Raw genomic sequence first — 72,089 nt, forward strand, 5'->3', positions numbered from 1 at the left:
GGAGGTGACCAGGTGTGTAGATGAGGGGAGTGCAGTTGATGTAGTTTATATGTATTTCAGCAAAGCCTTTGACAAGGTCCCACATGGGAAACTTATAAAGAAGGCAAATGCACATGGGATACAGTGTAATTCGATAAGGTGGATTCAAAATTGGCTTAGTTGTAGGAGACAGAGGGTGATGACAGAAGGCTGCTTTAGTGACTGGAAGCCAATGTCTAGCGATGTACCACAGGGATCTGTGCTGGGTCCCCTTTTATTTGTCATTTATATAAATTACATAGATGACTATGTGGGGGGTAGGATTAGTAAGTTTGCAGATGACACAAAGATTGGCCGGGTGGTTAACAGTGAGGTTGAGTGTCTTGGGCTACAGGAAGATATAGACGGAATGGTTAAATGGGCAGATAAGTGGCAGATGGAATTTAACCCTGAAAAGTGTGAGGTGATACACTTTGGAAGGAGTAATTTGACAAGAAAGTATTCAATGAATGGCATGACACTAGGAATTTCTGAGGAACGGAGGGACCTTAGCGTGTGTGTCCATAGATCTCTGAAGGCGGAGGGGCATGTTAGTGGGGTTGTGAAAAAGGTATATGGGGCACTTGCTTTTATCAATCGAGGAATAGATTACAGAAGTAGGGAGGTCATGTTGGAGTTGTAGAGAACCTTGGTGAGGCAACAGCTGGAGTACTGTGTGCAGTTCTGGTCGCCATATTATGGGAAGGATGTGATTGCACTAGAGGGGGTGCAGAGGAGATTCACCAGGCTGTTGCCTGGGATGAAACATTTAAGTTCTGACGAGAGGTTGGAGCAGAGAAGACTGAGGGGCAACCTGATTGAGGTGTACAAGATTATGAGGGGCATGGACAGGGTGGATAGGGATCAGCTGTTCCCCTTTGCTTAAGGGTCAGTCACAAGGGGACATGAATTCAAGGCGAGGGGCAGGAGGCTTAGGGGGGAAAAGATTTTTTACCCAGAGGGTGGTGACGGTTTGGAATGCGCTGTCTGGGAGAGTGCTGGAGACAGGTTGCCTCACATCATTCAAAAAGTATCTGGATGAGCACTTGGCACATCATAACATTCAAGGCTATGGGCCAAATGCTGGTAAATGGGATTAGGTAGGTAGCTCAGGTGTTTCTCACGTGTCAGTGCAGACTCGATGGGCCAAAGGGACTCTTCTGCACTGTGAGATTGTGAGATGCTGACAAGACTATTTATTGCACATCCCTAGTTCAGCTCAGGTTAGGCTGAGGAGAAAAACTGCCCTTGAACTGCTGCAATCCATGCTGGGGTGATGCTAATTTTGTTCTCGCCACTGAACTACAGAGCACCTATTTCCAATTGTGTGATTGACAAGGCCACTTCAGAATGCATTAAGAGTCAACCACAGAGTGAGAGTGGAGTCAGGTGTAGGTTGCACTGGGTAGGGTTGAAAGGCACCCTTCCTTCCAGGAACAGTAGCTCACCAGTTGGGCTTCTAGGCCAATGCAGAACTTGCATGGTTTTGTTTTGGTGCTAACCCATAATTTATCTCTACCTTTTCAATAAAAACAACAAAGCAAAATATAGCCCATGGATAAAAAAAGCCTTTAAATACAATACGGTGCAGAAAGAAAACAGTGATAGAATATTGAAGGGGAGGAAAAAAAAACAATGATCAAGAGGATAAGAGGAAAGGAAAAGGTGGCAAAGAGCAGTGAAATATTTGTAATCTAAAGAACAAAGCTTTATGTACACTGACTTCCTGAATTTTTGAAAAAACAATTTATACTAGGACAAAGCAACAGGAAACAGGACAAAGATGACTATGAACTTGAGTGAGTTCAGATTTGCTGTTCTTTTTATGCTCTTTGAATACATCATTCATAACCACCAACCATCAGCATATATTATGCCACGGGGCAATTTTATAGGTCTGAAATACCAGAAGACAGTGTTCTCAATTGAACATTTGGAAAATCGTTGGATAGTTGTGTTAGAATTTCTGATATGCATTGCTAGCAGCTGAGGATTCTTGACAACAGCATTGACTTTTTAGTTACTTACCCCACCCAACCTCAAGGAGCATGATTTTTGATTCTCCAACACTATCTAGTCACTGGGGGGTGGATTCTTACAGTCAAGGTGAACCATAATCAATGCAAAAGATTTGTTAGCATGGACTTTATAGAAACATTGGATAAAGGGATTGTGTAAAAATTTGCAGAAAGACCCATTTTATTAAATGAAATCTGAGAAACAACAGCTTTCATAAATATTGTACGCTATTTTATTGCATATGGCTATTGGGACAGCATTCAAGATCAATACAGGTATAGTACAATATGCTATTCTAAATTAATTTTTCATCTTCCGGCAGCATTACATTCAACCTTATAATACAGTATATACAACGGAAGACACAGCAAGATATGTTAAAGTTACAATTATCTCTTGTCTGGTCACAAGAAGAAATATTACATAATGTTATATTTCCGTCCATCTGAAAAGTAAGAGGTAACATGAAAACACTGCTGTTACATCATTTAGGGTTTACACAGCATCAATTAAAGAAAACACACACATTGAACTGAAAGTGGCAAAATATACAAATAGCAAACTTTGCTGTACACTCTAGTGAACTTTGTAACTAGTGTATACAGATACATATTAAATTGTTCCAAACTGTAAACTAAAGATGTAAAATATTGCATACAGTTTTTGATTTGTACATTTAAATATTTTGATACAGTGAAGCTATTAAAACAGTATTTAGTGGCAAGTGTCACTTATCTCAGTACATCCCAGACTCTGCTGTTGTCTCAGGTAATGAAATTTGTGGTCAGCATTTTTTTTTTCAGTGCCAAGGTTATAAGTGGCTATTAATGCAGATTCGGCCACTTTATCAGGATTATTTCTGATCCATTTTTACATAATGTAAAAACTAGCAATGGTCACAGTACAGATCTTCTTTGTAGAGTATATTTACATACGCCATTAGGCATAACGACAATGGAATTGACCTCTGGTAATACAGAGACTTTCACACCAGTCTGTAGTGAAACTTCAATTACTGGCATTGCAGAAAACTACATTTACATTCAGAATTTTCTGGCACTTTCATCAGCTGTTCCAAAATTAATAAATAAGTCAGCAGAAAGGACTTGAGGAGCCACATTCACTAAAGCAGTACTGAACAGTCCAAGTTCTGCATTCAACATAAGAAGCACTCGTGGTTAAGAAAACAGCAAGAACTATATATTTTAAAGAAAAACTGCTGACTCCCCTCTGAAGGAATCAAACTTACATTTTAAATAAGCTGTACATTAACAATGTCTTGCATTCAATTGTGTTTTAATATTTACATTCTGATGCAGCTCAGAATATCACCCACATTTGTAATGTCATATCTTCTCTCCCTATAATGACTTATGGAAGGTTATCATCTTGGTTTTAGTGAAATCACTTCTCTGCATCTTGATGGGTCTTTCCTGGATCTTTTAATCCAAATCCAATGTCCTGAAATTGCACTTTTCTTTCCTCCTGTCAGACCATTTTGTTTTTTTTTTAAGTTAGGCTCAAACTATTCAACATGGGATCCTTCTTGAACAAGCCCAAAATTCTGGCTCGTCATACAGTTAAACTATTGTCAAGACATTAAACAAGATGTTAAGGCCTAGGGTTTGTGTCTCAGGAGTTCAGCAGCAATGAAGCTAAGTTTGTGCTCCTTCTCCCATAAAAGGCTGACTTTAGTATTTAAATGAGGTAGGATTTATACCAGGACAGTAACATTCCAGTTCAGTCTGTACCTGGCATGAGAAGCATTTCAGAAAGGTAATGTGGTCAAGGTGTTACCAGACAGGGAAAGTTAAGTAATAGAAATTGTGGCCATATCTCAGCTTAAAGAAAGGCCTAGCTGGAAACAGCCAATATACTGTTAAATAAGTACTGCTTCAGTGCACTCCACCTAGCAAAGGAAGAGAATGATCGATATCCATAAAGAAGCTAATGAGGCAGAAAGCTTCCTTGTCCTTGAAGGTATGCTGTGCGTTGCAGTGTTATAACGGTCTCGAGGCATTATTGGTTACCCATTCACAATGAGGAAAAAAGGTAAACTTGAGCAGCATTCCACAAAGGTGTTTGCTGAGCAGCATCACTTGTTTGAGGTTCCAGAGATGTTGAAGGGTCCATCAGTCTGAGCAAGAGAAAAGAAAAATTTTGCCTGAAACAACATTTCATAATATAAACTTAAAGTCACTTGGTAGTACAGAACTTGAATACTGCTGAAAAAACAGATGCGTTGCTGAAGCTTTTTGTCTTGCCCTCATCAGGACAATTGTAAGAATGCCAAATTTCAAATGATCACAACAATTTATACGATAGGAAAGAGGTTTCCAAGAATTGGCTGGCAAGTTGACTCTGATTGGCCTTCAGCTGTTTGTAATAGGCAGAGCACAGACTATACTCAACCAGCCTGCGTTTGGCAAAACCCAAAACAAAACACCTGTTAGATGTGATTCCACAATTGGGCAGCACTAACTGCTAAACCAACAACCAATTTAAGATAATCAGTCAAGCTCGTAATGTGACTCATTTAGGCTTGCTAGAAGTGACATACGTTCATACATTCACCTGTTCTTGGCAAACAGCAGGAGTATGTTCAAGCTTTGTACCTTTTTTGGATTGCTGGAAGTACAGGGAGCCTATAGTTGCCCATTGCTTTCTCCTGATAATACCTCGGCCAACCAGATTTGTCAACTAATCAGCACCCTTTTCTCCAATAGTATAAATTGTGATTTTTTGAAATTTGGCATTTTTGCATTCATCCTGATGAGCGCATGATAAAAATCATCAGCAACATCTCTCTCTATTCAACAATATAAACTTAGCTAGTTCTTTGCAGCTATTTTATTTACTTAGTAAACAACTTAGATATACAGAAGGGTCAGATAACAAGCTGCATCTATTTCCAGTGTTTGAGCCTGTATCCTTTATCACTCTCCCAAAAGTTGTTGGCTTAGCTATCTAAGCACAGCAACAAGTCACATGGGAAATGCTGCTTTTGAGGCAGTGTTTATTTCTGCTGCAAAACAGGAGTTTAAGGATTAAGACCAGGAATTTAGAGATCAGTGCAAGTGGGTAGGATGCAGAATGCAAAATACATTTTGTATAACATGCACCGCAGCTACAATTTCATGATTCTGGGGAGAGCTGAAATTAATAGAGCTCTTTTGAGTAGTCTGCAGGTCTGACACAGAATACACCTAGAAATCAGGCCAATGCATTGATTAAAATGTGATTTCAAAGCGCAACCTACAAAATCTCCGCTCTATTTTCGAGAACACATATTTCACTTCATTTCATTTAAATGGCGAGGTTGGATGTAGTTGTGACGTGGAGTAACTGTGTCTAATCCTTGAACCTGATGCTCTAAATTTCCCATATTAAGATATGCAGTTTCACCATTTCAAGATTTTATTTTAAAAACTTTGCATTAAACCTACTTGAATGACACTTAATAGGTGCAATTAAGTCTAAAAACAAAAAACCAAGTCTCAAAAAGATTTGAGTCGAACCTTTAAACCAAATTAATAAAAACAGTGCCTAAGCAGAGCGAGAAGTTTCTGGAGAGTATGGGGCTGGTGTTTACAATGGGAATACTGTGCTCTAAATATTACTGTTGGCACAAGTTCTTTTCAATTTCCCAAAGTGCAGTTATCAGGAGCTTGAACACAGGCTTCTTTTGTTTTTCAACATCCTTTTGAAATTTTAACAAAAGAAATCCAGAACATAATGAGTATCAGATGCAGAACAATCTGCTGTCAGAAAGTCAAACCCTTGAAAGGAGGTTTTTGAAGCGTATGGCCATAAGAAAAACATTCAGGGGGTGAAATTAGTTCACGCCAGCAACATGAAACAGGTATGTAGTGAAGTGGCAGCTGATTTTTTTCACCTCGCCTGTTCTTCTTGTCACTAAGTTCATAGAATGATAGTACAAACTCGTTTCAGACACTTGATTCACTGCCACTTTTACTTGGTTGGGAATTAAAACTCTTGGCAATCTTTTCTAAATCAATTAAAAATAAAAACTTACACAGTCAAACATTAGCTGCTGATTCACTAGTAGCTCATTCCATGCTGCTAGTGTGCATCAATTTCATCTGATGCCCACTACCCCCACCCCCCCTGCCTCCACCACCCTGGGATGGGAGAGGTGTGGGGCAGGTGGGTGGGGGGGGCTCTAAAATTGGGCGCAGGGCAATGACACAGTGCCCACCACCTACAGACCTTCGCAGTAACTTTACCAGCAGTGGGGGATACGTAGGGTGACCTGCTCACACATGGACCAATCAAGGCCTTGAACTGATCAATTAATGGCAACTTAAGGGCCTCCTCCACTGTCACTGGGATTTTGACCGTAGCTAGGAAGGCTGGTGCCAGGTGCCTAGCCTACGATTTGAAATCTGGTGGACAGATAGCTGGGCAAGGGAGGGTGCCTCCTTTTTGGGCCCCCTCCCCTCATGGCAGTTCTCCCCACTGGGTTTCCCCTCCCTCCCCTCTCCTACCCAACCTTACGATCATGGCACCCCACACCAGGGCCCGTTAGCATTGCCCTGGTGATACCCCAGACATAGCTTCTTCTGGGCTCCGCGGGTCTTTTTCATTAGGGGACTCAGCAGTGACCACCATCCACATTGGCGCTGCTGGAACAAGAGAACTACCAGCCGCTACAAGCTAATCAAAGGATTGGCAGCTGTGAAATAGCTGTGGGCAACCGACCAAGGTGGGATCACCAGGACCTTTACACCAAAGGGTGGGAATCCTGCCCCAGCGTAAAATTCAGCCTTTAGAGTGCATCACTTTAATCATGGACTGGCAGCCCATAGACTTCAAGGCAGCATACGTCATATGATTCTTTTGCTAAAAGAGATCCCTAGCTAACACATATTCTGTGAATTTCAAATATAATTTGAAAAGAAGGATTTTTCATTTAGTTGTTCCCAGGATGTGGCAAATTTCTCCATGTCTCGTTGCCCACAGGTGTGTCATCTACTTTAGAGCGCATTTACAGAAAATCACAGTCACAAGTAGATCAACTGGATTAAGGTGACTCGTGCCCTTTCCCTGAAGGGCATTACAACAGTTCAATAGCATTCATAGCCATTTAAATCTTCAATTACTAAATTTAAATAAGATAAGATCATAAGAAATATGAGGTGTAGGCCATTCATCAAGATCATGGCTGATTCAAATGTAGCCTTAACTCTACTTTCCTGCCTACCCCCATAACCCTGGATTCCCTTGTAGATCAAAAATCATACTAGCTCAGCCTTGAATATATATCCAGATTCAAGTGCTCTCTGTGGAAGAGAATTCCAAAGCCTAACAACCCTCAGAGAGAAAAAAAATCCTCCTCATCTCCATCTCCAGTAAGTGAGATACTTTATTTTCAAACTGTGCCCTCTAGTTCTAGATTTCCCTATGAGGGGAACAACCTCTCAGCATCTATCATGTCAACCTCTTGGGAATCTTATCTGTTTCAATAAAATCACTCCCCATTTTTCTAAACTCCAATGAGTATATGCCCAACCTATTCACCCTTTCCTCATAAGCCAACCTCTTCATCCCAGGAATCAACCTAGTGAACCTTTTCTGAACTGCTTCCAATGCAAGTATATCCCTACTTAAGTAAGATAACCAAAACTGTACACATACTCTAGATGTGGTCTCGCCCATGCATTGCACAGTTGTAGTGAAACTTCCCTAATTTTATACCCCCTTGCAATTTAATTTCACAACTTGCCATAGCTGTTGCTTAATGTCATTTTGCAAGTTTAGTTAATCTATTTAGATTACAACAATTGTCTGTTTGAATTAACCTTTTCCTTACACTCTTCAATCTAGATCATTTCAATCACACAGCTTGTTTGATTAAAAACAGTGGCAGTTAGCAGAAATTCATCCAAAAGCTGAGAATAATGTACCCAAAGCCAAATCACCTTGAGGGAAAGTATCTGCTGCATGGTTACCACATTAAGTATGGTAACAGTTATTGTAAGGGAGCTTTAAGTATTGCTTAGTATGACTAAGCAGGATGTTAATAAACTCATGCAGCAGCTAAAAGGTGTGGCATTCAATACACACTTTTATTTTTCTAGATTGTTGAAAACCTACACAAAAAGAACATTAGTTGGATTATAAAAGACTCTGCCTAATCATCATCACCACAAAAGGAATCAGTAATGGAGCTCTATTATAAGTTAGGGTACAGTGATACTATGTGAAATCAGTATTGTCTGACCAGTTAACACCTATTATACCCTTTTTAAACATTAAATTGACTGAATGCCACTGCTTGTATGACTGGAGTCAGAAGCCCCACTTCAGAGCACATAACCTAGCTTGACACTCTGAATGCTGCAAAGTCAAACCAAGGACCCGCTTACCTTCTCAGAAGGCTGTAAAATATCCTATCGCATTGTTTGAAGAGCAGTAAAGTTCTCAGTGCCCTGACTAACTTTTATCCCTCAACCAACATTATTAAAACAAATTAATTGGTCATTTAGCTCAGTGCTGTTCACGGGTGCTTGCCATATGTAATTTAATTGCCTATATTTACCTACATTGCAACACTGATTACAGCCGAAGTATTACTTTTGAAGTGTAAGTGCTTTGGGGCAAACCAAGCCATTTGTTCCTTCTCCTTTTTCCCCCTGCTCCCTGGCAACTGTCTAAGGCTGAATCAGACAGTTCGCAACCTTAGTTTCAAATATGACACTGAGGTGAACTTCCAACCACAAATCCATGCAGTCACTAACACCGCCTGTTTCCACCTCAGTAACATTGCCTAACTTCACCCTGCCTCAGCTTATCCACACCTGAACTTTGATTCATGCCTTTGTTGCTACTAGACTTGACTTATTCCAAGACACTCCTGGCTGACATTCCACATTCTATCTTCCATAAACTTGAAGTCATCCAAAACTCTGCTGTCTGTCACCTAACTTCCTCTCACCCATTATCCCTGAGCTCACTGACGTACGATGGACCCTGTTAAGAAACACCTTGAATGTAAAATTCTTACCCTTGTTTACAAATCCCACCATGGCCGTGCCCTTCCTCATCTCGGTAATCTCCTCTGGCCTCTGCTAATACTGGCCTCTTGAGAATCCTCAATTTTAATTGCACCACCTGGGCCCTAGTCTATTGAATTTCCTCCCTACACCACTCTGCTGATACCTCTCTTCCCTCATTTAAAATGCTCCTTCTCTCTGACCTTCATCTGCCTGATATTGTTTTGCCTGGATCAGTTCTTTTTAGAAATTACACTCCTGGGAAGTGCCTTGGAGCAGTTGTATTTCAATACACCTTGAATCTAATAAAGTTGTTGAATATAAATTTCTATAATTCTATTTCTGCTTAAGTGCTGAACTATAGTGACACCAAAATAATTGGACAGATAGTTCGTTTGTAAAGGTTTTCTTGCTGGGTTCTGCATCCCATCACCTAGTTGAAGTCAATAAATAGATTCAGTAGATCTCTCGTGTTCATTGACACTGAAAGCAAGGTCAAGTTACAAGGATCACACAGCCACAGCACTCTGTCAGCCAACCTAAATTCAAAATGATGAGGTGGCACGATTCATGCTCACAGGATTAATATAAATGAGAGAGAGACCATTCAGCCATTCTTCCCGAGATAAATAGCTTAAGGCTAGATTTTGACTGGCTAGATTTTAACGTGAACATTAAATAACATCAATTGAAAAGTCCAACCAATAAGTCACATAAATGACCCAACTGGATCTTTAATAAATCTGAAATTTTACCTTCACTGGTCTAACAAGAAAACCATGTGGATTACTCTCTGCGTGAAGGAGTTAGGGTGATGTTGACCTTCTACCAGTATTAGTCAGTGCTTCCGATACTACTGATAAGGCCAACTTTGATTTACATCCTTTACATAATTTCCTAGGTCTCTTCATTCATCTACAGAGTGCTAGCTTGGCCTAGTTTCCCTCAAAACCCAATCTTCTCACACAATCAATCAACTTTGCAGCTCTTCCATGCACTGCTTCCATTCTCAACTGACATTGTACAATAGTACAATGGTCAGCACATTTGAATGTCAATGAGAATAACAGACTCTGATTTCTACTCTAGTTGTGCTTTTCATACATTTGCGCTCTTTTCTTGGGAGTGTAAAGCAGCAGAAAGTTTCACAGGATGCTTAACAGTCAGACAGACCTCCATGGCCACAGCCATCTTTATATTAACAACAGGGTGACTCATCCTATAAGCTCCCACAACCCACATGATGAGGGGAAACCGCACACAAAAACACACACACACACTGGACCAAGTACTTTGTGTATGGCAACCCATAATTCAGAGCCAAAGCTCCAATGTCCGCTTGCCAGGACTGTCTAGAGCAGGGTTTGAATCCTGTATCTTCTGGCTCAGAAGCAGCAATCCTACCACTAAGCCAGAAACTTGCTTCTGTACTCTAGTGATTTAACAATATAATTCAACATTCTATGCTCTTTGTTTATTGTTGCCGCACCATGATTTTGTATGTTAAGTGCTGAGACCACTATCAATGAAAACAGATGTCAGACTTATAGCAAATGAGAAAATTCCACTGGCACCTTGAGAGTCTGCCTGGAGGTCAAGTACAGGAATACATATTTGTCTATCCACTGCTGCAGCAGTTAGCTGCTGAAACTGCAACTTCTACTGGTGAAATCTGAATTCCATGTGGTAAGGTGCAAGTCAATGTTGTGGGAAGGGGTTGGTGACAAAGCATCACAGCTTTACATTGTGAATTGTTTTGCTGGCTGTGCTGCTCCTGAGGATTTACTTGTACCTGCTAAACACATAATGAGGGCTTGAATTAGTGTTTGTAGGTTGTCTAATGTCTACTGTCCTTGGGGGAAGGGGACGGATGTTGAAAGGTAAGAAGCGGTTTCTTTGGAGCCAAGGTGGCTCTAAATGTAGTTATGAACAGGGGAGAGATGGTAGGATGGTTTCCCACTTTTTCCACCTCTTGTCTGATGGCAGATAGATGCTTTAAAAGGAAAAGATGTTTTAATTCCTTGAGTGCTGTAACTTTCAGGAACAAAAGACAGGTTTTCTCATAGGTTTAAAAAGGATAAATGTTTATTTCTTCACGCCTGAATGTATTTGCAACAGCATCCACTCATATGCAGAAAGACACACAGACACGCACACACACACAGAAAAGGGAATAGCCCAGCACCATCCATGCTTGATGCTGAAATAGGGCACATCAAAGACATCCTGCAAGATAACTGTAACCCTGATCAGATCATTTTGCACTCTATATCACGCAAACTCATGAACGGGCCTAAGGCTGTCACATTCAGTGCTGAAAAGTGCCCAGTCTACCTCAGATTACCCTAGAAGGGCAAGACATCTCAAAAATTTGAGCAACAGGTAAAGCTAGCTGTTTCACACTGCTATGATGCGGTAGCAACTCGAGTGGTATTTGCCACTAACAGGATGCTGCTGTCTAGCCAAAAAGATATTCCGCCCATCACACAAACGAGTAATGTGGTGTATGAATTTCAGTGCCAGTGTGCTGTTAGGTATGTAGGCTGTACGTCCCATAGACTGGCAGGTCGTATCAATAGTTTTCACTTACCAACCAATCAGCACTCTCTTCTCATACAAAGTTGTTGTTTCCCCTGACATTGACATTCTTGTGATTGTCCTGATGACTGCAAGACGGAAAGCTTTGACAAAATGACTTATTTCAGCAATTCTCAAGTTCTGTACTACCAAAGGACTATTTGATTACAAAAGAGGTAGCATGCACTTAGGTCTTAAACATGAACAAGGAACCGGAGCAGGCCATTCAGTTCCCCCAAACCTGCGCTGCCACTGAATGAGATCATAGCTGATCTGATAGTAACCTCAGATCTGCATCCTGCCTACTCCCGATAACCGATCACCCCCTTGCTTACCAAGAATCTATCCACCTTTGCCTTAAAAATATTCAAAGGCTCTGCTTCCACCACTTTTTCAGGAAGAGAGTTCCAAAGACTCATAACCCTCAATTAAAAAATTTTGTCTCATCTCTGTTTTAAATGGGTGACCCCTTATTTTTAAACAGTGACACCTAGTTCTAGATTCTCCCACAAAAGGAAACACCCTCTCCACATCCACCCTGTCAAGACCCCTCAGGATCTTATATGTTTCAGTCAAGTTGCCTTTTACAGTTCTAAACTCCAGCCTAGCCTGTCCAACTTTTCCTCATAGGACAACCTGCCCATTCCAAGTATTAGTCTGGTAGACCTTCTCTGAACTGCTTCCAATGCATTTACATCCTTCCTTAAATAAGGTAACCAATACTGTACACAATGCTCCAGATATGGTCTCACTAGTGCTCTGTATAACTGAAGCACAACTTCCCTACTTTTGTATTTAATTTCCCTCGCAATAAATGCCAACATTCCATGAGCTTTCCTAATTACTTGCTGTACCTGCGTACTAGCCTTTTGTGATTCATGCACCAAGAAACCCAGGTCCCTCTGCATCTCAGAGCTCTGTAATCTCTCACTATTTAAATAATATGCTTCTCTTTTATTCTTCCTGCTAAAATAGACAATTTCACATTTTCCCACATTATACTTAAAAGTTTAAAAATTCACTGTTATATTTGGTTCTCTCGAGATGGAAGTTTGAAATGTTTCGGGCCTGATGATTTCCTTTGGGTTCATTGAAGGAATACAAAAACAGAATTACCTGGAAAAACTCAGCAGGTCTGGCAGCATCGGCTGTTTTTGTTTTGGATTTCCAGCATCCACAGTTTTTTGTTTTTATTCATTGAAGGAATGGAGTTTGGAAGTTTCCAGCAATGGATTTGCAGTGGCTCACTCCTCTAGCAGCATGTTGCTGACTTTATTTTAGTCAAGGTGCAATCGAAGCTCTGTAACGAAGATCTGGTTCAGTTCTTCAAATCAGTATGTAAAAGCTAGCCTCAATTTTTGACTGATGGTAGGATTTTAGGCAGGGTGCTTCTTTGACAGGTCTATCTCTGTCTGCCCAGACTGACACACTAAGGATGCTCTCCAAATGTGTGTTAATAAACAATCCTTATCACAATCTGGTTTCTGTCAAGTGACCATGGTATCTGTTTAGCCATTGTCCACACAAATGGTCCCTGACAACTTAAGCACTGACACTCAATAATGTTTGAGTTTCATCCATTTGCATTTCCTTGTGGTAGAATGGGTTTCTTCTTATACCCATTCGGTGGAATTCCATCCTGCGGCCGAGAAGTCTGTAAGCCCAGTGTGAGCTAGACTTCTGAAGACTCTTGGATAATGGTAGGCATTAAATCCACAGGAGAGGCCTGTTACATGTTAATGTCTTCTCAATGAAATGTTCTGAAAGATGGTTTGCATTTTAATGTCCTGCCCAGGCAAGCAGGCCAACTTCTAACCTTGTGTAGCTTCAGGTATATTGGCAGGAACAAAGAGGTCACTTGACTTCTCAACCCCAGTTTGTTTCAAAGTAGATTGTCCGTTCTTCAATTTATTTTTAAAAATAAAGTTTCCATTTTCCATAAATCCCTTCATAGGCGGCAGTGTTACACAATGGAAGTTCACAATCCAGTCAATCCTGTGTTAGACACGGTGGTCTGATATCAGAGACAGGCAGGTCTAGAATACTCTGGGGTGCTGCTGGTAACAGACCAGCTAGCCTGAATCAACTCTCAGAATCTGTTAGGGCAGACCTGCCACTAAGGATTGCGATTCTTCCCACTTAGCATCAGAAAACCCTGAAAGTCAATGTCCTAATGAGGGAATAGTCTTAGTTGGTCAAGTGCTGGAGGCTTACTAGTGTTCTGTGCATGTAGGTGACATGGTTTTAGCTGGTTAAGCTCCTGAAATGCTATTTGATAGTCTCCAAAACATGCCAAAGTCTTATCTAATCTGGACTTAAGTGCAATGTGCCTCTCCAAGATAGTCTGAAACTTTGGCAAATAGAAAATATCTGCATGTAATTGCTACAACTTTGTTTGGAGGCTCTTAAATATGCTGTGTGATGACTACAGTATCTGTGAATGTCGGAATTCCATGTGACTAAAAGATCAACATTACATCACTGCATCAGTTTGGAACATTCACTAAAAGGCAGTTCAAAAACCAAGACCTCCCACCATAGACAACATTGTGAAAGTAAACACTGGCTAAACTCCAGAAAAATTGATCACCAGGAAAGATCTGCTGCTGCAGAAATACCGGAATTTCCTATAAATCTCAAATTACATGTGCACAGTACAACAATGTCTATTTTTCTGTAATATGCTGAAATTGGTTTCAAATAAACCTGATTGCAGAGTTACAATAAAAGAGCCAATTTTTGACTGAAGGCTTTAAGAAATTTCCCTGATTTATTGTTTGAAATGGAAGGTTGGAACATACTTAAGTTTCATTTAAATTCACAAGCATAAGGTGAAGTGTACTTCAAAACCAGTAGCATCTTGTGTGTAGTGTCCTTCACATTACATCCCAAATTGTGATTGGAGGAAACAGAGTAAGCCAAAAGAGATAAGTAACAGGAGGTAACAGAGGTGAGCTCAAAGCTAAAGATTTTGGAGATAGTGTATAAAAGTAGGAAGGAGAGTAAGGGAAACCCTTCTCTACTATAATATAACAATGCTCCATATGTGCAGTACTTCACAGAATAGTGTGTGGGTGAGCTGGATACAGAAATAAAACTTTCTAAAAGCTTTTGCTCCAACAGGATTAGCAGAATAGTCAACTGGTCATGCGATAAAGGACAGGAAGTATCAACAATAGATATACGTGATAATTGCACTTTGACTACACATTTCTAGTAGCTTGTTGGCCTAATACAGAATGAGATAATATTTGGGTATGCTAGAGACTGTTGGCACTTTCACAAATTTATTTAAGAATGTTTCCTTATTGTATATAATTTTATTATAACAATTTTGCTGACATTGCATATCATCTACAAGTTAATTTTTGTTAATGCGAAGTATAGGTGAATAGATGTTCTTAAAATCAAATTTTTCACACTACTGTATTACGAAGTAACTATTTTGAACATTGATATTATCGCTATGGGTTATTACATTGGGTCTTGGGGGAAAGAAGTTGAGGGACGAGGCAAATGCAAATTGAGGGTATGGTTTAATATTTTTTAAATATTTTAATAATTATCATTTTAACTTCAGTGGTGGGGAAACTTCTAAAAACAATAATTTGGGACAAAATTAATAGTCACAAGGAAAAATGCAAGTTAATTAAGGAAAGCCAGCATGGATTTCTTAAGGAAAGTCATGTTTAACTAACTTGGAGCTTTTTCAAGAAGTAAGGTTGATGAGTGTAATGCTGTTGATGTGGTAAACATGGACTTCTAGACGTCGTGTCCCTGAGTATCAAGGGAGAATTTGACCGAGGGTAGCATTAGGGAGGCCCAGCAAAACTGAAGTCAATGGGAATCAGTGCAAAAACTGCCCACTGGTTGGAGGCATACCTAGAACAAAGGAAGATGGTTGTGGTTGTTGGGGGCCAATCATCTCAGTCACAGGACATCACCCAGGACTTCCTCAGGGTAATGTCCTCGGCCCAACCATCTTCAGCTGCTTCATCAATAACCCTCCTTCCATCATCGGGTCAGAAGTGGGGATGTTCACTGACGATTGCACAATGTTCAGCAACATTCGCAACTCCTTAGACACCGAAGCAGTCCCTGTTCATGTGCAGCTAGACCTGGACGATATCCAGGCTCGTGCTGATAAGTGGCAAGTGACATTTTTGCCACACAAGTGCCAGGCAATGACCATCTCCAACAAGAAAGAATCCAACCATTCGTCCCCTTGACATTCAACAGCTGAATCTCCCACTATCAACATCTGTGGGCGGGGGTGTGCGGGGGGGAGTGGTGGTACCATTGATCAGAAACTGAACTTGACAGCCAAATAAATACTGTGGCTACAGAAGCAGGTCAGAGGCTGGGTATTCTGTGGCAAATAACTCACCTCCTGACTCCCAAAGCCTGTCCACCATCAACAAGGTACAAGTCAGGAGTGTAACGGAATACTTCACATTTGCCTGGATGAGTGCTGTTCCAACAATACTCGAGAAGCTTGACACCATCCAGGACAAAGCAGCCCATTTCACTGGCACCCTATCCACCACCACCACTGACGCAGAGTGGCAGCAGTATGTACTATCCACAACTTGCACTTCAGCAACCCACCAAGGCTCCTTCAACAGCTCCTTCCAAACTCACGACCTCTACCACCTCGAAGGACAAGGACAGCAGATGCATGGAAACATCACCAACAGCAAGTTATTCTCCCAGTCACAGACAATCCTGACTTGGAATTATATTGCTGTTCCTTCACTGTAACTGGATCAAAATCCTGCAACTCCCTTCTTAAAACCTTGCAGGTGCACCACGCTGACCACAGAGATTCAAGCAGCTCACTACCACCTTCTCAAGGTAAAGTAGGGGTGGGCAATAAATGCTGGCCTAGCCAGCGATGCCCACAGCTATTGAAATAATAGATTAAAGGAAAGGTATTAAGCAGCTACTACTAGGAAGGTATGAGATTTAGGATTACAATAGGTAGGGATGACCCATTTTCCACAACTTGGTTGACACAAGTTCAAATTTCATCTTAGGACATATATACGCTCAGAACTATTTCTCTAAAGCTAGCCAGGTTATTTGCTATTTTCTCTTAAAACAATCACAGTATTTCTCCCCCCACCCTTCATGGCTAGGTCCACGTCAGCTTGAGAGAAAGAAAAGGGAAGAAAAAAAATGGGAAGGTAGAAGAGTACCGTAAAGTTAATTGTAAGTTTTAACGGAAGGATCGTGGTTTACAGGAAGGGAACAATTTCTAAATTGCATAGCACCTGCTGTACAGTGTGAACAGAGTATGTTAAATGAAAATCAATCACCACCCCTCTCCTCCCTACTATGCTTCCTCCCTCCTGCTCATTAAACAGAACATCTTGAGTCTCATGGTAAATATTAATCCAAGGTATAATAGAATAGATGTTTTGAAGCTGCACTTATTAGAATTTCATTTAATGGTAGAACAGCTTACATAATGGAAGAAGGGATTTTAAAAAGTAGGAAAAAAGAACAAGAGTGTAAGATGGCAGCAACACTTTTGATTAGAATATGAGTACTATGAAAAGGCAAGTTTGAAAAACACCAAGATGTTAATTTAACAAATGATTCAATTCAATTAATTTTAATCCCAAATCCCACTTAAAACTATTAATAGAAGGTTCTGATATTAAAAATGAGTTAATTCAATGCATGAATTCACCTTTTATGCAACACTGCACAAAAACAAAAAAAAGTTAATTCACGTGGATGAAAAAGTTATGGAGGATGGAAATATTGGTGGGCCAAAATTTGGTTCTTGAAGTTTTGATTAAATGTATTTATTTGTTTGAAAAAAGCATTTCCCAGTATGTCCTAAAGTTGTTCCAAGTCCACACCTTATTGAGGGTGACAGGTGCCAGTACAGAGTCAGGTGCTACATGTTCTCCTACCCCCTTTTTTGGAGCAGTTTATCAGAAGCACATCATGAAAGTTGTTTCTTTTTCACTTTGTGACACTTCAGAATAGCAGAAAGGAATGAGTTTGCCCAACGACATTCAAAAGGAAAATTTATGGCAGAACCTCCCTAAATATATATATTTTAAAAAAGTTTGCCCATCTAATAATTACAGATCCTTAAAGGAAAGATCATGTAAAGCAAGGGTGGGTTGAAGGTGGGGAGGGGGCTATTAACATGATTAATTCATGGAAAACAGCCCAGCAACCACTCAAGTATTTCATGCACAAAGCATCTGAAGAGGCATGAAAGCAAGCTCATGCATTTGCTTGCTAGACGACTGCAGTGCTGTTGCGACTGTTACCCAGCTGATAAGTCATCATTCACTTCTGTCAGATTTCCATTGCACACCACGATAGATAGCTAACTCATTTGTTTGTCTTGCCTTTACCAACCTACTCATTCACTTCCAGTCTCACTACTAACGAGTTCATTTGCAGTGCCAATAACTGCTTCACTTAAGCCTTTGACAACAAAGGCATAAAAGGTTGTTACGAAACCAAAGAATGGTTTATGTGATTTCATACATTTCTCATGAGTCATCAGAGAGCCATTTTAAGACTTAAAAGAACAATGTGATTTTCCTTTGAGTGCTGAGGTGAAGTGAAAGCAGCTTTCGAAATATTCTTCTAGCTGCACCACATGGACATATAAATTCCTCAAGGGCAGGAAGAACCACAGGTATTCTCCAAACACATGGTTCAAAAAACCTGCATGATCTGCAACACCACCTGACCATGAGGAAATCATTACTACTTGTAACACTACTTGTAGCAGCATAACACTGAATGATTTTTCTTCCGCTAAGCTTTTCTTTAATAGCTGCAAACATCACGCAAATTTTTAATCAGCAGTGGAACTGGATAAATGAGTGACTTCTTAGGAACTGCCTTAATTCATGACATTACAACTTAAGGAAAAAAAAATGTTTCAGTATTGACACAGGAAATCTACGGTATCCTCTTGGAATGAAATTCAGAGTGTCGGCCATGGCTCAACTTTCTGACACAAAGGCAGACTGCTATGTGTTCAAGACCTACATCAGGACTTGGGTACAAAAATCAAGGCCAACTCTCAGGGAGTGCTGGATTGTCAGAGGTGTTGTCTTTTGGGTGAAAAGCCTGGTCTGTCTTCTCTGCTGGACATAGAAAACCCCACGATACTATTTCAAAGAGCAGGCGAGTTATCCTGGCCAATATTTATTATTCAATCAATGTCACAAAAACAGATTATCTGGTCATTATCATATTGCTGTTTGTGCACACATTGGTTGCCACGTTTCCAACATTGCAATTGCGGCTACACTTCAAAACTGCTCCACTGGCTGTATTGAATGGTCATGAAAGACACTATCCAGCTTTTTTTCCCCAAAAACTGAAATTAATACTTTACCTGTGGTTTATAACTATCTATCATTGAGTATATTTTGTACCCTATTCTATACATTACTTTGGGTAGCTATGTTGTAATTGACTGTTATTTTGCACTTGCTACACTATCAGACCACGCATAAAATTGTTTGCGTTAAGTCCGTGTACCCACTGAACTATAACAGCTGAAATGTAGAGGAAGCAAGTCAGCTTCTCATGGTGCTGAATATGGGGATTTGAAACTAAATGTAGTGCTTGGGTGGGGCAGACTTAGAGGGTAGATGAAATTCAACCAGAAATTGTAAATTTAATTCAGTCATCATTTTAAAATCATACATCTGTTCTCATTCTTATACAATACTTTGATTTTTTTTTTAGCTCAGTAGCAATTTGGGAAGCAGAATTAGTTGCAACATAGGAGCTTCTCCGCTGTACAGGCTGAGATATATAAAATCAAAGCACTACAAATCCAAGAATGTAATTTAAGGCGTGACAAGTTTACATAAGCTGTTCCTATTATAAATGTGGACATGGGAATTTATAATTGAAAAGTCAAGAGAAAATGTAAGCTGACTTGTAATTTTAAACTATGTTATAACCCATAAATATGTTAATAACACATGAACCCAATTGTTCTGAATGAATGGATGGGTTTTCCAAAAATAATGTATTGGGTTTTGTAGACCTTTTATTACTTGAGCTACTTTGTACAAATTAGAGTTGTAATATATAAGGTTTGACAAGAATGTCGATAATTATCTGGACATATTGCAGTATTGTACTGCTAATCACGGAATCATAGAATAGTTACAGCACAGAACGAGGTCAGTCATCCTGACATGTCTGTGGTGACTCTCCACAAGAGCATCTCAGCTAGTCCCACTCAACTGTCCGTTCCTGATGGTCCTACAAATCTACTATCTTTAGATAATTATCCAATACCCTTTTAAAGCCATGATTAAATCTGCTTCCACCACACTCTCAGGGGGTGTGCTCCAGATCCTAACCACTTGCTGCATTAAAAGGTTTTCCCTATGCCGTCTTTGGTTCTTTTACCAATCACCTTAAACTGATGTCTTTTGGTTCTCGGCCCTCTGCCAATGGGAACAGTTGCTCTCTATGTGCTTGGTCCAGAGCCGCCCTCATCATTTTCAAGACATGTCCACTCAATATTCCCTTCTCCAAGGAGACAGTACCAGTTTCTACAATCTAACCTTATAACTGAAGTCCTCCATCCCTAGAACCATTCTCGTAAATCTTTTCTACTTCCTCCCTTTACCTTTACATCCTTCCTAAATGTAGAGCCGAAAATTGACCACAATACTCCAATTGAGGCCGATCCAGTGGTTTATAATGTTTCACCATAAGCTCCTTGTTTTTGAACTCCTATCATCCACTTATAAAGCCTGGGATATTGTATAACTTTTTAAACACTTTCTTAACCTGCCTTTCTACTAGTTAAGCATATATACTCCCAGGTCATTCTCTCCCGCACTCACTTTAGAATTGTGCCTTTTATTTTAATATTGCCTCTCCCCATTCTCTGCACCAAAATATGTCACTTCACACTTCTCAGTATTAAATTTCACCTCCCATCTTTCTGGACATTTCACCAGTCTGTCTATTTCCTCTTGCAGTCTATCTCTATCCTCTTCACAGTTCACTACATTTCCAATTTTTCCGTCAATCACAATTGAAATTGTAACTTGCACATCTAAATCTATGTTGTTAATATGGAAACATAGAAACTAGGAGCAGGAGTAGGCCATTTGGCACTTCGAGCCTGCTCTGCCATTCATTACGATCATGTCTGATCATCCAACTCAATAGCCTACTCCCACTTTCTCTCCATATCCTTTGATCCCTTTCGCCCCAAGAGCTATATCTAACTCCTTCTTGAAAACATACAATGTTTTGGCCTCAACTATGTTCTGTGGTAGCAAAATCCACAGGCTCACCACTCTCTGGGTGAAGAAATTTCTCCTCATCTCAGTCCTAAATGGTCTACCCCATATCCTCAGACTGTGACCCCTGGTCCTGGACACCCCACCATCAGGGAACATTCTTCCTGCATCTACACTGTCTAGTCCTGTTAGAATTTTATAGGTTTCTATGAGATCCCCCCTCATTCTTCTGAACTCCAGCGAATATAATCCTAACTGACTCAATCTCTCCTCATATGTCAGCCCCACCATCCCAGGAATCAGTCTGGTAAGCCTTTGCTGCAGTCCCTCTATAGCAAGAATATCCTTCCTCAGATAAGGAGACCAAAACTGCATACAATATTCCAGGTGTCGTCTCACCAAGGCCCTGTACAATTGCAGCAAGGCATCCCTACTCCTGTACTCGAATCCTTTGGCTATGAAGGCCAACATACCATTTGCCTTCTTTACTACTTGCTGCACCTACATGCTTACCTTCAGCAACTGGTGTATAAGTTCACCCAGGTCTCATTGAACATTCCCCACTTTCAATTTATAGCTATTCAGATAATAATCTGCCTTCCTTTTTTGCTACCAAAATGGATAACCTCATATCTATCCACATTATACTGCATCTATCATGCATTTGCCCACTCACTCAGTTTGTCCAAATCACACTGAAGCATCCCTGCATCCTCGTCAAAGCTCATCCTCCCACCCAGATTTGTGTCATCTGCAAATTTGGAGATATTACATTTAGTTCCCTCATCTAAATCATTTTTATATATATATATATATATATATATATATATATAGTGAATAGTTGGGGTCCTAGCACGATCCGTGCGGTACCCCACTAATCACTGCCTGCCATTTGGAAAAAGACCTGCTTATTCCTACTCTTTGTTTCCTGCCTGCCAACCAGTTTTCTATCCATCTCAATACACTACCCTCAATCCCATGCACTTTAATTTTATAAGCTAATCTCTTAAAGTGGGACTTTGTGGAAAGCCTTCTGAAAGTCCAAATAAACGACATCCACCTGCTCGCCCTCATCAACTCTACTAGTTATATTCTCGAAAAATTCCAGTAGATTTGTCAAGCATGATTTCCCTTTCAAAAGTTCATGCTGACTCTGTCCAATTCTGCCACTGTTTTCCAAGTGCTCAGCTATTAAATCATTTATAATGGACTCTAGAATTTTCCCCACTACCGACATCAGGCTGACCGGTCTATCATTCTGTTTTCTCTCTACCTCCCTTTTTAAACAGTGGGGTTACATTCGCTATCCTGCAATCTGTAGGAACTGTTCCAGAGTTTATAGAATCTCCGAAGATGACCACCAATGCATCCACTATTTTTAGGGCCACTTCCTTATGTACTCTGGGATGTAGATTATCAGGCTCCAGGGATTTATTGGCCTTCAATCCCATCAAATTCCCCAACACCATTTCTCTATTAATACTTATTTCTTTCAGTTCCTCCCTCTCACTAAACCCTGTGTTCCCCAGCATTTCTGGATTGTTATTTGTGTCCTCTTTTGTGAAGACAGAACAAAAGTATGTATCTAGATGATCAGCCATTTCTTTGTTCCCCATTATAAATTCCCCTGTTTCTGACTGTAAGGGATCTACATTTGTCTTCACCAATCTTTTTCTCTTCCCATACCTATAGAAACTTTTACAGTCAGTTTTTATGTTCTCCGCAAGCTTATGCTCGTACTCCATTTTCCCCTTCTTAATCAATCCCTTGGTCCTCTTTCGCTGAATTCTAAAGTGCTCCCAATCATCAGGTTTGTTGTTTTTTTCTGGCCAATTTGTATCGCTCTTCCTTGGATCTAACACTATCTCTAATTTCCCTTGTAAGCCATGGGTTGGTCACCTTTCCTATTTTACTTTTGCAGCAGACAGGAATAAACAATTGTTGCAGTTCACCCATGTGCTCTTTGAACATTTGCCATTGCCTATCCACCGTCATCCCTTTAAGTAATGCTTCCCAATCCATCATAGCCAACTCGCACCTCATACCATTGTAGTTTCCTTTCTGAGACTGGGGTCCTGAATCTTAATAATTAACTATGTCAATCTCCACCTTGATGAAAAATTCTATCATATTATGGTCGCTCATCCCCAAGGGGCATCACACAACTAGATTGCCAATTATTCCTTTCTCATTGCACAATACCCAGCCTAGGATGGCCTGTTCACTAGTTGGTTCCTCAACGTATTGGTCCAGAAAACCATCCAGGAATTCCTCCCCCATGGTTTTGCTACTAATTTGATTTGCCCAATCTATGTGCAGATTAAAGTCACCCATAATTACAGGTGTTCCTTTATTGCATGCGTCTTTAATTTCCTGTTTAATGTCATTCCCAACATCACCACTACCGTTTTTTGCTCCTTAGTGTTTCTCAGCCCTACCCAAACAGATTCCACATCATCGGAGCTAATATCCTTCTTCACTATTGCGTTAATTTCCTCTTAAACCAGAAATGCAACTCCACCACCTTTTCCTTTTTGTCTGTCCTTCTTCAATACTGAATACCCCTGGATGTTCAGTTCCCATCCCTCGTCACCCTGCAGCCATGTCTCCGTAATCCCGACTATATCATACCTGTTTTACATCTAATTGCACGGTTAATTCATCCACTTTATTGTGAATGTTCCTCGCATTAAAGCACAAAGCCTTAAGGCTTGTCTTTTTAACATTACTTGTCCCATTCCCACTGAGACCCTGTTTGATTTTTGCCCTTGATTTTTCTACCTATCACTTTTCTTATTCCCCTTTCTGTCTTTTGTTCTTGTCCTTGATTTCCCCCTCCCCTATCTCTTTGCATAGGTTCCCATCCCGCTGCCATTTTAGTTTAAACCCTCCCCAACCACTCTAGCAAATATTCCCCCTAGAACATCAGTCCCGGTGCTGCCCGGGTGTAAACTGTCCAGTTTGTACTGATCCCACCTCCCCCAGAACCGGTTCCAATGTCCCAGGAATCTGAAGCCCTCCCCCTCACACCATCTCATCAGCCTTGTATTCACCTGATATATCCTTCGATTTCTACTCTGACTAGCACATGGCACTGGTAGTAATCCTGAGATCACTACCTTTGAGGTCTTACTTTTCAACTTACTTCCTAACTCCCTATATTCTGCATTTAGGACCTCATCCCTTTTTTTTAACCTATGTTATTTGTACCAATGTGTACCACAGCCATTGGCTGTTCACCCTCCCCCTTCAGAATATCCTGTAGCCGCTCTGAGACATCCTTTGCCCTAGCACCAGGGAGGCAACATATCGTCCTGGAGTCTCATTTGCGGCCACAGAAACACCCATCTATTCCCTTACAATTGAATCCCCTATAACTATTGCATTCCCACACTTTTTACCCCTCCCCTGTGCAACAGAGCCAACCGTAGTGCAATGAATTTGGCTGGTGCTGCTTTCCCCTGTGAGGCCATTCCCCCCAAACAGTATCCAAAGCGGTATATCTGTTTTGCAGGGGAATAGCCGCAGGAGATTCCTGCACTGCCTGCCTAGTCCTCTTGCTCTGCCTGGTGGTCACCCATTCCCTTTCTGCCTGTGGACTCTTAGCTTGTGGTATGACCATCTCTCTATACGTGCTATCCACGATACTCTCCACCTTGTGGATGCTCCAGTGTCCCCAGCCGTCGCTCCAGCTCCGAAATGCAGGCTTCCAGGAGCTGCAGCTGGAGACACTTCCCAGACACATGCTGGCCCCAGGAACTGGAAATGTTCCCGGCTTCCCACATAGAGCAGGAGGAGCACATTATGGCTTTGAGCTCTCCTGCCATGACTTACCCCTTTATATTAAATTAAACCTTTTGGAAGATACTTAATATCAAATAATATCAATTACTCTAAGGCCCTTCTTCCCTGTTCCTCGTTGTTACAGAATATAGCCCTTATAAACAATGAACCACAAAATAAGACCTTAAAAGCTATAAGCAATAAAAGCAATAAATACTTATCCGACCATACTCATGGTACTCAATGGATCACCTCATTCCCTCCTCAGCAAACTCCCTCAGTCACCAAAGCCCAACTTAAGCACTTTACTGTAGCCCAAAGCAGCATTCCAGTGCAGACAAAGTCAGCACCGTAAGATGGCCTGTTTTTATACTCTCTGAATCTAGCCTCTGGAAACCTGTTTAAGCCAGTTATCTAATTAACTAGTTGTAGCTGTAAGCAGAGCCTGTATAAATTCTATTTTAAAGCTGGCCTAAAACTCACCTTCTTCCAATCCAAATAGCAACTTTTAGTTACTTACTAAATTAAAGAAAGAATAGACTTTAGATAGAAATTACCCCTTAAATTCCCTCAGTCACCAAACTCCAACTTAAGCACTCTACTGCAGCCCAAAGCAGCACTCCAGTGCAGTGCGTATAGAATGAAAAAAGCGGTGGTCCTAATATCAATCCATGGGGAACGCCACTATGTGCATTCCTCAAGTTTGAAAAACTGTTCACTACTTTCCATATTCAGCCTGTTCCCATTTATATTAACCTGACATCGGTCATACACAGCATTTTTCTGAGTGAAGTAGGAAGGGTACTCAGACAGCGCAAGACACAGCTGGCAAAGGAAGGGTGGACGGAGAGAGGGATGTATAAGAGGTCAGAGTCAAAGAAAAAAAGAGCTCGAGGACAATTGTAGATCTGAAGAAAGTCAGAGAAATAAGGAGGATACAACCTTTTCTTCAGAAAATACTTCCTTTATTTGTGATTGGTAAGGATAATGTTGCAATCTAAGAGCTGCTAAATTACCCAACCAAAATAGAAAACGGTTATACCTTCTGACTCAAAGGATTTAGTAATCAATTTATTCTGCAATTTTGTGAAATGTTCTATGAAAAATGTGATAAATTGTTAATTTATAATTTCTCATGTTTATAATAAGTTACCAGAGATAACAGTCCAACCAGCTCCCCTCAAGCTCTTTGTTCCTCTGACTCTGACCTCCAACTACCTAAGGGTTTACCAGATTTGGCATCAGCTCTATGATGCAATGCTGAGCAGGATTTGAGCAAATCTTGAAAAAAAATTGTTTCTAAACAGAAGAATTATCATATACTAATGCAGGAAGCCCCACAACAAGGCTAGTTCCCTATGCAGTCATTTCAGTTCTTTTTACAATCATTTCTTTAGGATGCAACCACAAAGATCATTAGAGTTCAGTTCAACTTAGGTAAGGCATGCTCTCAATTTAGCATGTTAACCTTTTGTTTTGGTGATGCAATCATGTATTCAGCCATTCCTTGTTCCTTGTCTCCCATACCCCATGTATACCACATACAAGCTCTTCCTCATTTTCCAAAGAATTGAGCAATTTTCAAAAACTCTCGAGTGACTAACAGAATGTTTGTTGTTACCAGAGTGGTCAGGAAAGCTTTGAAGAAAATCTGAAGGTCCTGGGTGGGTATTCCTCTGGAACATTTGTATTCAAGGTAAAAATCCCAGATTATATCTTCAGGTGGATATTTTACCATGTAGATGCAACAAAGAAAAAATTAGCTCAGCAAAAACTCCTTCAATGGCCAGAGTTATCTGACCTCTCTGCTTCTAGGTTACTAGTTATGAAGCTCTTAAAGGAAGTGTGACATACGCACCTCTACTGAACTTTGTGTGACACACAATACTGTACAAAGCATGCTTGAGAAGCCATTTTCAATGTTATGGCTGAAAGCAAACCACCCTTGCTCCCCAACCCCCACCTGTCCTCCCAGCTAATAATGTGAAATCCCAACTGATTTTAGTAATTTATTTCAATGAGGGAATGACAGGGCAATGGTTAGGACAATTAAGCTCATATCCTCATAGCAAAGTTGTGAAACTGAATTGAACAAAGCTGACAAATGGTAGAAGCTATAGAAAACTGTAAAAACCTAACTAATTCACTAACGTTATTGGGGAAAGGGAACCTGCCACTCATTTCTGTTTTAATCTAAACAAGCCTGCAATCTAAAATTATGACCCCAATTTTAACCCTTACCCTCTGTTAAAATTTGACCCTATTATCATTGAGTCATAAGGCCTCTGAACCAGACTGTTTGCAACCTTGGTGTTATATCTGAACAAGATGAGCTTCCAACCACATATTCAGCTACCAGGACCATATATTTCCACCTCTATAACATCGCCCAACTCTGCCCTGTCTCAGCTCATCTGCTGCTGAAACCCTTATCCATATCTTTGATTATCTCAAGACTTGACTATTCCAATGCACCCCTGGCCAGGCTTCCACATTCGACCTTTTGTAAATTTAAGGTCTTCTGCAACACTGCTGCCCGTATCCTAACTTACACCAGATCTAGTTCGCCCATTACTCCTGTGCTCACTGGTCTACATGGGCTCTCGGTTAAGCTCTTCAATCTCATTTTAATCTCTTCAAGCCCCACAACACTCTGAGGTATCTACATTTCTCCAATTCTGGCTCATTAGCACCTCCAATTTTAATCGCTCCAATATGGGTGGCCATGCTTTCAGGTACTAAGACTCGATACTCTGGAATTCCCTCCCTAAATCTCTTTCTTCCTTTAGGATGCTACTTAAAACCTACTTCTTTGGCCAAGCTTTTGGACATCTGCCCTAATATCTTATGCCGTTCAGTATCAAATTTTATTTAATAACACTCTTGCAAAGTACCTTGGAACAATTTACTATGTTAAAGTTGTCACATAAATACAAGTTGTTGTTGTTGTTGTTGTTGTTGTTGAAGTGGCCTAGGAAGTCATTCAAATACTAGAGTACTTTATCAACATTAAAATTAACTGTGGCTCCTCAGGTTTCTTCAAAACCTTACTTTTATAGTTTGAACTTCGCAAGATCTTCTGGGAATGACCTCGGGCTACCGAACAACACTCTGATGCATGTTGTAGGCAAAAGCATCTGTGCTCAACGACATATCCAGGGTGATTAGCTGTTGTGAGAAAAAGGCTTTGTCGATAAAACAGAAAGTAGGTCTGCACTTCCTCTATCCAGTAACCCTTCCCCACCCCATCCAATAATTAGATGAAAAGAATTATTAAGCTGTTTATGGGAGACAAGATGACTTTAAAATCCATTTTTTTCAAGCATCTAAGAATTGAGTTCCAGCAGTGCTCATAATACGCATCTGGTTACCAATAATCACCATCTTTAGAAAAGGTGTCAATCAACACACATCAACGTTACTCTAAATGGTAACCATGACTTTTAAACACATTACCTCATTATATCACAATTTGAAAGGAAGATGTTTGTAAAATCATTTAAGCAGATGGGAATCCTCCTAAAATAACTAACCTCAAGTAATAGTGCAGCCACCTATTTTAGTTTTCCACTTCAGCCATCAAAGATTACATCTTCCAACAAATTCATTGGATTGCTGTCACTCTACATGGAACATGGACTTTCAAAAACTTGTATTTTACATCAGCTAGCAATAGAAGTTGGGTTCGTAAAACAGATGCAGGTGAATCACACCACCACACATTCCTCCCCATCCACTCACTGACTCCCAACCCCTCCAAATCAGACTGTGTTTCCTGCCACATGCTAGATCCTTGGTGTTCATCATGCATTTTGATCAACCTATCTAATAGGACATCCATATGCAAATCTATAGAACAGGATTCAGGAACTGTTTCCTGGGACATTCTATGCACATCACAAAATAAACAAACAAAAGCTTTGTTATATATGCTGGTTATTGGCCAGTTTAAATGCTAGAGACCTACAAGAAGTATATATTACAGATGAGCCCTGATTGGCTGCATTTCACTAACTGGGGTTCAGATTGACTCAAAAATTTAGGGCACTCACCAATCATTTGAATTCAAGTTCAAGATGAAGACCATTTACTTATAAATAAATGTTCAGATATGAAATATATTCCCATTTACTGTAATATTAATTTTTTAGGAAGCAAAGTTTTGCAGGTTCATCTTTAAATTCAAAAGATTCAAAGATATATTCCTTTCTTTTATATAGTTCCTTGACAGAAAGAATGAAAAGGAGTGGGCCTTGTAAACACAGCATTAAGCTACTAGTTGGTCTAAACAATATCAAACAAAGAGGGAGTTGTCACCTTAACAGAGAGCAAAAGGCATTGCATTCTACATCTGCAAGTGCCAGTTTGGCCGAGTGGTTACACTCTTCCCTTCTAAATCAGAAAGTTTTAGCTTCAAGCCCAAATTCAGCATTTGAATCCATAGTCTGGACTGTCACTGCAGCACAGTACTGAGGGAGCACTGAATGGTCAGTGATAATGTCTTTTAGAACAGACATTACACTGGAGATAAAAACAAAAAAACTGCGGATGCTGGAAATCCAAAACAAAAACAGAATTACCTGGAAAAACTCAGCAGGTCTGGCAGCATCGGCGGAGAAGAAAAGAGTTGACGTTTCGAGTCCTCATGACCCAAGTTCTGTCGAAGGGTCATGAGGACTCGAAACGTCAACTCTTTTCTTCTCCGCCGATGCTGCCAGACCTGCTGAGTTTTTCCAGGTAATTCTGTTTTTGTATTACACTGGAGACCCCATCTGTTGTGTACTTAAGACCGAGATCGATAGTTTCTTGATTGGTAAGGGGATCAAAGGTTACGGGGAGAAGGCGGGAGAATGGGGTTGAGAAACTTATCAGCCATGATTGAATGGCAGAGCAGACTTAATGGGCCGAATGGCCTAATTTCTGCTCCTATGTCTTATGGTCGCTCAAATGAGCATTTCAAAATTGCTAAGCACAATGCAGCTCGCCTGGTATCTTGATCAACATCACCAAAACTTATTATCCGATTGTTTCTTTCGTTATTGTTTGCGTGACCTTGCTGTGCTCAAACTAGCTGCAACAATGTTTGCTTGTTAAACCAGCGATTACACTTCAAAATAATTGGCTGTAACCCACTTGGGACACCCAAGCACATGACACTTCTACAGAACTCCGCCGTAGATGCTCAAAAAGTAAATGTACTTTTTCAACTCTTCCACCCTGCCCACCCCACACCCACCAATGCCACCCCACTCAACCCAAAGAATAACTATATGGACGTTATAAGCAATCGGGAAGGAGTCATTAGTAGTAGGTATCAATTTAATCTATTATTCATTCTCACACTTCATTTAAGGTGGACCCGTAAAGAGCTAACTCCAGGAAAAGCAGCTGCCTTTTATGTGCCTGAGACTGATTTACATAGAATAGCAAGTACCCAAGCTGACAACAGATAATAACAGCAGTGAATAGCTCTATGATACTTTCCATCACCATTTTTTGCTCTCCATCAGGTTATTTTCAATTAACAGAAAAATGTTTTCTTGGAGGGTTCAATGACACTGGAGCCCTTTACTGATAAACTGCTTAACTCATTCAATGAATCCCTCATGCACTAACTGAAATATCCCTTCTGGACTTGATCCACCCCACAGCTGAACATTAATTCTATAGATTTCTAAGAGAAGGTTACATTAATCATTCAATAGATGTTGATATTCTGCAATTATAAAATTGGTGAAATTAAGTATCAATGAAATTTAAGGAAGTCTCACCACACAATTTCAAAATGATACGCCTCTGGACTACTTGCACCCATAAATAGTTATAAAGAAGTATTTTCTTTATCTATTCATAGGATGTGTGCTGTACTGGCTAGGTGAGCATTTGTCACTCAGCCATAATTGCACCAAGAAGGTAGTCATAAGCCAACCTCTTGAACTGCTGTAGTCCATGTGGCATAGGTACACCCACAGTGCTGTTAGGGAGTATCAAGATTTTGACCCAGCCAGAGAGATGGAACAGCGACATAGTTCCAAGTCAGAATGTTGTGTGGCTTAAGAGGCGAACTTGTAAATGATGATGTTCCCATGTTGCCCTTGTCCTTCCAGGTAAAAGGAGGCCGCAGGTTTGGAAATTGCTGTTGAAGGATCCTTTACAAGTTGCTGCAGTGCATCTTGCATATGGTACATACTGCTGCCACTGTGTGCTAATGGTGGAAGTAGCAAATGTTTAAAGGTAGTGCATGGGATGTTGTTCAAGTGGGATGCTTTGTTCTTTATGGTGTTGAGCTTCTTGAGTGTTGTTGAAGCTGCACTTATCCAGGCAAGTGGAGAGCACATGCACAAACTCACACAATGTAAAATCCCAAACATGGCTTTTTACCAGGCAATAGTCTATGAAGGAAACCTATGGTAATCATGTTCATTCATTCAAATGCGTTCTGCCTGAAGGTAGGTCCTTTGGCTCATTGTCTGCGATACTTCATCCTGAGCTGTTTCCTTGGCTGCTTTTTTTCAGTGGTGGTTTGTCATTGTCTTTCACTCTTGGGGCCAGAGCAAGGAGGCAGATCGCAAGTCTGCCTCAGCTGGAATGGGCACCTGCGCTGGTGTTACTCTGAACCACATACTAGCCATCTAACTGACTGAACTAACCGGCCCTTGGCAATCATGTGCAATAAACATAAATATCGCCAACAGCAGCACCTAAATTTTCTATATTTCTAGTAATAATCATAGTGGCTTTCCCACCATTCTAGCAGCCTGTAATAGTCTCGTCAATTGCAGCTCAGTGGTAGCGCTATCATGTTCTAAATCAGAAGGTTGTTGTTCAAGCCCCACGATTAAGTTTTCAGTGCATAATCTAGCCTGATGTATCAGTGCATGACTTGGTGAGTGCTGCACTATTGGAGGTGCTGTCTTTCAGGTGTGACATTAAACAGAGGCCTAGTCTGTAACATTACAGTGCTCCCGAGGGGTGTCTTGACCAACACTTACTATTCAACCAAAAACACAAAACAAACAGAAAACTTGGTGGTCATTTATATCCTTGCTGCTGCGTTTCTCAACATTACAACATTTAATTGGCTGTAAGGTGCTTTGGGACGTCCTGAGGTGCTGAAAACTTATGATAGTTCTTTTGCCATCATTAGTGTAGCTCATATACATAGACCAGAGGAAAAACTGGATTTGGTCCAAAAAACAGGATCGCGATGCTCAAATAAACCATACCTGCTCAGGTCAATATGGGCAGCATACAAGCTATGCACTGCCTACTAATTTATGGCATGCAGCCCAGTCCTGAACATGCTGCTGACTGGTTATGTGGCTCAGCAGGTGGCCCAAATTCATGCAGGGCTCAAAAAGTTTAAAGTTAGCCTGCACTATTTAAAGCCAGTTTGCACTTCTTAACAGTGTGGTGCATTCTCGCTGGAGCAGCTGCTGGAACTGGTTACAAAACAGTGTCCGAGCAGAAAGTAAAGTGGAAATGATGTAACGGGTGAGAGAGCACATTCCAAGGTTGTCTAATATAGCACTGGAGGCCTTGATCAGAAGGTAGACAGGAGGAGAGAGGTCCTCTTCCCTCATTGGGCTAGGAGACCCTCGAGGTTGATACTAAGAAGGCAACGGGAGCAGGTAGCCATCACTGTTCACGTAAACAATTTAGCCTCCATGAATGAGAAGCAGTGCAGGAAATTGTTCAATGCCCATACATGGTCAGAGGTAGTGAATGCATCTTCAGATACCATTTCCTTACAAACGAACAACAGGCCTCACACACTGCCTCAACAAACCACATTTACTCACATGCTAACAATCTCTATCAAGAATGATTCATCCATCACACTCATAACTTCACCTCACTCTCACACACACTTAGCAATGTTCCAAGTCTCACACCTGAACCTCACCACTAGCTCTTCAATTGTGACAAACATATCACCCAATCACACTGCACTGCACTTACTCACATTCCTTCCTCTCTCTTGCATGATATGGGACCCCCCTAAATCCCATAACTCTCCACTGGTTAGAGTCATATCTAGTACAAAGGAAGGTGGTTGTGGCTGTGGTTGTTAGAAGTTAGTCTTCTCAGTTGCAGGACATCATTGCAGGAGTTATTCAGGGTGGTGTCCTAGGCCCAACCATCTTCAGCTGCTTCATCAACAATCTTCCCTCCATCCTACAGTTAGAATTGGGGATATTCACTGATGACTGCATACTGTTCCATACCATTTGCAACTCTTCAGGTACTGAAGCAGTCCACATGCATCTGCAGCAAGACCTGGACAACAATCAGGCTTGGATTGAAAGTGCCAAGTAACATTCATGCCACACACACACATTAAGTGACCATCTCCAACAAGAGAGTATCTAACCATCTCCCCTTGATATTCAATGGCATTATCATCGCTAAATCCCCCAATATCAACATTCTGGACGTCACCATTGATCAGAAACTGAACTGGAATAGCTATAAAAATACTGTGGTTACAAGAGCGGGTCAGAGGCTGGGAATCCTGTGGCAAGTAGCTCACCTCCCGACTCTCCAAAGCCTGTCCACCATCTACAAGGTATAAGTCAAGAGCGTGATGGAATATTCTCCATTTACCTGGATGAATGCAGTTCCAACAACAGTCAAGAAGCTTGACACCATTCAGGACAAAGCAGCCCGCTATATTGGCACCCCTTCCACAAACATTCACTCCCTCTGCCACCAACGCAAAATGTCATCAGTATGTACCATCTACAACATGTACTACAGCAACTCACCAAGGCTCCTCTGACAGCACCTTGCAAACCCATCACCTCTACAATCAGGACAAGGACAGCAGACGCACGCAAAAGCAAGAACCTGCACATTTCTCTCCAAGTCACTCACCAACCTGATTTGGAAATATATCACCGTTCCTTCACTGTCGCTGGGTCAAAATCCTGGAACTCCCTCACTAACAGCATTGTGGATGTACCCACACCACATGGACTGCAGCAGCTCAAGAAGGCAGCTCACCACCACCTTCTCATGGGCAATTAGGGGTGGACAACAAATGCTGACCTAGCCAGTGATACCCACATCCTGTGAAAGGTTTGAAAAAAGTGAAGGTAGTAGCTGCTAAGTAGCGTGGGACAGGCACAGCTACATGCCCTCATTCCAATCAAGGAGATGGTGCTGCCATCATTACAACAGTCACAACTTAGGCTGCAGCCAGTGGGAACGGATATTTAAAGTTTTGAAGAAGGAGTTGGATATAGCTCTTGGGCGAAAGGGATCAAAGGATATGGGGAGAAAGTGGGAGCAGGCTATTGAATTGGATGATCAGCCATGATCTTGATGAATGGCAGAGCAGGCTGGAAGGGCCGAATGGCCTGCTCCGGCTCCTATTTTCTATGAAATTATAGAGGACGTTCCTACCTAATCCACCTTTTCACAGCCCACTTCCCCTACATCCCACAATCTCTTCTGAGTTTTTAAATGGCTGATGATAGAAGTATGCACCTCTTGCTTTCCCTAGTTCACTCATGTCAACTTAACTCTTGTGCCTCTATCCTGTCGGATACCCAAGAACTGGTACATGGTCAAGAACTGTTGTGAGATCGTGAAACGCAAGAAGAGCAGGATGCTAATAAAGAATAAACACCATATGTACATAAGAGGGCAGGAAAGAGATGGGATCTGTATGTGGTGAGTCACCGGGTACGAGTGGGCTGTAGATTGGCAAGGGGGAAAGGATTGTGCGTGTGCAGAGAACTCAGATGAGGACTTTGATGGGGCGGCATACAGAAAAAGGCTTATAGGCATGCACACAGAAACAGGCCAACCACAGAGCCAGATGTCATTGCTGAGGAGCTCCAACTTAGCCCTGGGCTTGGTGCAGAACTTGAAGCCCATCATGAAAGTAATAGCCAAGAGAATACTTGTGGACCCGAGAATGATACAGTGTCGGATGGTTAATGCCTCAGCTTCCATTGCAGCTTAAGGAGAAGCTACCCAATGACTGAGTGCTGTTGTGGAAGTTCAGATTAAGGTCATGAACTCTTTGATTGTTGCCATGCAAGCCATCATGGCTGTATTCAAAAAGGGCTTTGAGAGGGTGCAAGCTGGAGAGGGCAGTCACATGACAAGCCAACCCTTTGTATGCTTTAAGCAGACCTGAGGACAAGCAGCTGAAAAGCTGAGATAGATCCTCTCCTTCCCTCCCACCCCCTTCTCTCTCCACCCAACTTGAAAGATTTTGAGCCCTTCTGCTACTGCTTAACTCTCTCCATGCGCAGCACAGATTTTAAAGAAAGAGCTCAATTCCACAGCTGTGTGTCTCCAGAAGAACAGGTAGCTCTTCCACCTGAAGTTTTAAATCACCTCGATGTTGAAAGCAGAAGACCACGAGTGAAAGCAGCAAGACCACTGGATTTAGCCTGAAGCCAGCCGAGTCTCTAAACTACAGACTCTGAATTCCCTTTAACTTTTATAAACTCTAATTTGCCCAACATATCCTTCCCTGCCCTGTATTCTGTATTTATGTGCGTGTGAACTCCGAGTACATGTGTGCTGTAACTTCCAATGGAGTGGCAATTCAGCCTTTTCTCCATTTCTCCTTGACATTCAACAGCATAACCATCATTGAATCCCCCACTATCAACATCCTGGGGCTGGGGGGGGGGGGGGGGGGGGGGAGGCAGGAGTAGGGTTACCAGTCACCAGAAACTGAACTGGACCAGTCATATAAACACTGTGACTACATGGGCAGGTCAGAGGCTAGGAATTCTGCAGCTAGTAATTCACCTCCTGATCCCCTCCACACACAAAGTCTATCCACTATCTACAAGGCATAAGTCAGGATGCGATGGAATATTCTCCATTTGTCTGGATGAGTGCAGCTCCAACAACACTCAAGAAGCTTGACACCATCCAGCACAAAGCAACCTGCTTGGTCAGCACCCCATCCATCTCCTTAAACATACATTCCCTCCATAACCATGCACAGTGACAGTAATGCGTACAACCTACAAGATGGACTACAACAACAAGGCTCCAAACCTACGACCTCTACCATCTAGAAGGGCAAGGGCAGCAGGTGCATCGGAACACCACCACCTGTGAGTTCCGTTCCAAACCATACACCAATCTGACTCGGAACTATATTGCCATTCCTCCACTGTCGCTGGGTCAAAATCCTGGAACTCCCTCCCTAATAGCACTGTGGGTATACCTATATCACATGGAATGCAGCGGTTTAAGGCGGTGACTCCACCACCACCTCAAGGGTAATAAATTGTGCCTGGGCAGCAATGTTCACATTCTACAAAACAAATTCAAAACTGAATAACATTGTTTTAACAATAAATTCTCACTTTAATTTATTCAAATTATTGGATGATTCGTTTTTTATAGCCTAAAAATTGACTTTAAATTATCAGTAGACTATAATGGGTGAAATGCTCCAGCTGAGCAGGAGGTAACATTGCCACGTTGTAACTAGAGCTTTTATTAAACAACTTTAAGCAGGATTTCCTTTTTTAAATGCATTTGATAACATTAACAAAATGGAGCAATATGCTCAAGTTTCCCAACTCAGATTACAAGAATTCCAGTTTGGCTATCATTACAATATATAAGAAACTATTTAACTAATGGTTTCTTCTCGATCGTCACACCTTGCAAAGTTTTCAGGCACTGCTTTTTCATTCTGACAATCTAATTCACTTGAGTTTCACGGTCATCACAGGTAATATGAACTGCTGCACTCACTTGCAATTGATGTAAACTATTTAAAATAAATCACTGTAGAATTTTAAAGCAACTTTGTAAAATGCCAGGATAACATGGCTTGAAACAAATCTAATTCAAACTCCCTTGCCAACTGCTCGCTGTTCAAATAAAGGCATTCGACGGATGACCACCAGCACTGCCTCCTGTCACAAAGCTCACTCTTGTTTACATTCCTCACACATTACGTTAAGGGCTGCTTATTGTCCTTTTGTTTCTTATTCTGTCTGCGCAGACATAGATTAAAATCATAGTCTCCCACTCCCTTACAGCTTTATCGTTAAACTGTCCTTGACCTAGCAAAACCTCCAACTAACTACTGAAAAGGCAAAGACAAAATTAAATGGGCTCAGCCAACAGTACTGAATCAAACTGTTCAACATAAAAATATTTATACAAAAAAATTGACCTATTTTGCAATAAAATTAAATCTGACATCTCCATAATAATAGGTGTAGAAAACTCCAAATTTTTGGAACACATGTCATAACAAGCGAGTGGATTTCACAATACAAATCCCTCCACCACCTGCTACACAAAAATGCAAAACTCCACTGGCAGAAAGTTCCAATGTTCTCAAAAATTCAAATCCCTACATGAAAAAGACTCGAGGAGAAAAGACAACAGTATGTACTGTTAATTTATTTCAGCTGAAGTTGGTCAGAGGTCAGTCCATCGAAACACATCAACTTCCCTATCTCCAACCAAACAATACTTTATATTCACCTACATACTAATAAGCCATATATTACAAAAATCTGCAATAAGTATTGACATCTATTCACAATTATACTTTACTGGCATTTTCTACCCTCAGTTATTTGACCATTTATTGCCCATCCCTAGTTGCCCTTGAGGAGGCGGTGGTGAGCTGCCTTCTTGAGCCGCTGCAGTCCACGTGGTGTAGGTGCACCCACAGTGAGCGCTGTCAGGGAGGGAGTGAAGGAATGGTGATATAGTTCCAAGTCAGGATGATGTGTGACTTGGAGATGAACTTGTAGGTGGTGGTGCTCCCAAGCACCTGCTGCCCTTGTCCTTCTAAATGGTAGGAGCTATCAAAAGGAGCCTTAATGAGTTGCCACAATGCATCTTGTAGGTTGTACACATGACTACCACTATGTGTCAGTGGTGGAGGGATTGAACGCTGAAGTTGGTGGGTGGGACTGCTTTGTTCTGGGTGGTCTCAAATGTCTTGAATATTGTTGGAGCTGCACTCATTCAGAAAAATGGTGAGTATTCCATCACATTTCTGACTTGTGCTTTGTAGGTGCTGGACAGGCTTTGGGGAAATCAGGGGAGTTACTTACCACAAAATTCCCAGTCACTGACCTGCTCTTATAGTCACAGTATTTACATGGCTCATCCAATTCAGTTTCTGGTCAATGGTAACCCCCAGGATGCAGATAATGGGGGATTCAGCAATGGTAATGCCATTGAAGTCTTATTGGAGATGTTCACTGCCTGACACTGGTTACTTGCCACTTATCAGCCCAAGCCTGAATGTTGCCCTGGTCTTGCTGCATTTAGACATGTAATGTTTCAGTATCTGAGCAGTCGCAAATGGTATTGAACACTGCACAATCATCAGTGAACATTTCCACCTTATGATGGAGGGAAGGTCTCTGGTGAAACAGCTGAAGATTGTTGGGCCTAGGACACTACGCTGAGGAATTCCTGCGGTGATGTCCTGGAGTGGAGATGACTGACCTCCAACAACCACAACCACCTTCCTTTGTGCTAGGTGGGACTCCAACCAGTGGATAATTTTCCCCTTAATTCCCATTGACCCCAGTTTAGCTAGGGCTCCTTGACGTCACATTCAGTCAAATGTGGCTTTCATGTCAAGGCAACCAAACTCACCTCACCTCGAGTTCAGCTCTTTTGTCCATTTTTGGACCAAGGCTGTAATGAGGTCAGGAACTGAGTGGAGCCCAAAATGAGCATCAGTGAGCAGGTTATTTGAGTAAGTGTCGCTTGATGGCACTGTCGATGGCCCCTTCCATCCCTTTGCTGATCATCAAGAGTAGACTGATGGGGTAGTATTTGGCCAGATTGTCCTCCTTTTTGTGGACAGGACATATCTCGGAAATTTTCCACTGTGATAGAACCATAGAAAAGTTAAAGCACAGAAGGAGGCCATTCAGCCTATCTTGCCTGTGCCAGCCAAAAAAGAAAAAAAATTAAAAAGAACTAGCTGCCCATTCTAATTCTACCTTCCAGCCCCGGTCCGTAGCCTTGCAGGTTGCAGCACTTTAACTGCAGATCCAGGTACCTTTTAAATGACTTGAGGGCTTCTGCCTCCACCATCAAACCAGGCAGTGAATTCCAGACACCCACCACTCTCTGGGCGAAGAAGTTTTCCCTTGTGTCCCCTCTAATTCTTCCACCAATCACCTTAAATCTTTGCCCCCAGTAACTGACCTCTCCACGAGGAGAAACAGGACTTCCCTGTCTACTCTATCTAGGCATCTCAGGACCTCAGGAGGAGGCTGAGATGGATCATCCACTCCCCACTTCTCACTGAAGGTGGTAAAAATTATGGTATCATTAAACAGCAAAATTGTTCTTGCAGATCAATAGATCAGTTGTCTTGACAAAATCCATGACTGCAGTGAAGTTCATGGAGCTAAGGTCATTACATCACTAAAACAAAATGAAAAGTCAGTAGGCTCCTTTAATTGTTAAGTGTTCAAAATCCACCAACAATTAATGACACTTATGGCCAAGATTAATGTAAAACCATCCATATAAAATGGACATATAAAATATTTGGCTATTCGTTTTGCTCAATTGACAATGCTCTTGCTTGAAAAGGTTGAAGATTCAAGATCCTTTCCAAGATTTACGTAAGTAATCCAAGATGTTTTAGTGCAGTACTAAAGGAATGCTGCATTATTTGAGGTGTTGTCTTTTGATGAGGCATTTAATCAAGATCCCTTTTTCCTGTTCAAATGGATTTAAAGGATATCTTGGCACTAAATAAAAAACAGTAAAATACTTCTCTGAGTATTCTGGCCAATATTCATCTCTTCGCTTGGATTCTGATCATGGTGATACCATTGGCTTCAGTATCACCAGGTTAAGTATCGACCAACATTCTCCATTTGAATGCCATCTAGTCCAGTCACCGTGCTAGAAGATATGGTTTCTCAAGGGCCATTGTAGGCTTTGCTGTCACGACCATGAGGAACTAGACTATGTCAAAGTGGTAGAGTCATCAACCCTTCCAGGATATCCGTGTCTCCTGGAACCATTCTCCTGAAAATTCCTGTGAGCAATGCTGTAGTAAAATCTGAACATTTCCTTTTCCTGATTCACTCTAGGTAGACTCACATCAAACACTGAGGCAAAGAAGAGGATGGGAAGTATTGTAGCTGCCATAATTAACCAGTTCTGTGGTGGTTGTCATGTGAGGCAACCAATGCAAGAAGGTGGTGGTGTGTGTGTGTGTGTGTGTGTGTGTGTGTGTGTGTGTGTGTGTGTGTGTGTGTGTGTGTGTGTGTGTGTGTGTGTGGGGCGGGGGGGTGGTGGGGGGTGATGGTAGTTGGAACCTGAACGTAATACAGTCCAAGCAGTGAAAGCAAGCCTACCAAAATGCTACCAAAGGTTTTCATTTCTGTACCCAGAGCTAGATCTAAACTAAAGCTCCACTGCTGAAAGGAGCCCATGGTGTTAACCTACTTATAAATGATTTTCACTGGAAAAATTAGCATGGGAAAGCCTCCAAATAAAACTGACATTCCTGATCCGCATAAGTATCAGATGGGATTTTACATCACCAGACAAGACAATTTCCTGGTTAACAACGTCCATTACCCACTGCCACAAAAATGTAATCAATATTACACAGCTGGCCTGTGGCAATGTGAGATGATGGCAGTGATGATAATGACAATAACTTGCATTTGCATAGCACTTTTAATGTAGTCAGAAAGAAGGGAGACATTAAGGGAGGTGACCAAAAGATTGGTCAAGAAATTGCTTTTTAAAGGAGGGGGTCTTAAAAGGGGGAGAGAAATGTGGCTCAGGATAAGCTCTGGTACTTTTAGAAAGAAATTCAACACTTCACACAGTTCTGATGCTTTGATGAAGAAAGGTCAGGACGATAACACTTCTCTACCAATGCATTAACAGTTTTTTCTTTCATTGCCCCAAATTATCAGTCACCTGTGGATTAACATCTGAACCATAAAATTCCTATACCTCTATGTAGCTCAATGATGAGAATTATTCATTCATTTAAAAGAGTGTCAAATCAAGAGAGAACAGTTGTCAGCAGCCATAGGTTAGTAAAAGTCTCAGAGGACACAAATGCACTAAGGAACAAAAGTAAATCAAATAATGTACCACGTCTGTGCAATTGAATCCAATTTTCACATGCCTATTAAAGTTTAAATAGAAAAGGGTTTTCATAAGTGTTAACAATCCATAACTTTTATCATGCTGCAGTCATTTACAGAATTTTAACAGCAATGGTCTCCATGTTGAAAAGAATCATTGTAGTTTGTCTGTTCATTCACAAACATCAATTCAGTAGAACAGTGGGAGTGGGAGGATCAGCAATATTCAACACATGTGTAAGATTTTATTTTGGTTTGCGGTAACTGATGTAGAGCTAGAGCACTGCACTGATAATGGTATGTTACTAGATTTCTTTCAGAGTTCATTGGCTTCAAAATTCACAAGTTTATAAGGAGGTCTCCTACACTATTGAATTCAAGCCATCCTTTTGTCTTGAGAAAGCAAAACAGCACTTCAATTTGTTGTAGTTCACCTGCTTTGGTACCACTCTCCCTACTTATAAATCAGTGCTTATAGGCTGATAATGAAGTTGCAAATCTTTTATATGCACATTTATGTTGGCATAAATGTAAATTAACATAACATTCTGAAACCTGTATGAATGAAAGCAGGAAGGTACAGTCATTTAAAACAGACTGAACTGACTAATGAAAACGTTGATAACTTTCCATGAGGTAGAATCATAGAATCCACAGGAGCGGCCCTTCGGCCCATCAAGTCTGCACCGACACATGAGAAACACCTGACCTACCTACCTAATCCCAGTTACCAGCAATTGGCCCATAGCCTTGAATGTTATGACGTGCCAAGTGCTCATTTTTAAAGGGTGTGAGGCAACCTGCCTCCACCACCCTCCCAGGCAGCACATTCCAAGCCGTCGCCACCCTCTGGGTAAAAAGGTTTTTCCTCACATCCCCCCTAAACCTCCTGCCCCAGGACAGAAAGATTAAAAATATTTCAAAGTGTGGACAAATTTAATTTAGTGATACTGCAGCCATTAAGATTTGAACACATACTGGGGCAGCAAACAAAGTTCACATCTGAAACATTCACTCATCTCTGCACTCTCCATTTTAACACAGGTTTTGATTTGTTTAAGAGAAACAGGTTACTGTGTAGAATGTAGAACCTAAGCGCAATAAAATTCTACCTATTGGTATTGCTGACCAGAAATTCTACACTGCCGAGTTAAAGTCTACAAACACTGAAAATTTTGTCTAAAGACAAGCAGATAGAATGTAAAGATCACAACTGTTTCTGTTTGCAGAATTTTAACCGGAGCACTGTGATGAGGTAGCTCATTAGCCAATACATTATTTACCCATCCGAAAAGTTCATTCCCCCATCACTTGTGATAAACTGCGCAAACATCCACAAAATAAAATGCTTTTAACTTCAGTAAAGCCTCTCCTAGCTTTTAATTGTTTTTTCAGGTAGCCTTCCAGTCAAGAGAGATATGTTGATATGCCTCAACCCCTCGACCAGTGTATTTCTTCAGTAGATCAATGAGAACTTCTCTGAAGTGGTTCAGAATTACTCCCATCCTCCAGGAAAGTGCCTGCCTTCTACTCTGTACCTCTTGTCGTCCTCTACTTCCCTTCCCACCCCATCCCTGCAGCACAAATCAGAAATCACCATATAGAATCATGGAATGGTTCTAGCTCAGAAGGAGGCCATTTGGCCTGTTGTATTTGTGACAGCTCTCTGCAAAAGCACTCACCTTGTCCACGCCCCCACCTTTTCCCTGTAGCCTTGCAATGTTTTTTTTCTCTTCTGATAATTATCCAATTCTCTTTGAAAGGTCTCGTTTGAATCTGTCTCCATTACAGTCCCAGGCAGTGCTTTCTAGAACAAAAACAGAATTACCTGGAAAAACTCAGCAGGTCTGGCAGCATCGGCAGAGAAGAAAAGAGTTGACGTTTCGACTCCTCATGACCCTTCAACAGAACTAGGTGAATCCAAGGAAGGGGTGAAATATAAGCTGGTTTAAGGTGTGTGTGTGGAGGGGGGGTGGGGTTGGGTGGGGCAAGAGAAGTGGAGGGGGTGGTGTGGTTGTAGGGACAAGCAAGCAGTAATAGAAGCAGATCATCAAAAGATGTCATAGACAACAGAACAAAAGAACACATAGGTGTTGAAGTTGGTGATATTGTCTAAACGAATGTGCTAATTAAGAATGGATGGTTGGGGAATTAAGGTATAGCTCTAGTGGGGGTGGGGGGAGCATAAAAGATTTAAAAATATTTAAAAATAATGGAAATAGGTGGGAAAAGAAAAATCTATATAATTTATTGGAAAAAACAAAAGGAAGGGGGAAGAAACAGAAGGGGGTGGGGATGGAGGAGGGAGGTCAAGACCTAAAGTTGTTGAATTCAATATTCAGTCCGGAAGGCTGTAAAGTGCCTAGTCGGAAGATGAGGTGCTGTTCCTCCAGTTTGCGTTGGGCTTCACTGGAACAATGCAGCAAGCCAAGGACAGACATGTGGGCAAGAGAGCAGGGTGGAGTGTTAAAATGGCAAGCGACAGGGAGGTTTGGGTCATTCTTGCGGACAGACCGCAGGTGTTCTGCAAAGCGGTCACCCAGTTTACGTTTGGTCTCTCCAATGTAGAGGAGACCACATTGGGAGCAACGAATACAGTAGACTAAGTTGGGGGAAATGCAAGTGAAATGCTGCTTCACTTGAAAGCAGTGTTTGGGCCCTTGGACGGTGAGGAGAGAGGAAGTGAAGGGGCAGGTGTTACATCTTTTGCGTGGGCATGGGGAGGTGCCATAGGTGGGGGTTGAGGAGTAGGGGGTGATGGAGTAGGGGCTACTTGAAGAAGTGCTTTCTAGATCCTAACTATTTGCTGTATAGAAGCCACTGCTTCTTTTGTTGATCACTTTAAATCAGTATTCTCTGGTTTTCAATCCTTCTACTAACAGAAACAGTTTCTTTCTATCTACTCTGTCCAGGCCCCTCATGATTTTGAGCACCTCTAACAAATCATCCTTTAATCTTCTCTTCACCAAGAAGGACAACCCCAGCTTCTCTAATATATCCACATAACTTAAGTTCCTCATCCCTTGATTCCCATTCGCATGAAACTTTTCTGCATCCTCTCTAAAGCCTTCACATCCTTCTTAAAGTGTGGTGCCCAGAACTGGATACAATACCCCATTTGAGGCCAAAGCAGTATTTAATACATGTTTATCATAACTTCCTTGCTTTTGTGCTCTAGGTCCATATTTACAAAGCCCAGAATCCCATATGCATTATTAGCTACTTTCCCAACCTGCACTACCCATTTTCAATGATTTGTGCATGTATACCCCCAAATCTCTCTGCTCCTGCACCCCCTTTAGAATTGTACCCTTTATTTTATATTGCCTCTCCTCATTTTTTCTATATTATCATTATAGAAACAAATACGTGCCCACGTGCTGTGTAGCAAAGCATATGAAACACTGACACATTCTATCATCCTGTTGCCAGTCAATCATAGTTAGCTGATTACTATACTTAGACCTTAATCTTATTTCTATTTGCATTGCTTGGCAAACTGTCTGAATCTATCAGGGTGAAGGGAAAAGCTGTCCACTACCAAGGCCTCTGTCTTTGGAGCTGACCTGCTCGTCACAAAAATCTCTGGGTCATGGAAAGTCCCACTGTTGTTTTGGCAACACACAAAAGCACTGTACCTCCCTTCACTGACCACAGAACAAAAGCAGGCTGCTCAACTTTGTCTAATCTCCACGTCATGTAATCTTTCCTAATACAATGCTAACTCTACGTAATGAATAGCTTCATCTTCAGCAAGAACATCGTGACCTGGCTAAATCATCATTTCTTAACCTATGACTTAATATTATACATAATTAACAAATGCTCCTAAATGTAGATAATTAACCTGAGTAAAATGCAATTCTAGTCAACTATGCAAGTAACCAGCAGTCACATCCAGAACAAGACACTTGATGGAAACTCCTGCACTTGCTTACATTGATGCAATTGGAAACATTATGCTGGGTGCAAAAAATGCAGTATCTTAATCAACTTGATTATGAATAACTGAAAATAAGCACAATGCGTTGATAGACCAAAATGTGAAATGTTCAGTCCTATACTAAGATTTTTCCCTTCTTAAAACGCCCTCTTCTTCACCACATCTTCCCAAGTGTTGTTATTTCCCAGCTGAAGGACAAATATTTTTCCTGTTTTGTTTGAATTGCAAGGCAGATGGTCTGAAATCATTAGTTCATTGTCAGCAGTGATGGAGGGTAGATTACTTGTGTGCTGTGTTCATAATGGCAGGTGCACAGCCCTGGGACTGCCATCTGCTGGGAAGTAAATGTTCTGTATTTATTCTGCAGAGATATTGAAGAGGTTGTGCCTCTGTTAAACAACAAAATAGAAGCCTGCCCTCTGTAGCACTTCTATTTTACCTCTCCCCTTCAGCCTTTTATGGTCTGCCTGATGGGAGTGACGCAGTGCCTAAAAATAGCTGCATGTTCCATTCATTATTACTTCTTTGTAACACTTAGTGCAGGCTGTTATCTTCTAAATGAATTAGAGCTTCCCTCTTTATATGCCAAGCTCACAGCTCTAGAAGTAGGCGGGGATTGCAAAACGACTCATACATGGTTTCAGCCTGGATGCAGCTGCCTTCTGAAGTCAGAGCTTTTCTGTAATTGGACATCAGAAGAAGGGAAAAACTATCCAGATCATTTAAACTGTGTGTGTAAATGCTCATATGATCTTACCAAACGGTTGAAAGAGGGGAGTTCGGCAATGATTGTGGGAGAGGTTACAGCAAGTCTAATGCCCCCTCCCCCGCCAAATATCACAATCATGTTACTGTGAGAACCACACACACACAACAGTCAGCACTGTCAGACAACTACCAACAGGAGAAACAACATTCAGTATCGTTAAATAAGGAAAAAGGCTGGTCCCCAGAGTAATTGAAATGATAGTAAACGTGACAAAAGCGAAGAATCCAAAGTGATAGAAATGATTACACTAAAGCGATTCATTCAATTTCGAACAGGAGACTCATTTAATTAAATTATTCAGCAACTTTATGTAAAGATATCCAATAATATCAAATCTATCCACGGCAAATTTCACAGTTTAAAAAAAAGAAAAATACGCACATCTTTAATTTGTACAGAAGAAATTAATGTACTATCAGAATGATAATCTAACAGATTAAGGCAACAGAACTGAAAAGGGCAATAGTGGAAGAACAAATGGTTTATGCAGCTGGAATGTATTAGTGGATTAACATGGAATTTTGCTCCTCTAGTAGGTGAGGTTTTAATTTGGATTTAAAGGATTTCCCACAGAAAAAAAAACTGTGGATAATCTAAAGCCAACACCACACAGATATTAGTTTTTGTTTAAATTGATCAGATTCTGTGACATGTTTGGTGGTATTCAAAAGGAAAAGGGACAATAAATGATATACACACATTTCACACAACAGCGGGTAGAAACAGTGCATTACTAAATTGTGACAATGCTGAATGTTCAAACAAACAAACTCATGTTTGGATGTTTAATGTCTTTAACCTAAAAGTGTGTGAAGAGGCCCCACATTTATTTGCTCAATATCAATCAAAACTTTTGCCCATCGTCATAAATACCCATCTGGTTCACTAATGTCCTTTTAGGAAATCTGCTGTCCTTACATGGCCTCAACTACATGTGACTCCAGACCCACAGCAATGTGGTTGATTCGTAAATGCCCTCTAAACAAAGGCAATTAGCAATAAATGCTGGCCTATCCAGTGATGCCTGCATCCCATGAATGAATAAAAAAAACTGACAATATATAAATGATCAGACAATTAATGGGAGATGTTAATGTTAAACCAAGTACAAAATTTACTTACCCCTGTTGGTTTGTTTGCACCTCCCACTGGTTCATTTACTAGTTACAGGGTTTCACAGGAAGTGGTGCCTGCCTCCACTTCAACAGAAAAGAGCCACAAAAGTAACATGGGACAAGTACTAGGTCATCAGCGTAGATGAACCAAGAATGAAAAAAGATCAAGTGATAAAAACCAACTTAATTTACAGATTTTCCACTTAAATTTTTTTTCAATTAAAATACTAACTGTTACAGGCAGAAGGAAAACAAAACTGAACAAATCATTAATCGATGTCTTAAGAGAGAGCAAACCTTACTGCTCTATACTCTTATTGATGTGATCCCTGGTACCATCACAAAGAAAGTCTGCCAGGGTCCATTAATTTATCACAAAACAAAAACAGAATTACCTGGAAAAACTCAGCAGGTCTGGCAGCATCAGCGGAGAAGAAAAGAGTTGACGTTTCGAGTCCTCATGACCCTTCAACAGAACTAGGTGAATCCAAGGAAGGGTTGAAATATAAGCTGGTTTAAGGTGGGGGGGAGGGGGGTGGTTTGGGTGGGGGGGGGGGAGAGAGGGAGAGAAGTGGAGGGGGTGCGGTGGTTGTAGGCAAAAGCAGTGATAGAAGCAGATCATCAAAAGATGTCACAGACGGCAGAACAAAAGAACACATAGGTGTCGAAGTTGGTGATATTATCTAAACGAATGTGCTAATTAAGAATGGATGGTAGGCACTCAAGGTATAGCTCTAGTGGGGGTGGGGGGAGCATAAAAGATTTAAAAATATTTAAAAATAATGGAAATAGGAGGGAAAAAGAAAAATCTATATAATTTATTGGAAAAAAACAAAAGGAAGGGGGAAGAAACAGAAGGGGGTGGGGATGGAGGAGGGAGGTCAAGACCTAAAGTTGTTGAATTCAATATTCAGTCCGGAAGGCTGTAAAGTGTCTAGTCGGAAGATGAGGTGTTGTTCCTCCAGTTTGCGTTGGGCTTCACTGGAACAATGCAGCAAGCCAAGGACAGACATGTGGGCAAGAGAGCAGGGCGGAGTGTTGAAATGGCAAGCGACAGGAAGGTTTGGGTCATTCTTGCGGACAGACCGCAGGTGTTCTGCAAAGTGGTCATCCAGTTTGCGATTGGTATCTCCAATGTAGAGGAAACCACATTGGGAGCAGTGAATGCAGTAGACTAAATTGAGGGAAGTGCAAGTGAAATGCTGCTTCACTTGAAATGAGTGTTTGGGCCCTTGGACGGTGAGGAGAGGGGAAGTTAAGGGGGAGGTGTTCTTTGGCGGTTGCATGGAAAGGTGCCATGGGAGGGGGTTGAGGTGTAGGGGGTGATAGAGGAGTGGATCAGGGTGTCCCGGAGGGAATGCTCCCTGCGGAATGCCGCCGGGGGTGGTGAAGGGAAGATGTGTTTGGTGGTGGCATTATGCTGGAGTTGGCAGAAATGGTGGATGATGATCCTTTGAATGTGGAGGCTGGTGGGGTGATAAGTGAAGACAAGGTGGACCCTATCATGGTTCTGGGAAGGAGAGGAATGTGTGAGGGTGGATGCGGATGAAGAGAGAGGAAGTGAAGGGGCAGGTGTTACATCTGTTGCGTGGGCAAATTTATATTTTCTGTTAATTTATATTTGACAGCAGATAGGTGGCTGAGGGACTGATTCAAACAACATGGATCCACATCAGCCTACGAAACCTCCTGCTTTTGTATGGTGCCCATGTGTATCCGCAGGATGTCTCAGTGTATTTCGCAGCCAAAAAACTCTCTGTGCCAAACATGGCAGCCAACTTGCATATAAACAGAGGTGAATGAATACTCAGGTAATGTACTTTCAGTGCTTGGATTGAGGAAGGAATGTTGACCAGGACTCTTTGCTCTTCTTCAAATAGTGGCATGGGTTCTGAAATATGCACCCGATAAGGCCTCACTTTGACATCTCATCTGAAAAATGGTACTTCACAATTGGGATCAGGTCTCTAGTTGACTTTGAACCCAAAACCTTCCGGCTCAGAAACGAGAGTCCTACCACTGAGCCAAGGCCTATGGCAATACATTAACAAACAACTCTAGACAACAAGGGTTGCTTTTGCAAGGAGGTACAATTCAAGTTTAAAGCTATACACTGCAGGCAGCACCTCTCTCTCCCCACATTTGAAGCTTAAATATCTAATTAGATACAAAACTTTTCATTCTACATATTATAAAAACAAAGCAATGTTTCATTATTCTTTCAAGATGTAGTACAAAGTAAACAGTTTTTCTCTTGTTAAAAATGGCAATATACAGCAGTTTTTTTTTGATTGCTTAATTTCAAATTATGGCGTCAAGAAAATGTTCTGCAAATCTGTGCCAGTTTAAATTTCCCAAAGTCTAACTCCATTTCCTACTGGTTTCTCATACCAATTAACATTCATATTTTCAATCATCCAACCAATTTCCAGCACTAATTGGCTCTGATTCAACAAAAGCTTCGGACAGAGAATTCTGGTTCTACCCACTCTCATGTGAAGGAATTTCCTTGGCCCCTCCAAATCTTTTACGATCATCATAAATTTATGTCCCGCTGTTACACAAATGTTCTTGTCCTGTAAAAATCCTAATGCTACTGTTGGAAAATGCTTAGAAGCATCAAAACATGCAAATGTTAAAAACACAAATCACTTAAACTTAGAATCTAGATGAAAAAACTAGCTATTGAGAAATGAAAACAAAAGTTGCAGTATGAACCTATCAGTTCCATACTGAAGCACACCTAAAGCTGGTTTTACAAATCTATTTACAGTTAACAAAGTGCTCTTATTTGACTTAGCCCTGCATTTATATTGTAACTTGGCATCATTGAAAAGGTTTACATTTCCAGTATTATGTCAAATCTCGTTTAGAAAATATACTGGTGGAGCTCTTGACCCCCTGAGCACTTCTGGAGTTATATGTTTACACAGGCCGGAAGCCCTTGACCATGGGGCCTTTAAACATTTATAAACGGCTGGGGGCAGAGTTCCGACTATGTAAGCATGCACAGGGAGGCTCAATTCTAATCACAGTCAGGCAGCAGAAGTGAGCTATGCCTGGCTGACACCTATACTGCAGCTTCTGAGCCCAGACGGCTGGCTGCAGTGTAATTCCACCATGACTTTCTCTGTGTGGTGTGAGTCTTCTGCACCCAACTTTAGGCCAGTATCACTCAGGCGAAAAACTCACCAGGACATGGCTATAATTGAATGCTTGCGTGTTCACGACTTGGATTCTGTTTATTGTCCTTGCTGCTTGTGAACACAACACTGTTTTCCTATAAATACAGCCCTTGTGTCACAGTAAAGCCATTGTAGTCACTTACCATTAAACTACATTAATAATCTAGGACAAAAGACAACAAAAGACCTGGGGGCTGATTTTAACTCAGGGGTGCAGGAGCTGAAGCAGATGGAGCGCTGCCATTTAAATTAGTGCTTCGCTCATTTGGGACAGGCAGGCTTCCTGTGCCTGAAGTTGGAGAAATTAAAAAGATATTATGAGGCAGGGGGGAACTTTCCCAGGTGTAAAACCTTGCAACCCCGCACTCCCCCATCCCATCTTATTAAACCCTATCTGCGCCATATCCGACCAAATGGAGGGAAGGAAACTCAGCCCTCTACACAATTGATCTTTTTGATCACTGTTAAATAGCTTCATGGTGCCACCAGAATCATTGATCAAGTTACCCTTTCCCTGATCAACATTAATTATTTCCTATTTCTTTCCAATTTGGGTAACTTGCTGTGCCATTTTGAACTATCTTCAGATAAATCAATTGATCATAACTTACCCATAACCAAACCACTTAGCTGATGAAATTAATTTAATTTTCTCTCACACAAAGTCACTTTTAAGCTATGGTGCTGCATTTAAAAATACTATACAGGCTTCAAAAATAGTATTACACTGAAAATGAAAATCATCTTCAGCAGGAGTGCAAAACAGATAGTTTAACATCTCATCTAAAAGACAGTCCTCTGACAACATGCCACTCCCTCGATAATCTAGGCTGAAGCTCTCATGAAGTATGTGCAAAACTCAGGGACAGGCAAAAATAAACATTTTACTCATCAACTACACCATATTGCAGAATTTTGGCTGATCAGAACATACAATTGAAACTTGATAGCAACATTTCACTCACAAGTATTCTCAATGCTCCTGTTTTTCATATTGTATTAAAATAGTTTAATGTAGAAAGGCTACAGTAATTCTCAGTCTTTATTTTAAAGGGATCATGGCAGGAATAATCCAACAGGAGAGAAATTGTCATTTTCCATTTTAAATTAAATAACAATCTCAGGATGAATCAAGTAAACCAATCCTTTGGAGAGAGAAAATTTTAACCAAGCCACCCCTTCCTTCCATCTGACAGGAATGTTCAAACTACAGCTGTGGTATTTATGGGACAGAGAGAAAGGTTTTGGTCAGCGCACTAACCTCCAGAATGATAACCTTCTCATTTCAAAAACACCCATTGCCTAACATCGTAGGTCAAAAAACAAGTGAGCAGCTCAACCTTTGAACGAACAGTCGGCATTCCAGTCAGAAAACAGAGTACCTGACAACTGGCAAGCAGCTGACTCACTTGTTTTTGTAAAGTATTTTAATCACAACCCACAATGAGTTAAGACATGAAACCAACTGCAGCTTTTAAATAAAAACACTCACAAAACACACATGCATTTCAAGGTACATGAACAACTTTAGAGAAAACAAGTTCCAATTAATGGTGGTCTGCTGAAATAATGAATGGTACAACTGAGGAAATGCATAACAGATGTTTAAATAGTAAAAGTAAAAACACAATGCTGGAAATATGCTGCAGGTTCATCAGCATCTTAACATTTTGAATAGATGTTTTTTATTTACTTCTGCTTCCATCAGGCTTATGTTAAATTCAAACCAAACATTGCAAGAATTTATGTGCATCACAATTACACACAAACCAAAGGAATGACTGAAACAGGAGCCACCGAATAAAAAAAACAATTGTGAAAAAACATTAATTTTATTGACTAATCAGAATGCAGCTTTACAGTCAGATGTTAGTCTACAGAAACTCACCACGTATTGGTATTTTCCTTTCCAGACTGCAGCCAATCTGGTTCTCTCACAGCAGACTGGATATATGAAAAAAAAAGTCCTGAAATTCTCAAGAAGCACATTTTCCACCACACCTAATCCTGCAATACCCATAATGAGGACCATCACTGTAGCATCAGCTTTTTCCTACTCCCTCTGCCTTATGCCTTTTGTGTTTAATGAATGGAGTAAACCAAGGTTTATTGTTACTAGTACCATCCTGCTGTGGCAGGAACAGAGTAACAGATGCCTGCCCTCACTGAAGTTGGAGAAAAGGGGGAAAAAGGGCAGGTTAAAGATGTTATTAAACTGATCAGAGCCACATTAGAGTTCAATAGTTAAACTAGGACAATGTCTCATTAAAAGAGTGAAGCTTCTTAGCAAACCATTTTTATAGCCATCTACCTCATTAGTGACTATTTATCAAGAACTTTGCTGACACTAACGGCAAGGCACTTATAATATCACACTAATGACCTAAATTAAAAGACAAAATTAATTTCCATCAGAAAAATGCCAGAGGTAAAAGAATTCCAATTAGTAATTTTTGCACCAATTAGTTACTACTGTCCATTCAATTAGCTAAAGTAATTGAAATCAACACAAGCTACAGGATACATCACATCACTCGGAACATGGACAAGCAGACACCAAAGACTGGTAACTGGTCTCCCAGAGTGATATATTAGCTTTAACCCTTCACTGTCAACGTATTTTTGGATGAAAATGCAGAATACAACCATATTAAAACTGTCCAAATATCCAACATTTAGTTCATACCCCAAGAAGGATAAATGTTTCTTCCTCCCTAATTATTCACTTCCCTTTTTATCTGGCCTGACTAGTCCATACAAGGTAGGCAGATGACCTGTTCCCAGGACTGCCAATAAACAGCATCCCATAGGTTCATAAGAGCAACAGGGGATAATTAATTCACCATCCCAACAATTGAAAAAGAGTTCAGCTTGCTCTCATACTAAACGCAGGCAATCACAAATTTAGCTGAGTGGGAAACTCAACCTGCGTTGCTTAACACCACAGAGGAAAGAAACGATGTGCTGAGTCACTGAAGATAGACCCTGTTGAAATACTGATATATTTATAAGTAACTGAAGGCTAAAAGCTCCGAAGTACTAGTCACAAATTACAGAGATTCCTTAATCATTGGCTATAAAAAATATTTAATGGTTTAGCAATCCACTCTTTTCATGCCACCATTGTTGTAAAGTAATTCACTGGTAATGAACACACTTTGGGTCATCCCAGGGATGTGAAAGGCGGTAAGCCTTCTCTTTAATAGAAGATGATACAAGTTTCATTAAAAAGCAATTTTTTCTCCAATTGTTTGGAAACACATTAAGTGATGACATAATAATGCCTTTCAAAATATTTTATGTCATTTGCTTTCCTTCTTCCTCAGCTAAAAGTTTGCCAACCACATTTTCACAATTTCCATACATTTTTCTCTCTCAGCTGGCTGGTTGACAGCAGAGTGATTTGAATGGCTTGCTGCTCTCCTTGTGCTGAGGGGCAGTACCAAAAGGCCACTCAGTACCACAGCCGCAGGAGCCTGGATAAAGTGTGCATGAGGAATTTGAATATCACCCAGCTAGCCTTGATTCTGTCCTCATCTGACATCCACTGGCACTCTTCCAGCAGGCTACTGGATAATGTTCAGATGTAGGGACTCTGGCTACCAATCCCAGTCCTGGGGCATTACAAACAGTGCAGTGCTCCTGTCCACCTCAGTACCAGACTGCCCGGTGTGAATCCCTACTGAGCTACCAGGGAAGCTAAGTATTTCTGAAGCAGCAGCAAAATGCACAGACAAAGGACTGGGAAAACTTCTTAATTCAGTGAATCGACACTATTGAAAGAAAGGGAGCTGCTGAGTGGACTGGAATAGAGCAATAGCTTTAATTCAGTAGTTGCTGCACAGAGACGATTACTGGTAATGATATTGATTCCTTTGTGGATCGTGGGATCCAAGAATCTGAAGATTTTTAAACTTCAAATACTAGGGGCCTCGTTAGGGAGAGGTTCTAGCAGAAGGATTAAAATCCATACTAGTTCAGACTGTGTTGTTAGAGTCTGAAGAATATCTCTAATGTGGAAATATATATTATTTCTGAGGTTTTTATGGTTCGGTTAGCTAGATACAGGCCTTTGTGAGCACTGTATTTGACCTTGTGACTATGCCAGCCTTCTCTATTCTCTTCTACAGGCCGGCCTTTTTTTAATATAAGTAACAGAACTAAACTATAGGATTCTAATCCGTTCTGGAGCAGGCAATACTATAGTCTAAATACACCCTAAAACCCTCCATGCTGAGTGCTATTAGACTGTCACGTTTGTAAGTTTCGTACCATCATTCAGTTTATAGTAAACTGGCTTTGCTTTTAATGTAAAATAAATGCAGATTTTGGTTATATTCGGGTTATCTTATCTAAGAAAAGATTAGATATAAAAAGTGTTCTGAGACCAAAAATGAATACTTTTTGAAAATTATTTTCCAACCACAAAAAAGTCAACAAAATCAAACTTATTAATCAAAATTGAATCTTCAAAAAGTGTTGGAAATGAAGGAGTTAAAACATCCCTTCCAACAAACATTCTTTACATATTGCTTTTAACATAGAAAAATGTCCCAAGGTGCTTCACGGAAGTGGAGTCAAAGAATGAATGCCAAGCCAAAGAAGAGTTTAGGAGAGGCAGTCAAAAACTTGGTCAAATGATGGGTTTCAATCAAATTCTTAAAAGGGAAGAAAAGTGGAGAGGTTTTAGAGATGGAATTGCAAAGTGTGGCAGCTGAAAATGAAGGTGGGGGCAGGAGGGGATATATGAGAGACCAGATGGAGGAGCTTACTTTAAATCTTTGTGAAATTACTGCTTTTCTGCAGGGTGGGGTGGTGAGTTCTTCCTCCCTTGTTCATATGATTGTGTATCTAGATGAAACTGAGTTAAATTTTCTTCAGAGCACTCATACGGTTACCATCTTCCATCTTTAGTACTTTACTAATACTCTCAGGAATCTTTGGTAAACAAATTATTAAGAACTGCCCTGGAACTTATGCACACACTTCATGTACTTTGTACGTTTTGTTCTTAGCAGATCAACAGACCAACAAAAGAGCCTTAATGCAGAAAGTGGCTCTGATTCCAATCCATCAGATTCCAATCCATCAATGTCTATGTTACAATCTATTTCTCATATTCATCTCCCTAAAATGAGGCAATTTCTCACTGTGTACATTTCAATGACTTAAAAATACGCCAGCTAGTGCCACGTACAGAAATCAGCAGCTTTCCCGTTGCCCCTAGCAAAATCAGCTAATAAAAGTAAATAAATCACAGACAGGCTGGCAGCTAGTACTAGACTACCAGTTACAAACAAGCTACATTTTTCAGTGCCTTTTGGCATCCAAATGTGCTATGTAACATGAATGAACAGAATGTGGTGTCTTTTTGTTAGGGTGGTGCTGATCCAATTTTGCAACAAATCAATCGAGTGACTAATCAGGCAACCAGATCAATTCAACCACCATATAAAATAGCACAACATCCTGATTAAATGTGTTATGGGAATCTTACAATAACATACTGACATCATGTTGAACAAGACTCAGCTTGTCGACAGCAATTTTCTTTTCATCTAATACCTGTGCCAACTAGTCCACGAATAAACTAAAAACACTTCACTTTGTGTTTTTTTAATTAAATAATGTCACCAGTGTTCCACAAGACAGGATGCGAACAACCTGATCGGAAGTGCTCATAGTACTACTATTAACCAAATGAAACTGCTTTCAAACAGTGTATTCATCAGAGATTGTGGTTTTTTTCATCAAAATGACTAAAGTACCTGGCTCATAGATTTCAACAGAAGTCAGAGACGTGTACACAGTAGTTAATCTCATAAATCTTATGTTCTTAAAACACTTATACTGCTTAATCATAAACGTTAATGAAAAGCGTATGAACTGTGATATTAATTAAAAAAATGTGGAATATCCTGGCACAGCAATGTTGAAACATTCAGAACCCCTAGCTGGACACAGTTATCTTCTCAATTACTATCACAATTGTGTGCCCAAACATCTAGAATCTTTCCCCAAGCACAGATGCACAACTGCTGTGAAACTAGGCTTGCAGTAGCCTTCTAGTATAAAAAAAACCCAAAAGACAGTTGCTATTTCAGCTTTTGGTTTCAGTTTAACTAAGCAGCACAACTGAAAATCTCGAAATAAATAAAAATCAATGCTGTAATGAGAAACAAACCAATTGCTTCCATTTACTAAATTAGTGCTTCAGATTCTGCACGTGCTAAAAACAAATATAAACTATCAACAAATATTCATATGAATATTTACAACATAAGATGTCACAAACCTGCAATGGGTTTAAATTTTGCATTATTATATCAGCATTTTCCATTTATTGCACATTTCACCACCATGTCTGCTCTTATTAATGGTCTCATGAAGAAACCAATCACTCAAAACATTCTTTCTGCTCCTCTTCACACCCCCACTGCCCCCCGCCCTTGCTGCCGAGCCCCCTTTCCTTCCTCCCTCCTCCCCTTTGATTGAGGCTGAGCTTAAATTCTAAACAGGTGAAGATGAATTTTGGCTGGCTAAATCAAAAGTATTCCATCTCTGATTTTTGTTTAATTCCCTCTGTATTTTGAATTCTCTCCTCTGATAAGATACAAGTTTACAAGTTATAAAAAGCAACAGTCAATACTATCCTGTAATTGTAACCAGCTGAACTAGGACATTTAATTTTAAAGGAACTTTATGCTTGACATACAATGCTACACCATTTTTTGCAAATAAACAAAAGTAAAACTGAATGTTGAAAATATAAAGAGGGAGGAATTAATACAAAGCAGCGTTTTGCATGGATGCTTCATTTTCAGTATTTGACATAGCACACAGTACTGAGTCTGTATCCTTCACCTTTGAGAATCAACTGCAATTACCATGAACTTCCAGTCAGTTCAGCAATAAAAAGTGCAGACATGGGCGCGGTGGGGCGGGTTGAGGTGCAGACATGCATTTGATTCTTCTAAGTAAAACAGCACAGGAGTAACCAAACAGTTCTAAGTTCCAAATCCCACCTTTCAAGATTCCTGATCCATAATCAAAAATCATTGTGAATGTTTGCAAAAGTCAAACTGCCCATTCATAAAAATATAAAATGGGTCCTCTCGATTCCTCGCACAAAGCAATAGTAATAAATGCTTAGAAAATAAAAAAAACCTTATAAGATAAAAATATACAGTTGACAAACCTTCCACAGCAGCAGCTCGGTCGAAATTCTTTGACACAAAGTCTATTCTGGCATACGTGCTTGCATCTGTACTATTAATACTTCCTTTGGCTTGAGGAGTTGATCGACATCGTATTATTTTTTCGCATCTCGTCAAGTCATCATCCATTAAATCTAAGGCAATGTAGTTCAGCCCATTCTGGAAACCGGTGGAGGTTTTGCGGCACATTGGGCTTCCTTGTTCCTCTTCAGCTTCGTCATTCTTTCTGAGAGAAACATTTTCAAATGAAGCAGAACTGTGCCTCTTGGGATCATGAGCAAATGAAGGCGAAACAGGTGTGACAGTTGTCGTAGAAGAGAACGTTTCTGAACTATGTCGCCTTCGTCCCTGAGGGTCAGCGCGGATCACTTTCGCACCCCGATTGGGATCTGGTGGCAGACTCGGAAGCATGAAAACCTCTACTCCAGGCAACTGATCAATCAGGGAAAGTCTTTTCACACCAGTGGTAGGGCTAGCCACTTGCGTACTTTCGTGTTTTGGTGAAACTGGTAGTGGAGCTGTTGTGGCGATTCTAAATGTCATTTCTGTATAATCAGTCTCATCTTCTAAAGGGTTAGAGAGGCAGGATGTTCCAACCTGACCTTTCATGTAAATGTCACCTGTGAGACTTCTGCTGGAACATGACATTGGCGATCCAGCTACTGCATCAAAGGAACCGACAGGAACAATTCCATTCTTTGGTGACTGAGAGTTGAGATCAAGGTTCATGTAATCAGACACTGGGGACCTTCTCTGACCATTACTAGAATCCATGGAAGATAAGGGATGTTCTAGTGACACAGGAGGGGGGGAATACACAAATTTGTTGCTGAAATCTATATTAATATATTCTCCTGGGCTCTTTGGTTCAGGTGGTAAAGGATGCTCATTTGTACTTGGTAAGGTGCTGGCTCTTAGCTTGTTCAGTGATAATCTGGTAGGTCTCATAGCTCTTCCTCTCGACACTAAACAGTCAGTCCGACTTTGCCTCACTGGTGAGCGAGCAGCATGACCGGCTGCATAAGATGTGCTAGACTTCATATTAAATGTTGGCTCTTCAAGAATCACACTACCTGGTGAATTCATCAGAACATAGTTATCATTTTCTCCATTCTTCTGATACTGAGGTTTATAAGATCGGGGTAAGGAGTAAAAAGGGTAGCTGGGTTTGGGAAGGTCATCACTTACAGGGTTGAAAAAGTAGTCTGGAGGAGTAACTGATGCACAGCAGTCAACAGGAGACATGTTCATATATTCATCATTGGCGAACTTTCCATCAGAACTTTCTACCGATAACTTTGATCCACACCACATTCTCATGTATCCATTTGTATCCGGTGAGCAGCTCTCAGTTGGAGAAACATTCTTGTATCCATTTGCATTCACTTGGGAATGTGATCGGGGATTAATTATTTGTTTTGGGGCAGAAATACTTTTGGGGCTCATTGGCACATAGTCATCACTTTTGTTAGGTGCAGATGCTACTCCAGGAGTCATTGGCATATAGCCAAAATCACCAAGGTTAGTGGATCCAGAGCTCCTTTGGGATCCTATTTCAATGTCACAATAATCTTCTGGATAAGGATTGTAGGCGACTTTGGGGGAGGCATTAGATGAAAGATGTCCTGAGCTGCCCTTGCAGGTTGCTTTCATTAAAGTATATTCGTCTAATGAAACTGAAGAAACCTGCGATGTGGCTCTCTGTCGGCATGGAGTTGTTAAAGAGTAAGTTCTTTTCCTGTAGCCCTTCTCCAGTTCAGTACTTTCATCCCTAGCCATCTGATAACAGTTGCGGTTACACTGGCCACTAGTATGTCTTTCCATTAACATATACCCATACAATTCGCTGCCTTCTCGAACAGGTGGTGTGTCAGTGAGGGACTCTGGTGTGTTACTTCTGTTCCCCACATAATGTCTTAAGTCCCCAGGACTAGAACCGTACTCATCAAAGGAAATAAATCCACCATCGCTTGGGGAGCCTGAAACAGATGCACTGCCACTGGATGGCCGAGGTATGGTGTCCGATGCAGATCCATGCCCACTACTAGATGAAAGACTCACTGGACTTGTGGCAGATGGGGGGGAATGGGACATTGGCATAGACATTGATCGACTATGGTGAAGAGAGTTGTGTTGAATCGCTCTTGAATTTCTAGACATAGTATTTGAACGGCTGAAGTGTGTTCTCACCATACTGGGGCTGATAGGACTGCCAGTCACAGACTCTGGTCGACACATGGAACTATCACCTTCGCTGGCTGTCCTCACGCGGCACGATGTGATTTTATTGGCTGAAAAAGGGGTTGTGATGCTGTCAGTCCGTGACCTCCTTTGAAGGCCAGTCTGACTGGGGGGCAGGTTATTCAGGTGCCTTCTAGTTGGCACAGTGATGGGATTGGAACCTGAGGATTGACTCTTGCTTCTGGGCCGGAATTCACACAACTCTTTCATTGCTTTCATAGCTTCCAGAATAGTTTCGTGGATATGCTGAGCCACCACTGAGTCATCCACCTGCATCCACAGCTCCCCGGGACCAGTAGATGCAGACCTGCCCACTTCAATGAAAAAGAAATTCTCCGAATGCCCACATCTCCGGATGTTCATCAGCTGCAGATGGACAGAAGGGACCTCGGAATTGAGTTTCACGAAGCCCATGCTCTTAGTGGAAAGGCACAGCATGTAAAAACCGGTGAGGTTTTTGGCTTGTCCCAAGCCTTTCGGCTTCAGGTTGACTTGCCACACTTCCTTGTAAAGGGCAGAAGCGGGGGTGAGCAGACCATAACCCACCTCCTCTCGCTGCAGAGACAGTGAGGACACGTCAGGCATGAACTTGTCGTGGTTAAGCAGGTCGGTGAGGGCGTGAAACCAGCTCTCCTGCTCCTGCTCACTGTCTGCCGCCACCGCGAAGTACTCGTCCTTAGTGTAGAGGGCGATGAGGTATTTATGTTTAGCGTCCGCTCTCTTGTTGATATTCAGGCAGCTCTCCAAAGGGATGATTCTCTTCGCTACCGACTTGTTTCGCCACTTCTTCTCGTTTTCATAATACTCGAGCCGGGCCGGGCAGTCCCCACTGCGCTCCCTCAACACGAAGAATCTCTTGTGCCCATGTTTCTGCTTCTTCAAGTAGCCGCATTTCTTCACCGTAGTGGGGCAGAGATATCCCCCTAACCCCCCTTTTAATACTGGCGGACTTGCCATTCTTTAAAAGAGGGTCAATCCTCCAATAATAAGAGTACAGACTTGTTTCTTTTCTTCGGGCTGCTCCTCCTGTTTTCTCTGCTCCTCTCTCTGTCGGTACCAGAGTGGAAGTGGGAGCTGTAAATAACACACACACACACATTGACTGGCTGCACAGCAAAACAACATGTGACCTCCTCACAAACGCCAGCTTTCAGAAAAGCGAAGACGGTGCCGCGCAGGGCGAGAGAGGGAAGGGGGGGGGGGGGGGAGAGAGAGAGGGGGAGGGGGGGGGGATGTGGGAGAGGGGGGGGGGGATGTGGGAGAGGGGGGGGGATGTGGGAGGTGGGAGGGGGGGAGGGGGAATGGGGGGAGGGGGGGAGGGGAATGGGGGGAGGGGGAATGGGGGGAGGGGGAATGGGGGGGGAGGGGGAATGGGGGGGGAGGGGGAATGGGGGGGGAGGGGGAATGGGGAGGGGGAATGGGGGAGGGGGGGAATGGGGGAGGGGGGAGGGGGGGAATGGGGGAGGGGGGAGGGGGGAGGGGGAGGGAGGGAGGGAGGGGGAATGGGGGAATGGGAGAATGGGGGGAGGGGAATGGGGGGAGGGGAATGGGGGGAGGGGAATGGGGGAATGGGGGGAGGGGAATGGGGGAAGGGGGAGGGGAATGGGGATGGGGATGGGGAAGGGGGAGGGGGATGTGGGAGGGGGAGGGGGATGTGGGAGGGGGAGGGGGGATGTGGGAGGGGGAGGGGGAGGGGGAGGGGGGGAGGGGGGATGTGAGAGGGGGGAAGGGGGGAAGGGGGGATGTGGAAGGGGTGGAAGGGGTGGGAGGGGGGGAGAGGGGGGATGGGGGATGGGGAGGGGGGGAGGGGGGATGGGGATGGGGAGGGGGGGAGGGGGGATGGGGATGTGGAGGGGGGATGTGGGAGGGGGAAGGGGGGATGTGGAAGGTGGGAGGGGGGATGTGGGAGGGGGGATGTGGGAGGGGGGAAGGGGGGATGTGGAAGGGGGGAGGGGGGGAGTGTGGAAGGGGGGAGGGGGGGGAGTGTGGAAGGGGGGGGAATGTGGAAGGGGGGGGATGTGGAAGGGGGGAGGGGGGGGGATGTGGAAGGGGGGAGGGGGGGGAATGTGGAAGGGGGGACGGGGGGGAATGTGGAAGGGGGGAGGGGGGGGAATGTGGAAGGGGGGAGGGGGGGGAATGTGGAAGGGGGGAGGGGGGGGAATGTGGAAGGGGGGAGGGGGGGAATGTGGAAGGGGGGAGGGAGGGGAATGTGGAAGGGGGGGAATGTGGAAGGGGGGGAGGGGGGAATGTGGAAGGGGGGGAGGGGGGAATGTGGAAGGGGGGAGGGGGGAATGTGGAAGGGGGGAGGGGGGGAATGTGGAAGGGGGGAGGGGGGAATGTGGAAGGGGGGAATGTGGAAGGGGGGAGGGGGGGGAATGGGGAGGGGGGAGGGGGAGGGAGGAGGGGGAGGGATGTGGAAGTGGGGAGGGTTGTGGAAGGGGGAGGGATGTGGAAAGGGGCGAGGGGAGGGGAGGGGAGAGGGCGGATGTGGGAGGGGGTGGAAGGGGGGAGGGGGGATGTGGAAGGTGTGGAGGGGTGGATGTGAGAGGGGGAGGGGCAGAATGTGGGAGGGGGAGGGGGTAGGGATGTGGAAGGGGAGGGAGGGGGCGGGATGTGGAAGGTGGAGAGGGGAGGGGGAGGGGAGGGGAGAGGGCAGAGGGGGGAAGGGAGGAGGGTGGAGGGGGGGAGGGGATGGATGTGGAAGTGGGGAGGGTTGTGGAAGGGGGAGGGATGTGGTAGGGGGAGGGGGAGGGATGTGGAAAGGGGGGAGGGGAGGAGGGAGGGGGGAGGGATGTGAAAGGGGGATGGGGGAGGGGAGAGGGCGGATGTGGGAGGGGGTGGAAGTGGTGGGAGGGGGGTACGTGGAAGGTATGGAGGGGTGGATGTGAGAGGGGGAGGGGCAGAATGTGGGAGGGGGAGGGGGAGGGGGAGGGGGTAGGGAGGTGGAAGGTGAGGGGAGGAGGGAGGGGGGCGGGATGTGGAAATGGGAGAGGGGAGAGGGGAGGGGGGAGGGGAGAGGGGAGAGGGCGGATGTGGGGGGGGTGGAAGAGGGGAGGGGATTGTGGAAGGGGTGGGAGGGGGATTGTGGAAGGGGTGGGAGGGGGATTGTGGAAGGGGTGGGAGGGGGGGATGTGGAAGGGGTGGGAGGGGGGATGTGGAAGGGGTGGGGGGGGGATGTGGAAGGGGTGGGGGGGGAATGTGGGAGGTGTGGAGGGGGGATTGTGGAAGGGGGGAGGGGGGATTGTGGAAGGGGGGAGGGGGGATTGTGGAAGGGGGAGGGGGGATTGTGGAAGGGGGATTGTGGAAGGGGGAATGTGGGAGGGGGGAATGTGGGAGGGGAGAGGGGGGAATGTGGGAGGGGAGAGGGGGGAATGTGGGAGGGGGGAATGTGGGAGGTGGGAATGTGGGAGGGGAGAGGGGGGAATGTGGGAGGGGAGAGGGGGGAATGTGGGAGGGGAGAGGGCGGAATGTGGGAGGGCGGAATGTGGAGGGGGGAATGTGGGAGGGGAGAGGGGGGAATGTGGGAGGGGGGAATGTGGGAGGGGGGAATGTGGGAGGGCGGAATGTGGGAGGGGGGAATGTGGGAGGGCGGAATGTGGAGGGGGGAATGTGGAAGGGGGAATGTGGGAGGGGAGAATGTGGAAGGGGGGCAGGAGGGATGTGGAAGGGGGGCAGGAGGGATGTGGAAGGGGGAAGGGGGGATGTGGAAGGGGGAGGGGGGAATGCGGAAGGGGGGAATGTGGAAGGGGAGGGGAGAATGTGGAAGGGGGAGGGGGGAATGTGGAAGGGGGAGGGGGGAATGTGGAAGGGGGAGGAGGGGAATGTGGAAGGGGGGGAGGGGGGAATGTGGAAGGGGGGAGGGGGGAATGTGGAAGGGGGGGAGGGGGGAATGTGGAAGTGGGGAGGGGGGGAATGTGGAAGGGGGGAGGGGGGAATGTGGAAGGGGGGAGGGGGGGGAGTGTGGAAGGGGGGAGGGGGGGGAGTGTGGAAGGGGGGGGGAATGTGGAAGGGGGGGGATGTGGAAGGGGGGAGGGGGGGGAATGTGGAAGGGGGGACGGGGGGGAATGTGGAAGGGGGAGGGGGGGGGAATGTGGAAGGGGGGAGGGGGGGAATGTGGAAGGGGGGAGGGAGGGGAATGTGGAAGGGGGGGGAATGTGGAAGGGGGGGAGGGGGGAATGTGGAAGGGGGGGAGGGGGGGAATGTGGAAGGGGGGAGGGGGGGAATGTGGAAGGGGGGAGGGGGGAATGTGGAAGGGGGGAATGTGGAAGGGGGGAATGTGGAAGGGGGGAGGGGGGGAATGTGGAAGGGGGGAGGGGGGAATGTGGAAGGGGGGAGGGGGGGGAATGTGGAAGGGGGGAGGGGGGAATGTGGAAGGGGGGAGGGGGAATGTGGAAGGGGGGAATGTGGAAGGGGGGAGGGGGGGGAATGTGGAAGGGGGGAGGGGGGGGAATGTGGAAGGGGGGAGGGGGGAATGTGGAAGGGGGGAGGGGGGGAATGTGGAAGGGGGGAGGGGGGAATGTGGAAGGGGGGAGGGGGGAATGTGGAAGGGAGAGGGGGGGAATGTGGAAGGGGGGAGGGGGGAATGAGGAAGGGGGAGGGGGGAGGGGGGGATTGAGAAAGGGGAGCGGGGCGGGGGGAGGGGGGGAATGTGGAAGGGGGAGGGGGGAATGTGGAAGGGGGGACGGGGAGGGGGGAATGTGGAAGGGGGAGGGGGGGAATGTGGAAGGGGGAGGGGGGACGGGGAGGGGGGACGTGGAAGGGGGGAGGGGGGACGTGGAAGGGGGGAGGGGGACATGGGAGGGGGGACGGGGAGGGGGGACGTGGGAGTGGGGAGGGGGGATGTGGAAGGGGGGGGAATATGTTTGGGGGAGGAGGGATGTGGAAGGGTGAAGGGGGAGGGTGGATGTGGAAGGAGGGAGGGGGAGTCGGGATATGGAAGGGGGGAGAGGGAGTCGGGATGTGGGAGGAGGAGGGGATGGGGGGTTGGGGAAGGTTGGGTGGGGTGAGGGTTTGGGGAGGGGAAAGAGGGGAGGGGCAAAGAGGGGAGGGAGGGATGGAAGGGGTGGGAGAGGGGAGGGGTGGGGGTGGGGAGGGGGAAGAAGGGAGGTGAGGGAAGAAGGGAGGGAAAAGGAAGAGAGGAGGGGAAGAGGGGACGGAGGGGTAGAGCGGAGGGAGTGGTATAGGGGAGGGAGGGTGGAAGAGAGGAGGGGATGGCGAGAGAGAGAGGAGGGAGGGCGGGGGAGGGAGGGGAGGAGAGGGAGGGGCGGAGAGGGAAGGTGAAGGGGGAGGGGAATGGGGGAAGAGCGGAGGGGAAGAAGGGGGGATGGGAAGAGGGGAGGAGGGGGCAGGAGGGGGGATGGGAAAAGGGGGGATGGGAAGAGGGGAGGAGGGGGGATGGGAAGAGGGGAGGAGGAACGGGAGGGTATGGGGGTGGAGTGTATGCAGAGCGGGAGGGTATGGGGAGGGGGAGGATATGGGAAGGGTGAGTGTATGGGGAGGGGGCTGGTATGGGAAGGGGGAGGGTATGGGGAGGGGTGGGAATGGGCAGGGGTGGGTATGGGGAGGGGTGTGTTTAAGGAGAGGGGGTAAGGTGGAGTGGGGAGGGAGAGTGTGGAGGGTTGGGTATGGGGAGATGGTGGAGGGGGAAGCAGAGGGTATGGGGAGAGGGTGGAGGGGGAAGCAGAGGGTATGGGGAGAGGGTGGAGGGGGCAGAGGGAGGGTATGGGGAGAGGGTGGAGGGGGAAGCAGAGGGTATGGGGAGAGGGTGGAGGGGGCAGGGGGAGGGTATGGGGAGAGGGTGGAGGGGGAAGGGGGAGGGTATGGGGAGAGTGTGGAGGCAGGTATGGGAGGGGGAGTGTATGAGGGGAGGGGCAGGATATAGGGGGGAAGGGGAAGGTATGGGGGAAGGGGAGGGCATAAAGGGAAAGGGGGAGGGGGAGGCAGGATGTGGGAGGGTTTGGGGGAGGGGAAGGTATGGGGGAGTGGGAGGGTATGAGGGAGTGGGGAGTGGAGGGTATGAAGAGAGGGAGGGTATGGGGAGGGAGTGAAAGGGGGAAGAGGTGGAGGATAGGGGAGGATGTGGGGGGGAGGGGGAAGGGGAGGATGTGGGGGGGAGGGGGAAGGGAAGGGGTGGGGGAAGGTATGGTGGGATAGAGGTTGAGAGGGGGAGTGGGAGGGTGACAGGGGGTGGGGGACATGGCAAGGGGGTGGGGCTGAGGGTGAGGGGATGAGGGTGAGGGGGAGGGCTGGGTGGGAGAGGGGATGGGATGATGGGGAGGAAATGGGGTGGCAGGAGATGGGGTGGGTGAAGGGAAGGGGTTGGGGGGATAAGAAAGGGAGGGGTTGGGGGAATGAGAAGGGGAGGGGGTGGGGGGAATGAGAAGGGGAGGGGGTGGGGGGAATGAGAAGGGGAGGGGGTGGGGGGGAATGAGAAGGGGAGGGGGTGGGGGGGAATGAGAAGGGGAAGGGGAGGGGGTGGGGGGGAATGAGAAGGGGAGGGGGTGGGGGGGAATGAGAAGGGGAGGGGGTGGGGGGGAATGAGAAGGGGAGGGGGTGGGGGGGAATGAGAAGGGGAGGGGGTGGGGGGGAATGGGAGGGGGTGGGGGGAATGGGAGGGGGTGGGGGGAATGAGAAGGGGAGGGGGTGGGGGGGAATGAAAAGGGGAGGGGGTGGGGGGGAATGAAAAGGGGAGGGGGTGGGGGGGAATGAGAAGGGGAGGGGGTGGGGGGATGAGAAGGGGAGGGGAGGGGATGGAGGGTGAGAAGGGGAGGGGAGGGGATGAGGTGTTTGGGAAGGAATGTGGGACTGAGGGGGAGGAGAGCAGAAAGGTGGATGGAGGGAGGGAGTGCAGGGGGAGGAAGAAGGGTTGGGGAGGAAAAGGAGTGGGAGGAATGGGAGTGGATTGAGGGTGATGAAGAGGAGGAGAGGAAGAGGAGTAGGGGAGGAAGAGGGGTGGGTGGAGGGGGAGGAAGAGGAGGCGACGAGTGGAGGAAGAGGAGGGCATGAGTGGAGGAAGAGGAGGGGGAGGGGGTGGAATGGGGAGGGGTGGGGATGGGATTGGGTAGAGGGGGAAGCGGGCTGTGTGGGTGGAGAGGGAGGAAGAGGAGGTGGAGGGGAGAGAGCGGAGGGAAAGAGGCAGGAGGAGGGGAGGGTGAAGATGGGGAGGAAGGGGGCAGAAGGGAGGAAGGGGAGAAAGGGATGATTGGGGAGTGGGGGTGAGGAGGGGGAGTAGGACGGAGGAGTAGGGAGGGGACACGGGGGAGGAAAGAAGAAGGGGGAGGAAGAGAGGAGGGGAAGGAAGGAAGGAGGGGAGGAACAGAGGAGAAGGGGAGGAGGGAGAGTGGGAGGAAGTGGAAGGGATTCAGAGGAGGGGAGGGAGGTAGGAATGGGAGAGGGAGGGGAGGAGGTGGAGGGGAGGAATGGAGGAAAGGTGGGTAGAGGTAGGGAGGATGTGGAGGGATCATGGGATCATGAAAGGTCTTTGCATGAAAATGTTGTATCTGGCCTCATGGTAGAGAACACAAAGCACCCCAATAACAATAGAAAATCAAGAGGCAAAGGGGAGGAAGTTAAAACAATCATCACTAAAGAAAAATAATGGGGCTACAGGCTGACAAGTCCCCTGGATCTGCTAGCCTTCATCCTATGATCTTAAAAGACTTGGCTGCAGAGATAGTGGATGCATTGGTTGTAATCTTCCAAAGTTCCCTAACACCTGCCACTGGGAAAGCACTGGCATAAGTTATTTACTAGCAGGACATGTAGAAAATCATTGCACAATCAAGCAGAGTCAACATGGTTTTATGAAAGGTGAAATCAAGGCTGACAAATGTAATTAAGTTCTGTCAAAGGGTCATGAGGACTCGAAATGTCAACTCTTTTCTTCTCCGCCGATGCTGCCAGACCTGCTGAGTTTTTCCAGGTAATTCTGTTTTTGAAATGTAATGGAGTGTTCTTTGAGAATGTAATGAGCAATCATGGATAAAGGTGAACTAGTAGATGTAGACTATTTAGATTTCCAAAAGGCATTCGATAAAGTGCCAGATAATATTGTGGGTGTAATATGTTGACATGGATAGAGGATTGACGAACTAACAGCGAACAGAGATTTGGGATAAATGGGCCATTTTCAGGTTAGCAAGCTGTAACAAATTGAGTGCCACAGGGATCAGTGCTGGAGCTTCAATTATTTACAATTGATATTAGTGGCTAGGATGAAGGGACTGAGTGTATTGTCATCAAATTTGCTGATGATACAATGTAGCCAGTAATTCAACAAGAATGAATTCAATCTAAAAGGAGTCAAGGATTAAAGTTCAAGTGATCGTATTGGAAAACAATTGGACAATTGTCAGAAATTGGTCAAGTTTCATCTCCTAGCATTTAACTTTGGAACTATACTTAAAAAAAACCTTTAAGATGAAACACTGAAGTGACTTCTTGAAAATACTAGTCGAGAGATGGCTGAGGCAATCAGACCACACAATGATATGCAACTACCCAGTTAAATGATTTGTCTTGACCATTGAACTCCTGTGGCCAAACTGTAAATTGTATTTACAAGCTAACAAATTGTGGGGTTTAGTATGTTTGGGTGTACACCCTCATTCTTTGGAAATGCTAATCCCAAAAGCTGTTTAATGAGAACAAAATCAGCCACCAATCTAATGATTCTGATAAACCAGAATCTTCCCCATCGAAACACCTTCATATGTTAATGGACTATTCACGAACCCAGTTTTTGGGATTGTTGCAAGATATAAGTAGGTACAATCAAAAGTGGGAGGATTTGTGGCAATCATTGTCATAGGTGTGATTTTTACACCATAAGAGATGTGTGTTTAGGAATAGGGACAGTGACTTGCAATGTGACCTGGGACAGAATTGATCATCCATACACATGGGAATATACTCCTTTGGGTGATCAACAGGGTGGGTGCAGTTAATATGTTATGGGAGCAGCAATTGTAAGTATTGATTTAACTTGAAGGGGGCAGGTGACTGATGTTTGTAAGCTTTCAGTGCCACTGTTAAAAGAATACCGAGCTGGACTGACTTGTGAGCCCTGACCATTTTCTCCACCTGGATGGGTTTGGGTCAGGCTTTTGAGTTAAGAGTATAAGATGGGAGGTGAGAGTTCACCTACCTACTGTAAGTTTTGAAGAGAACACAAAGAGTGTGCAAAAGTGTATAGATAAGTTCTGACTGTCTTCCTCTGCAGAAAATGCAGCAGAGACTGCCATGCCCCGGATTTTCCAGGATTGTCCTGTGTGTGGGCTTCCCAGGGTGCCATTTGTACCAGATTCCTCTGGGCAGTGGCACGAGGAGACTGCACACAGTCTCCTCATGCCACTGCCCGATCATCTTTGTGTTTGTGCATGAGCAATCCAGAGCGAGCACAGTGTGCATGCATAGACACGAACACACACATCCAAGAGGGAGCAACAGCACTGGTCAGCACCCTCCTCTCTGAGAGTTGTCCACCTTCTGTAGGCGGGAGGTTAGTATAGGTGTCTGGAATTGCAGGTGCTGGGGCTGTCTGGTGGTGGGATATTGGGGGGGGGCGGTGTTGTGGCTTCCTGGCACTTTGGACTAGCAACAGGGGGAGGGGTGGGATGAGATGAGGGAGGTGGAGGGAGGGAGGTGAGGAGGGGTGGAGGCAGGAGGGGAGGGGGAGAGGTGAGGGACGAGGTGGTGGAGGCGGGGGATGAGGCAGGGAGGCGGAGGAAGGGCAATGGAGCCCCAGCGAAAGGGCAGGAAGCAACTTCTAGCCTCCAGCATTGCTCCGAACCGCAGGTGGTGAGTAGGCGTGGAGGTCTTTTTATAACTGGTGTCTTTTAAATTCCAAACAAAACAATCGTGCACTTATCTTAAATAAATACATCAATGTTTCTATAGATATAAATAATAATCGATTTCTTCCCCCTTTATATTTTTATTCCTGGGATTCTAAGTGAATACGATGTAAAGGTGCTAAGAACTGACTGGGAGTGAGTTTAACTGCCTTTAAAGTTGGTTGCCGTTGTGAGACAGGCAGTCTTTGTTTATCACCAATGCGTCAGATCGAGCTGAAGATCAATAGCGTTACCATAGCTGCAAGAGCAGAGCAGGACGCTGGCGGTGCACTTTCATCTCGGCCAAATAAGCCTCCTGTAGTGAAACTTGTAACAAAGTCACAACTTACCCACTCTACGTTCTGCCACACACACACACACACACACACAAACCCGTTGCAGGTAAGGTTTAACCTGCACTACCTCCCACATAGCAGGATCAGGTGTTGCAGTGTTTTCTTGGGTTCAGCTCGTCTGGGGTTAACCACTTCAGCCGCTGAGTCACTGGGACCACGTCTCTGCAGCAAGGAAAACGCACTATTTAATGCTCTTGAACTGTTGTACACATTTCCGCAGGGTTTTTTTTTTTGTTTTTGTGCCTAGCTGTCCGTTTAGTACCTGACATAATTATGAGTAAATAAAATATAAAGTAAAACAAGCCCGCCCCCTAGCATCGAACGAAATACTGGGGTTTGTTGTTTTCATGTGGGAAAGGGGTGGAGTTCACATGAGTCGTGGAGTAAAGTTATTGACGTCGTAGATTTAGCAAAACTGGAGGCTTTGCCGAATTGTTTACCAGCTGCCTGACTTTCAGCTCAGAGCAGAATCCTGTCCCAAACCAAACTATTAACCGAAATATCATGTCTAGTTAAACTCGCAAACAGCATGGTTAATTTGCAATTGAACCGCATGACTACAAATTGAAAATGACTATTTAAACACGTATTTGCCTTATCCTTACCCTTATTTACAGCTCCACATTGGGCGTTAAAACCCTGACGTGCGCTTTTAATGCTAATCTGTGCAGACCTTAATAAAACCGAGTCATTCATTATTGTATTTTTCCACTGCCATTTTGTGATTGCAGATTTAAATTGAATGTAACCTCCAGAATGATTGTGTGTGCATTCATATTTTACGAATTGCATTAACAACTAATTGTTTTTAGGTTCACTGAATAAGATTTAAAGGTCAGTGTGTGTGACTTTAAAACAAAAATATAGCAATAACCGTTCGTTATTTTTAATATAACTTTGAGTTCAGTTCTAAAGATTGCTAAAACACAGCTATATAAATCTTAATTAAGTACAAGTAGCAGATCATCCTACCTCCCCCCACTGTCTCTCAAATGTAGACAGTCACATCTCCAGCAGGAATAAGATTACTTTAAGAAGCGGTAACAAAAGTCAATGCTCTTTAATTGTTAAACTCCCTCCAGCATAATTCCCCTTTCTCCTAGAATAATCCATTATTTACATGCTTTGTTTAATTATTTATTTCTTTTTAAGATAACTGAACAATTTTTGCATTGATTGATTTTTCCCAATCTAATCATTGTGAAAATGTGTTCAATGTTTTCTCTACAGTGATAGATTAAATTTGAAGGATTATTATCTGCATTGTTGATATTTTCATTCCTTTGGTGGTCAACTATATAAGACGGGGTGGGGAGCCTTTTTCTTATCACGGCCACTCGCACATAGACACAATCAGTCGCGGGCCACACATAAAAATCAACAGTGTGGGTGGAGCTTTGGTACACAAAACTGCATTGTCAACTTGTAATCTGCTGATTTGAGCTCTTCCCACAGAGCAGCAACCATACTCAAAGATAATGTTTCTCAGCATTCCTGGTGTCATTCTTTTGTTTAAATTAGATGGCAAGTTTCCCAAACCAAGTCTAACACTGTCCTAAAGTTCACCCGGGACTTGATTGTTTTCATGCACCATCGTGGTTAGTTACGGAGACAAACAAACAGCCATGCTGTCATGATGAGTTTGTACAGATCTCACCACAAATGCCTGAGACAACAAAAAAAACCAAAGTAATTTAGGCAATAGGAAGATCTATAACTGTATTCGGAGGCAATACAAAAATATTTTAGCTAATTTTAATTTTAGAAATCTTATTGTGGGCCGGATCCAGTAGGTTCCCCACCCCAGATATAAGAAAAGAATCGGCAAGCAAATTCTGATGGTTTAAGGTGAGGGATCGGCTTAACATTTAGCTTCTGAATGGAGTAAAAATGAATTAATTTAGTTGTTTGATGGTACCTCTTATGTAAAATGACTATTTATCAAATCATGTGACCAATAAATTGCAAGAGTGCCGGCCTAGTCTTAGTATTTTGCATTCTTTCTTATTTGTGAAGATGGCCATGTTCATTGTCTGGAGTGTTTAGTAGAGTCCAGTGGGTATGTAGGTGACTGCTAAGGCCAATGTGTGCCTAGAAGGTTCTGCTGCAAATAGGATAGGATACCGCAAGTGACTGAGTTTTAGATCAGTCGCTGGTTTGGGATTACCTTTCCTTGTGTTTTCTCTATGCCTCTGAGGCACACTTGCTTTCAAAGGAGGCCGCTTTCAAAGGAGGCCACACCATTTTTTATTTGTTACATCAGGCACAGTGATCCTGTGTGAGCTTCTCCCAGGACTTGAAGTCAATATCAAAATCCTGAGCGAAGCCTTTAGGGTGTCCTTGTTGGGCTTCCTTTGACTGCCCTGTAAGCACACCCCAGACTCAAGCTCTCTGTTGAAGATTCAGTTTGCCAAGTGAATGTCAAGCATTCTGGCTACATGACCAACCCAACTCAGTTGTGACTGTGTCAATGTGGTGTGGATGCTTGGCATGCTAGATCAGATGAGCACCTTAGTGTTTCATATTTTGTCCTGCCATCTGATCTCCAGAAGCTTCTGAAGGCAGCTCAAGTGGAAGTGGTTGAGCTTCTTGGCATGATGCCATCGTACACAATGTAAGACTAACATGTGTAGAGCAGAATAGGCAGGACTATT

The 72,089-nt window shown here is 43.5% G+C and overlaps 1 protein-coding gene across 1 annotated transcript; it reads right to left on the reverse strand.

Moving 5' to 3' along the window:
- Window positions 1–2,246: 2,246 nt before the first annotated feature.
- On the reverse strand, window positions 2,247–60,308 carry LOC121284361 (insulin receptor substrate 2-like). Its single transcript, XM_041199781.1, has 2 exons — window positions 56,987–60,308; window positions 2,247–4,174 (listed from the first exon to the last, which is right to left on the reverse strand). The coding sequence occupies exons 1-2, from the start codon at window positions 60,201–60,203 to the stop codon at window positions 4,170–4,172; spliced, it is 3,222 nt and encodes a 1,073-aa protein (XP_041055715.1). The 5' UTR covers window positions 60,204–60,308; the 3' UTR covers window positions 2,247–4,169.
- Between the last annotated feature and the right edge of the window lie 11,781 nt (window positions 60,309–72,089).

Source organism: Carcharodon carcharias, chromosome 11 (genome assembly GCF_017639515.1).
Source record: "Carcharodon carcharias isolate sCarCar2 chromosome 11, sCarCar2.pri, whole genome shotgun sequence".
Classification (NCBI taxonomy): Eukaryota; Metazoa; Chordata; class Chondrichthyes; order Lamniformes; family Lamnidae; genus Carcharodon; species Carcharodon carcharias.

What these genes read in the sequence shown, in the direction of transcription:
- LOC121284361 (XM_041199781.1), bottom strand. Translation starts at nt 60,203, where the DNA reads ATGGCAAGTCCGCCAGTATTAAAAGGGGGGTTAGGGGGATATCTCTGC.